Source organism: Falco peregrinus, chromosome 16 (assembly GCF_023634155.1).
Source record: "Falco peregrinus isolate bFalPer1 chromosome 16, bFalPer1.pri, whole genome shotgun sequence".
Taxonomy (NCBI): Eukaryota; Metazoa; Chordata; class Aves; order Falconiformes; family Falconidae; genus Falco; species Falco peregrinus.
In genome coordinates, this window is record NC_073736.1 from 959,162 (window position 1) to 1,020,109 (window position 60,948).

Below are 60,948 nucleotides of genomic sequence, written 5' to 3' on the forward strand. Positions count from 1 at the left end.
CTCAGGTTGGTTCATGCCCTGTGAAAAGAACCTGCTATTGTCCAAGAGTATTATTATAAAGGAATCCAGTAAATCTCTAAAAAACATAATTAAAAATTTTGCAAGGTAACTGCAGCATTAGATAGGCCAAAGGGCATGACCAAACAGTCAAAATGTCTGTCTTTGGTCCAAAAGATCATTTTCATTTTATCTTCTGAGGCTTCTCTTGCCAAACTTCAGACATCTCTGAGTTGCAGTTTTGTAAAGACATTCTCTGCAATCTAATTTTCAAGATCAAGAGCAATGGATGTCTTTTTCTCTCAGCTGTCTTACCTGATTTCCAAAACCTTGATGTATGATGGAAATAAGCCATCCTACCTGCACACAAAAAGAAGGTGAGGACACCTGTGCCAAAGCTGAGGGATGCACAAACCCTCTGGCTGGCTTTCAGAGGTGTTCTCCAAGGGCTTTCATGCTCGCTCTGACAAGGAGTAAAGGAACCCAAATCTGCTCCCAGGGCCGCTGTGGTCATCTGCCCAGAGGGAGGGGTGGTGGTGCAGCATTGTGTCTCCAAAGCCCAGTATTGTATTGGCGTAACAAGTACTTGTTTTCTAACTCACACAAGGCTGGTGTAATGCCAATGACCTTTCCTCCTGAGATCATGACTGAGATGACACTACTGATATCATATTGATGGAGACCAAAATCAGGACAGACTGTTATCCTCTCATTCCAAAGGGCTGAAGATGGTGCAAGGAGAGCCAGTCCTTCACCTCCCCTCACATAAATGGGAAAGGGGGTGAGACAGGCAACATTTAATAGCTAATTACTTTCACAGTATAACAGCAGCCACTAATAAAAATATGAATTATTTCCAACATACGACAAGCAGGAAATCTGGCAGGCGAAAAGGTGGCAGAGATGGGAAGAGCTGCTCAAACAGAGGCCATCAGCATAAAATTAAATAATTTGCTTTGTTGTTCCCTGAGAACAGGCTGTGGGTGCTTCCCTCAAAGCCATTTTTACTGTGGACAAATCTGAGAACAAATGGATAAGATGAATAACAAAAATTGTCAGAACCAGATGATACTCGCACGGTTTCTAAAGGCATCCAAATCTGAGATTACTGACCCACTAACCACCCTGCTTAGCCCATTGTTTAAACCAGTTCTGAAAAATGCAAGGGGACAAATGCAAAACCAACTTTTGAAAAGCCTTCAGGGCAATCCAGGAAATCACAGACCCTTAAGCCCATCAGATGAAGTGAAGCTAGAAGGAACAGAATTAGTAGATAAAAAGTTAAAGGGTAGGTAGGAGCTAAAAAGAGGAGGGTCTGAGAAGGGGAAACTTCATTGGAGTTGCCAACAGGCATCTGGTCCAACAGAAATTAGTTCTTGAAAGTCTCCAAGAAACTCAGTTGACATGGACTGATGACTGCTTAGGAAAAAGGAAAAGAAAGAAGGCTCAGTGGCATGTTCAGAGCAGAAGCAGGCAGGAACCAAGGACCGGGAGAGCATCACAGGGACCTGTGCCTCTGGCAGATGACAGAGCTTTGTTAGAAGAACAAAACAGGCAAAATTCAGTTTCGGGAGACCTGGGGACAAACTGCTACTTGCGTACACACACCAGTGGGCTGCGTGGGTGTTATCACCATATGAGAAAGAGTTCATGGGGGCAGTGCAGGCAGATTGATCAAGGTGTCAGCTTGGTCCTCAGGCCAACAAAAAAAAGGCGGTTTAATGCTAGGAAGTGTTGAGGAATAAGAGGGAAGCCGCAGAAGATCTAGCCCCTAAAATAATGTCATAGGTCCATTGAAGTCAAGAGGGGTGACCAGCAGTTGGGACTACCTTCTTTCCAAACTGCAGTGCAATACCTAGACTCAGAGACTCACCCAAAGCTCAGAAAAGAGACAGCAAAAGAAAGAGAAAGCAGGTCTGTATGAATCAGTTCTTTGCACCTGTCTTGAATCCCTGCTTCTCTTGGTTACTCCAGCAGGTCCTGCTTTACTACCCCAGCCAGTTTCACATGCCTTTGACTTGGGAGCTTAGGAAAATGTTTGTTTTGCCAGGTTTTCCTCCTCCCTCTGCTCAGAGCAGTTCCCACGCTGTGAAGCACTTTTGTGGAAAAATTTGACTTCAGAAGGGGTTTTCAAGCCCATTGTGGGTGCAATGTGCTCTCACTATGTGGGAACTGCTAGTGAAATTATTATAAAACCATTGTCACTGGCCCCATCATGAAAATGACACAGAGTAGATATGTCAACTTCTACTACCACTTCCCTAACTCTTCTTGCTAAAGTAACAATAACTTCACAGGAACCATGCCTTCTGCTTCCTTCTTCCCATTCCATCCTGGGCCAGAGAGATCCAGCTCCCTCTGCAGAATCTCCGTCTAGGTCACTTTTTAGGTGCTCAGTGTACTTGGTGCTGGGATGTGCAAAACCTGAACCATTACATTGACAGGTACTGCTGGTGCTGATTTCTTGTGAAATCCAGACTGTACTGAGGTGCCTACAAGGAAGCTAAGCTCCTCTGAAAATCTGGCTCCAAACAAAGTAGCTCCTGGCCTGGTTTTCCCAGGCGAGTGCCACATGCTGACTTCCACGCAAGAGCTGCTCAACGGGAGAGGGAAGTTTCTGGTTTAGTTTTTTTTTTAATGGAAAAATGCATTTTGTCCTCAAATTGAATATTTCCTTCAGAACATAGTGATATTTGCCAGAATGTCTCAAGTTTCCGCTGGGAAAGTTGAATCACGATGAACTGACTGGCATCCTCTAATGCTCAGTCAAAACACTTGGCTGGGTCGAACAAACCCATATTTGACTTCACAGTGACATTGAACTTATAATGGGAGGCACCTGCTTGGACCTGTAGCTTTGATAATCCTGCTAAGTTTCCCTAATTGGACCCCCAGGATGACTGTGATGTGATAAAGACATTAATGCTGGAAAATTGTTTTCTATGTGGAGAACAGATATTTAAGGAAAGCAAATATGGTATCTCAACTTTTTTTTTTTTTTTTCCTTGAAAAATATATTGGGAATATTTCAGGCAGCCTTAATCAGATTAGCTGGCCTTTCACCAGGTCCTTTCTGATTCCTGGCTGATGCTCTTTGTAGGTGGAGACAGACAAACTGTAGGAAACAAGAAAAAAATCCTAGAAGAAAATACTCCAACTGCTCTCACAAGTTGAAAAACAGGAGCATTTGTTCTCAGTTGAAGACAATTTTTTGTCTGAACTGATTTCAAGCAATTCAATCTCTTTAACTGTGTCAGTTTGGATGAAGAATAATGTATTACAAGGGACTCTGTGAAAACAGAGCATTTTAACATTTTCAGAGATTTTCAGCCTTTGCCTCCATAAATAATTGGAAAACCGGACACCGATTTGCCAAGTCTTGTATTGTCATTCCATGAATGCATTTGGCAAAGCAAATGTTAGTCAAAAAACTTTTTACCATCTCTGCAATATGTTCATTGCTTTGTTCCATTTTCTGCTGGCTGAGTAACCCAGCCCAGCAAAAAGTGAGCAGAGCAGGAGCCCGGTGCAGCCGGTGAGCTGAACTCTTCCCTCTGTGAATGCTGGTGTGCGTGTGTGCTCAGACAGGCACAGTCTGGGTAATTTGCCACTAATCTGCCGTGATTTAAGATACCTGTTCAGATCTTAACACAGAGTAGCCCCTCAGCAACAAACCAAAGGTGACATTTGCATTTTGCTCCTCAGACTTTTTTTTTTGGCCTACATAAAAAGCTGGCTGTGCAACCCAACATCAATAACAGTTGCCTCCGGTGACAAGTGGTGCTTACCAAGAGCTGAGACAATGGTGCTTGTGCAGGGACCTGCATGGATGGGCACGGATGGAGCTGGAAGCTTAACAGCAAACGTGGGAAAAGCTGCAGCATATTTGTCTAGTGAGTGTCAGTACTAAAACAAAACCCTGGTTTTGTATAGGGGAATGCAGTCTGTAAGCTGCCCAGCAGATGCTCCTCTCCAACTGTGGAGAGAAGGGCAGCCAGCTCTGCAGATGGGTGGAGCCTGGACATGGGGACAAGCCTGGAGAGGGACGTGAGGAGACATGGCACCCATCAGCTGGCATTAGAGCAGAAGTTGGGAAGAGGACAGTGTGGGCTGAGAGTGGACACAGCCATGGGCTGCGGTGCCAGCTCAGGCATGCGAGGTCATCCTGCGAGCACCAGCAGGACCGGGAGCCGCTTTGTGCCTCTGCCTGATGGAGCCTCTCTCCAGCGCGGCCACAGGGAGCATCACTCCACGTACAACAGATCTGGGCTTGGTGCTTTCTTCTCCCCTGCTGTCAAGAGGATTTACAGATTGTGGTAGGGAAGGCAACAATATTAATAGTGCAGAGTGGGAGCAGAGCCCTTTGAAGACACAAACTGAACGGAAGGATGGTCTGGCATGGCTGGGACCTGCATCCTGCAGCCAAGCCCTCACAGTCTTCCTCCAGCCCCAGCTGGGACACCAGCCTAAAACCCTGCAGCACCAAGGGATGCTGCTTTCAGAGAAAAGGCAGTTTCTGCTGAAACCACTGCACTGACTGCCCTGGCCAAGGGCCAAAAAACTTGTGCTCAGAGTCAAGAGCTTCCCAGCCAATGTACATGTGCTGGAGGAGGTTGAGCAGCATACAGTGACATGCTCTCACCATAGCATTTTACTACTTTGTTGGTTTTGTGGTTCAGCTCCCAGGTCTTTGCAAGCGGAAAAGCTCAGTTTTCCTTGTTTTGCAGGGGTCTCAAGGGCAGGGACCATTTGAGTGTCCCATGGAGAGACAGTGGCACAGCTGGAATCAGGATGGTCAGCCACTTCCAAACCTCCCTCCCCAGTGCCAGCTCTCCCCAGCCCACCTGCTTGTGCAGTGTATGTAAACAGATACATCACAATAGATGTAGACACACCACGTGGTGGGACATGGTCATTTGGACTCCACATGCAGCCTCTCTAAGAGCTGCCTGACCCTTGCCTGTGGTGGCAGGGAAGGCAGTGGTGCTTTTTTTAGGGCTTTTCCTTACAGGGAAAAAGCAAACAGAGTGCAAATTCTGAGCACCAAGCACAGGGGCTGCTTGCTCTTATGTTGGTCCCAAGGAGCTACCTGGCTTTCGGAAATAGGGCTCACAGCATGGCTGAAGGATGGCAGGCTGGTGAGGAGGGAAGGGGGAGACATGTCAGATATCAAAGACAGGCTGAGAGGCCTTGGTTTGGTCTGGGGATACCACAGCAGCAGCCCTAGGTGGTGACTTCCCACTTCCCATCCTCACCAGGCATTAGGAAGTGCCAGTGATTGTCTCCGTGAAAGCAAAAAACAGTGTCCCAGGTCACATTTTGGAAGATCAGCTGGCAAGGAACTGCACAGGTGTTGGTTATGGGAGCAGAGAATGCAGCATGTGCATAACCAGTGGCAATGTCAAACATTTACACTTCTTAGAGCTGGTAGCAAACACCAGCTCTTGCAATCACACAAAGTGAGGGTCTTTCCTTTGAAAAAGGCATTTCCCAGGGCTCTAAAGGTTCAAAATTCAGCTGGCAAATAAAAGAAACCGAATATTCTCCATTGTTAACCCTTTTGCCCAAGCAAGTTGACAATATCCAGAGTCACAAAGGGCTGGTTTTGTTAGGATGAAAAGTAAATTATAGGAGTTGGGTGTATTCTTGATATAATCTCATTTATTTACCAAGAACACACGCTGGGGCCTGTTCCCCTGTGCACGGCAGAACACCACCACCAACCTTGCACAGAAATCGCACACCTGCCCCTCCGTGCCCAGGAAGCCCTGACTCCCGCCACTGAGCAGCTTCCCCCAGACCAAGCTCCATTTATTTGCAGCCTGACTCCAGGACCCGATACTGCAAATCCTGTACCCACACAGCTTTTGGTCTGCGGTTCCTCTGTGGGAGTGGGTAGTAACTATCAGGATGATGGTTTTTACATCTGGTTGTTAAAATCGGGTTGACTTTGGGAACCTACACTGCAGCCATCGCTGGAAGGGAACTGGAGTGCACTGTGGTGGTTGCCTTGAAAGTCTGATGTCTCCTTAAGATAAATTAATATTTGCATCATCCTGCAAACATATGGGGTATTTGAAGGCTGGAGATGGACATCTCTGGTGTTGAAAGCAAGACTGGAACTGCTTGCACTATTGTGACAGGAATACATCGATGCAGATGGATATAACAAGGAGGTAGAAATGTACTATCTAATGGAGCAAGGACACCCAGAACACTGCCAAGCATCCAAGTGTTTTTGAGATGTTAAGTTAGTAGAGCAACTCCAAATTTTTTCAGAGGCTGAACAGGCAGATCTGCACCAGAAATCTCAGTACTGTAGTCTCAGGGTGATTCAGGGCTCATCGTGCCTAGTGCCTTGTGGCTTTCCCTTGCATTTACAAGCAGAAGTCCACCTAAAAATGGTGCCCAGGCACCAGGACCCCTGACAGCTGGGAGCAAAGGTAGTCACCCCCTGCAGCAGGCCCTGCTCCAGGGCAGTGCATAAAGACATTGATGGCTCACAGCCCCCAAGCTGTGACCACAGCAGGTCGCACTGCAGTTCCTCCCATGCACTGTCTGCGTGGTGGGCACCATTCCCTGTGCTCCTGTTGGAGTTAAGAGCTATATGTAGCCAGTGCTGAGTAACAGTGTTCAGGATGTTCTTTCCTTCTTCTGTGCTTTGCTGCTTCTGTTTGAGATACATAAACTTGCTGACAATGGGATTGACCTTATACAAGAGCATTGCAACAATACTCGTACATGGTTGGGGACCGCGCCTCCCACCAGCCTGTGCAGCGGTTTGTGCCCTTTCCCTGCCCTGCCACCACCTCAGCTCTCGGACAGGACAGTGGTGAGGCATGCCCTGTGATGGCAGAGCTCAGGGGCTGCAGGTGCAGGCAGGGACCAGAGCAGGCACAAGCCTGCAGCTCTCCAACAGGGACAAGGCTGCACTTTGCATTTCAAACATGGAGAAGTGCAGAGATGTTCCTGCTGCAGTGAGCAGTGCCAGCTGGGGATAGCCACCTCTGCACCCCATTTCTGCTGGGACACTGACAAACAGAGAGGTTGTGGGCACATTCCCAGCCCCACTTCACAAAAAACATCCATCAAAGGCAGCTTGACCCAGGCCTGCTAACTGCCAGCAGCAGTGTGGGGATCACTCAGAGGATCCTGCAGGACATCTGGCCTTTGGTTTGTGGCAATGAGGAACAGCTCAAGATAATAAATGGGCACAGCTGGCTCAGAAAAGAACATCTGCACAGCACCTGTGGAGTCTGCTAATGAGAGTGAGGTCTCCCTCTGTCAGCCGTCATCCATCATTCCCCACAATAGCTTGGGTTAGCACATCACTTTGTGGCTGTGATGGTGGTTTCAGATTCCCCCCACAATCTTCAACAGATCGGTGGGTTGTGGGAGTTGTGCCAGCTCTAAGGCATAGTGCAGAAGAAGGCTCTGTCTCTCCATGCCTTAGTCTGTTGAGGCAGTGAAAGATCCCAAAGCCGAGTCCAAAACGCAGGGGACAAATGACACAATCACTGATTTCCTCCAGAAATATTTTGCAGTTGAACTGCACAGGATAAAAGCAAGATCAAACCGGAGTTAGATGGGAGTGCTGGACCAGCACGGGCTATGATGGGATGCTACTTGTCTCACTGTCATCCAGAGATGCTTCCTTTCACCCCCCAGGAAGAGCAAGAACCACAGGGATCTGCAGCAAGGCAGGCCATGGCTCTGAAGATGGTTTGTGCAGGATCAGGCTGCCAGCAAACACTCCAACAATGATAAGGTGTCTGCCCATACCCCAAGGAGCATGGCCACATCCTGAGTGGGAAGGCAGTCAAAACCCAAAGTATTCCCTAGATTACCCACACAAAGGCCCTAGTCTCTGTGTCCAAGGTCAGCTCTACTCAAACAGGGTAGAGCTGTCATCCAAGGCTGAGTGTGCAGCCAGAGCTTTCCTGTGTCTCCACATAGCAGCATCCAGCTCCTCTCTGCTGCCCCTTCCTCTGCTGCCCTGCTGGGCTACAGGTGAAAACCCCTCTAGCCCAGGCTGCACAGAAAGTGTTTGCTAATATTTACTTGGTAAATTTACTTACCTATCCCAGAGGAAACAGAAAAAAAGGTGTCATGGTACTGCAGTGGGGCTGCCAAGGACACGAGGTGCCCACTGCAGCCAACAGGCTGTCAAAAGCACAGAGCGGAGAGGAGGTTGCAGTGAAGTTGGGAGACAAATCAGAGGAGCATACTGTGCTGTTATGGCATCGGTGGATTGCTTCGCAACTGCCTCATGGTCCTGCGTCCAGCCGCCACCCCCTTGCACACAGAGAGGCTCTTCAGGGCATGCTGCAGGGGATGTGCCCCGTCACATCCCCTGCCCAGAGCTCTGCAGCAGCTGCTCTCCTCCTCCCCTGTGCTCAGCTCTCAAAGCACTTGACACGCATCTGGTGGTCATCAGAGCAGACCTGGTGGGGAGGCAGTGGCAGGAAGAGGTGGTGGTCAGACATCAACCAGATGGGATGCTGCCCAGCACCAGGACTGCCCACAAGCATCTGCTTCTCACTCAGTTGTCCTCAGTCTTCTCACAATTTGCACAACTCTGGGCTCTCTCTGGGCTCATCAGAGCTTGCACTTTAATAAGTCCTTCTTTTTCATTAAGTCTTCTTTCTCCTACTTTCAGTAATTTTTTCTGGCAAGACTGGGATTGTGGGTCTGGCCATAACTTGTCTTGAGAGAGATTGGACTGCAGATGGAGGGACTAAAACTGTGAAGCAGTTCAGCTTCATCAGTTCACAGGTATAGCTCCTGAAAAAGCCTCAGAAAGCAGACATCACTGCAGCTGCTTCTTGTTTCTTGAACAGATATTGCGCAGGATACAGCAGGCAAACAGCATCCTGTCAATTAAACATGGACTGGATTCATATTTGCTTCCCCAGGACCTTGGTCTTTCCCAGGAAGTGCAGTACCCTGGGCTGTCTAAAGGGAGAGACTGCGCATACCTGGCTCCAGCAAGCCAGATGAAGGCACCAAGCAGCAAGGCTGGAGAGGGCCGGCCCTTTGACATCCATTGACCCCTAATCAGCCAGGGAATAGTTAGGCTCATGCCTTTCTCAGGACCATCAGGACTGATGGCAATAACACAGAGCCATTGCTCTTCAACAACCTGGATCTTGGTAGCACAGGATATTTTCTTTCTGATGAAGAGCAGTGCCTGGCAGTGCAGAAGGGCAGCAGAAGAAACCAGGAGGTGCTCAGCATGCTGACCTACCAGCACTCAAGGCAGCTTGACCTCATAGGGAAGAAAGCTTTAGGATGCATGGCAGGATTTGGACAATGCTGCTGGCAGCAATCCCCTTCCAGGCCAGCAGCACCCCCTGCTCTGAAAACCTTTGCACAGAGGGGTCCCCAGCCCTCCCCAGCATGACCCTGACCAGCATCCAGCCTGAATGACACCTGCACCAGGCAGGCAAGGCTGGATGCCTTTGCAAACCAGACACTCACACGTTGGAGCAGCCTCTTGGAGATTCCCTCCCCACCCAGCTCTCCTTGGCTCTTTCCCTGCTTTATTCTTCCATCTTCTAATGCATCAGATGTTACTCAAGCCCACTGATTGTTCTCCCTTTTGTGCTGGGGCAGACAGATGGCTCCCCAGACAATAGACAGGCTTCACCAATGACTGGGAAAGAGAGGTGGAAGATTTACTGCCATGAGGTAATGGGCTGGAGGAATTTGAACTTTCTTTGCTTCAGGAACTGCCTCCATTGTCCTGCCTTGTCAGCAAAGTGGAGATAGGGAGGGTCGGGAGTGCTGTGTGCTTGCGACAGGCAAGATTTGCCTCCTGAGCACCAGCTCCATTCACAGACCTGAGCCAGAACCTGAATCCTTGGGCTGTGACTGTTTCCTGCCTCTGGGTGCAGCTTACCCCACCTGCTCTGACACTTCTTTTGCCAGATTTCTCAACCATGTCTGGTTGGTGACCCTCTCCCCCTTATTCAGAACATAAAAATGTCCCAACCTTTTTTCATTTACCTCAACAGTAAGAATAAAAACATCTTGCTGATGACTTTGATAGTGCATTAGAACATGGACTGGCAGCACCATACGCCAGATCATACAAGCGTGTGGGTGCATGGCAAGACCAGTGGAAAGTTGGTGCAAAAGGTGAGGTCTTGTGAGGGGGATGAGAAGGTATCCATTTTCAGCTGGGAGAATCACTTGAGCAACTTGCAACTGCCCGCATGGCAACTTTGCAGTCCCTCCTTGATGTGGGTGTAGCAGGCACATACCAGGAAATGCTGCACCACCTACACACACGTCGTCGTCCTTTCTGCTGTGAAAGGCCATTTTGTTGGGATCCACAACAGCTTCAGGCTGCTGCATTGCTTAGTCTTGACTGCTCCAGGCAGGTGCTATGTGTTTAGTAAATGGTTGTTTTAACCCAAACGGGTCCACTGGTTGCAGCTGCACAACTTTGTCACATCCTCTCTTGGTGGCTCTGGGTTGCTGAGTTTTCCAGCTATCTGAGGCTACAACAACTCAGGTCGTTGCATAAGTGAGATGGTTAGAGAACCAGATTACCTGTTTTGGGGGGCCCTTTAGCACACCCCTTGCATAAGGCATTGCCAACAGGCTATCAGGTGCAGACAGCCAGGTAGACTGTCTGGGCAGCAACCCAGATAGTGCCCTGTGCTCCATGGACGTTGCTTCTCCCACTGCAGCCCAGAAACAGGGTGGGAACATCAGGATGGGGAACATGCTGGGGCCGTATGAAAACCCAACCTTAGTTATGCACCGCAAAAACCCTGGTGCCTGGGTGGTGGGGGGAGGCCAACAGACAGAGCCCATGTCCCAGGGTCGTGCCACAGCCTCCGACACCCCTTGCAGATAACAGCAGGAGTTGTCCCGTGATACCCTACCTCTGCACGTAACATCAGTCTTGTGGGTTTCTACCCTGGCACCAGCAGGAAGACCAGTGCTTCTCAGTTTTTGTAAAGCCCTAGATGTGGGACTTCAGTGATATTAAAAAAGCTCTTTTAAGTTTTATTTATGCTTCTGAATTATCTCAAATCCTGGGCTTTTTTTCACTTTTTCTGACTCTCTCCCCATACGCAAGGTCAACCATTGGTGCTCAGACAGGGCAATAGCTGGGGTGGCCTGTGAATCTCCCTCAGAACCTGTTCCGCTTCCTCAAGGATATTTTCCTTCTCATTGTATCCAAATCCACCCTCCTACAAAAAAAAAAAAAAAAAAAAAAAGGGAAGGCAGGAACATTTGCAGGAGCAATTTTTTTTTTGAGATTCCTTCTACTCAAAGCCTCATGAGGAAGGTAAAACATTTAACATTGTCCTGGGTATCAGCAGAGGCTTGTCTCTTCCTGTAGCTCTAGCATCAAACCTTGTCTAACCAGGCCCAAGGTAGGGGTTCAGTTTCCAGAGCCAAGTGGTCAAGTCAGCTGCCTCCACACTGTGAGGACAGGGCTGGGGGTGTGCCATCCCCCCCTGTGCCCTTCCCTGCCTTGCACGCTGGGGTGGCCAGCACCAGGCTTCAGGAGTGTTAGTGTTGGCCATCGCCTTGCATGAGCCAATGCTGCAGGCTTGATGCAACCCATCACGGCCAGCTTTGCAAAACTCATCACGGACACCCATGCCAGGACAGCCCCTCTGCAAGGACAGGTTGTCTGCCCTCCCACCACAGTGCTAGGAGCATGTGGTCTCAGCTGGTCTTTTGATTCTCAGTCCACATGCTGGCATTGCAACACAGGGAGCTGGAGAGCAGAAGAAGGGGCTGGGGCAGAAGAGGAGTAAGATCCTTTCTCAGGCCCCAGTGTTTCTGTCCGTCTACCCAGATACTGTTGAAAGCTGTTGAAGAGGCTGGCCATCTCTGACCAATGCCAGCATCATGTCTCCAGCAGCACCTAGCACTACCCAACTCCCAAGAAATAGAAGGCAGAAATTTTGTGAACTTCTTTCCCAGCTGAGATAGTTAATGGCCATGCCATGAAGCAGAATGGTTTAAACTATTTTTGGGAGTTTGAATACAATAGAAAACCAAACCTCTGTTCCATAAAAGCACCTGCCAAGCCCAACTCTATAATATAAATCATCTGCAGTGCCAGACCATCCCAAGCTAGTCCTGCTCTGGAGTGAATTATTGCCTTCCGTTCCTGCTTGAGCACATTAAATACATTCAGCCTTGTCATGATGTGATTGTTACTTCTCTGACATGTTTTGGCACACACCGCACCATCTCCAAGACAAGTGAGCTGAAAAGCAAAGCCTGGACACTGTCTCATTACTAAGCAGGTGTTAGGTTATGACATGATTTTCTCCTCTCGAGGCAGCCGCTCTGCAGATGTCATAATATTGCTGTTTGTAATTTTCAGAGCTTTAAGTTTTTTTGAAAATCCCAGCCTGCACAAGTAGTCCTCTATCTTGACAACAGCTTGTCACAGTCTAGACTAAAATAGGGCCATAACCCAGATTAAAAAAGCAAAGTGCAAACCTTAAGGGAGGTTCTGCTGCTCCATCTTTGCAATGGGCAGCTCCCTCCGGGCAGCGCAGGCAATTAGGAGCATCCTGTATCCTTGCGGTAAGCCTCCGCGCTGGTGAGCAAGCAAACCTTCACACCGTGACAGGGCACCTGAATCCGTGATAAAATGCACAGGCACAGGGTTGCTATTCTCCAAAAACTCTTCCCGCCCCCCACCCCCCAAACACCCCCGCCCCACCCCATCATGTCTCAGTCATTCTGCTTGGAGGAGGACCCTGCTGACCTGCCTGCTGGGGTCCAAGCATATGAAAGACGAGAGAGACAACTCAGAGGTCTCTCTGTCAGCTCTGGGTGGAACACAGCCATCACTTTTTGTTTGGCCAAAGATCTGGCAAAGCCTTTTGGGGCTGGACACAGTTCCCCACACAGGGGCTTGCAGTGCAATCTGAGATAACCCGTGGTACCTCAGACACCCACGGGGTGGGCAAACACAGCACAGGACTCACAGAGATCCCTTGGTGGTGGCCGGAGGCCCAGGTGAATGCAGGGGTGCCGCAGCGTCCCTCTTTAGATGGCTGTGGGTCGGTGCAGACAAGGTCCCGTTGGCTGGATGAAGCAGCTGCTGTTTGGGTCCTGCCCTGGTGGGGAGCTGAGCCCAGATGGATGGACAGACGGACCCCTCCCAATGCCTCACAGCTGTCAGCTGGACCCCAGCTTTAAAGGCACAGGTGAAAATCTGTGGATAACACAGCTAAAATGCTGTTTTTCTCTGGCAGACGTTGAGTGACTGAATTCAACACTTATGCCTGCTGCCAGCACCCCAGCAGCCACGAGGGAGCCAGCAGGGAGCTGAGCACCTGGGAAACACAGGAGACCAGCTCCAGCATCCCTCAGCTTTTTAGGGTTCCCTGCTCCAGAGCAGAGGGGACAGGCACAGGATCCCTAATGCTAGCATGACCCGACAGCAGCGAATGCTGGGCACCCACGGCCTCAGCTGGGGCAAAGCCTGGGGGTGCTCCCTCCCCAGCACGGCCACGCACTTGATGTGCTGGGCAAGGGTTGTGCTTGCTGCATCTGACTGGTGCTTGTGAAAAAAAAAACCTAGAGAGCCAGCCCAGTGCATCACATCCAGATCTGAGGCTGGATTAACAGATTTTTAACCCATTTTAAATCCATGCCAGGCAGTATGAGAGCTGTGTCTTTCTTGGGAGGGCTGATGTCCACATAACATGATTCACATGGGCCAAAAAGAAAAGCTGCAGCTTATTCTGCTTGAAATTTGGGATAGCCAGGAAGGGTAGGGTGCTGACACTAAATCAGCACTCTGGTATCAGAACTTGGTTTCCCAGCTGATCCTAGCTCCTCTGGTGTAGCTGCTCTGCAGGGACGAGCCCAAGGTCAGGTTCACAGGGTGACTCTGAAAGCAGCACTTGTCAGAGCAGGGCAGGGGTAGCTGGCGAAAAGCTTTGCCTCACCATGCACCACAAGCCAAATGAGAACGTTCACAGCAGCCCACCTTCTCGTGTCTGTCAGCCAGCATTGCAACACAGCTGGCACCAGAGCTGGCTAGAGCAGTGTCAGAGGCGCCAGAGCTGAGCCTTCCACCCATTTTGGGCATGGGAACACAGCCTTGGCTCCTTCGGTTGTTAATGACACTGAATTGTCTTTGCTGGTTGGTCATGGTGGCTGGGAGTGTTTAGAAAGTGCCATTTAAACACGGGCTTCTGCTGCACAGTCTTTCCAAACCAAATGTGGGACAGGCCAGCACTTGAGTGTTTCTGAGGACTGCTTCCCAAGACAGAGAGCACTGCCTCCCCTGGTCCCTGCTGCCAGCTCCCAGGCTGACACGGCTCCTAGCCTTCGAGCAGAAGCCGAGAGAGCAGGGGGCCGTGCTCGTCACGGCTTCGTCTGGCTGCAGGTTGAGGCTGGTGCTGCTCAGTGCAGATGTGCTGCACACACACAGCACAGCTTGCTGCAGGTTCATGCCTATGGCTCACACGCACTCCGTGCTTACATCCCGCTCCAGTTCTGCAGCAGTCCAGACCTTGCCGAGACCAGGCTTCTCCTCAGCAGCTGGCTAGGCTGTGCTAACAGGAGAGCCTCTGTCCCCAGCACAACCTTCTCGGGTTAAACCCCACCTGGAACCTTAACTCCCGAAGCTCTGCATGCTTCAGCTTCACAGCTTTCTAACAAGTATGAGAGAAGCACGCCCTCTCCATGAGGTCAAGGATTTGAGCGTAAAGCCATCAGCTTGCACCTGGCACATCAAGTGCCCATTTTGCTCTGACCTAAGATCTTTTTTCACCTTCTGAGTAAGAGAAACCAGTTATCATTGGAGCTAACAGTCTGCTCCAAGGAATCACAGGCAGGAAGACACAGGCTTCTCATTGAAGCTTTTCCTATTATTTCTTGCCAGCAAGCGTCTCGTGCTTCTCCAAGAGCTTTAGAGGATCTGTCCAGAAGTGCCAAATCAGGTACAAGCCTCCATACCCCAGTAACTGGAATCCTGTTCTTTGAGAGAATGACGTGCAGCTGCAGCACTGACATCAACATTTGGCATGTTCACGAGGTCACATGCAAGGGGAGGAAGCCCATGCAGAAGTCTCTGAATGCCAAGCCCCACTCCCTCTGCCAGCTCTTTGTTTGTGCATTGGTCTCTCCCTGACACTTGAGCCACCTCTCTGTCCTAGCATGTGGGTTTTCAGCTCTGGGCAAGCACAGCCCTGGAGATAACACAAACGGCTTCAAAGCAGTGTGCCAATAAAATACAGAGAGTCACCATCTTTCCATCAGGGGGAGACGGGGAACAGCTGCTCAGGCAATGGCTCCTGTGTCTAAACACAGCCCAGCACCAAGACTAGTGTTCCCATGGAGCCAAAGACCTTTCCCACAATTGCAGTGCCTGGCATCCTGCAGGGTCCCATGCTGGCAGCATGTTCATAAGCAGCAAAAGGATCTGCTTACAATGCACAGGGAAACCAGGATTTCCTCTGAGAAACAGTTTCCTAGAGCAAAAAGGGCTCTTCATCAAATGCAAAAGTTTCCAGGCAACACACAGATGTGGTTGAAATTTTTGAATGAAAACATGTTGGAGACATTTAGGTCTGAAGTGAAGGATTTTCTTTCAGCTGGGGTTTCATTTTACTTTTGATTTTTCCAAATTCAGCCTCAGGTTAATATGTGCAGGTGCTGCCTGCCATTAAATATTGCATTGTCATGGCTTAGCTTTTAGTGAATGAAATGTTTTGATGTCAGCATAAAGCATTATAATCAGCTAATCTGACATTTTCAACTAGAAAATGTATCAGAGTTTATCCCCTGTAAAATATTTCCAAATTTTGCCTGCTTCTTCCAGTTAGTAACAGACAGAAACTCCGCTACGCATCTGCTCCAAATCTCTACTTTGCGTGTAATTCTTTATTTGCTAATCTCAAGACTTTGGGATCCAATTCTGCCCTATACATGAGCTGGTGTAACCCCCCTGCCCCAAGATATGACTTGCAAAGGAAGAGGCATCCTGGCCCAGAGATCTTCCAGTAGTGCCTTGCCCCAGTTCTTCCCCATCTCAGCACCTTTTGCCCCCAGCTCAGGTAGAAGTCACACCCCATCTGTAACCGTACAGCCTGCCAGATCCTTTCTCTGATTTCTTGCCAGCCAGAGAACTAACAGGAATAACAGCATGCTGCCAGACCCCCTCAATGTGAAAGAAACCAGCCTGTTTACATGCACCTCTGGCCAATTACAGGCTATCAGCTTCCTGCCCACCAGCCTTGGGCTCCACCAGCTCCTTTCAGTCGGTCTGACAGTAAATGGGGATGGGCTGGGGGTGATGGGCATCAGCTGTCAGGGATTCCTGAACAGCCCTGGGGGGGTCACAAGTTGGCAGTGAAGAGAGGATGCAATGAAGAGAGACAAGACAGAGTTGGCTGCTCTGGGCCAGACGTGCAGGGTCTCGTGTGCACAGATTAACTGTGGGCACCTTAGAAAGAGTCCAGCAGGGCTTTCAACTCTCAAGCAGAGTTGTAATTCAGTATTCAGAGAGCTTTCTTCCCTAGTTCAAGCACTGCCTCTCCTTAGAATTCCTGCTGATGCTTTTTCAGGATGTGTGGGGCCAAATGCTCCTTGTGCAGAACTTGGGCAATTGAAGGAAGGATGTGGATGACAGTGATTGCATGTGGCCCTGATATGCTGTTGGAAGAATGTCTATGGCATGTGTGTGCAGACCACAGCAACTTCACCTCAAGCTGTTCCAAAAAAGAGAACCAGAACTCACAGCAAGTGCTCTGAATCAGGCATGGGTACCAGGCTGGTAGTCCAAAAGTCAAGGACATACTCAGGAAGCACTTGGGCCACAGGAGTTTCCACACATGGTGGCCCCGAAGGAAAGCTGGCATCCAGCACAGGCAGGCTGCCAGTCTCAGATGTTTGCTCATGCAAACTCACCAAGAGCCACTGGGAGCAACGAGGTGACAACTTTCAAGAACCTCTTTGTATTGTCCTCAGCTTGGCTGGACCTCCACGCCCCAGGTCCTAGGAATCAGTGGTTTAGGCACCCTTGAGCCAGGTGTAGTATTATTTACCCTGAATAGTCACAGGTAGATTTATCCTCTATTAATTTGTCTTCTATCTTTATCTTGTGTCTTTATAGGGAAACTCCACAAAATTCTTTACCATCAATTTGTAGCTAGAAAGTACATCCTCCCAGTACCTCAAACCAGCGTCTTCTTCTCTGTCACACCTCTCCTCACATGTCTCCTGGCCAAGGAGAAGAGTCCTCATATCTTCACCTCTACACTGACCCAGTTCCTTAGACCCTCTTCCCTCTCCTATCACGTCTGCTCCTTCAGCATAAGTTTTCTTGGTACGGTCCGACAAGCCTTGCTTTCTAGGTGGATCATTTACTCTCCTGGGAATATCTCTGTAGCAATTCACTTCTGTCCCCACCATGTGGGCTGCCACAGGGGTTCGACCATTGTGCTCCTTTGTCCACTGCTTTGTCCGATGCTAGTGACACAAGGGGGCTGCAAAGCCCTTTACTGCCCTGAAGAACAAAACCAGCCCTGTGCACACTGCATGTCAGCATGAACTGCCCATGGAGGTCTCCTTGGAGGTGCTGGGCAGGAGCCTGGAGCAGGCAGGGCAGACGGTAATGAATGAGCTAAGTTCTCAGGCATCGCAGGCTGCAGAACAGCTCCAATCTGCTGGCAGGTGCCTCTGCCATGGTGTTTCTGGCTCCAGCTTGTGGCTTACAAGTGTCCTTGGCTCACCTTGACCCACTTTCTACCCTTCTGCACTGCTGTTCGCGGGGCTCAGCACCATGCCCCTCAGCCAGCCCTCAGGCAAGTGTGGCTCATGCCCCAGAGAAGAGCTGGGTAAGAGTTTCTCAACACAACAATTGTCTTCATAAATATCCTACCTTAATCAAAGAAGAAGATGCCAACTTGAAAGCACAATATTTCCATGACTCAGTTGATTTCAAGGACATTTACGTGGGGAATGTGACAGATGCACCAGTTGCATTTGTTTGCTGTTTACTGCTCATTATCTCTTGCAAGAGACTTTGGCTGGGCAGCAGAGAGAAAGATGCTCCTGGGTTTACCTTTCCCTGGTAGCTGTTCTGAGTGTTAAGAGGATACCTACTTCAGCAGAGTGAGCAGTTTCACTTTCCATGAGAGTGACTAGGTCTGTTCCCAAAGAGGAGGGAAAGCCAGAGTGGGGAGTGAAAGCGAGTGGGGAGCTGGAGACCAACAGAGACCTGGAGAAGGGCAGGGAATAAATTCACACTCAGAACACAAGGGAACATGAGGATCTTTCCAGGGATCTAGTGGAGACCATTTAGTTGCTAGAAGTCAGGATATTGCTGGGCTGTGGCTGCTCCAAAGGACACAGTGGACAGAAAGGGGATTTGCTTACAATCTCATTTTCTTGCTTTAAAAAAAATGTTCCTCACTCTAATTTGTGCCCCAATATTTCTTTTTCATTTCAAGGTTCTTTTGGTTTTGATGTGCTCACACTAAGGAAAAAGTTCATGTTGACCTAGCTCTAACACTGGCCAATTGAATCTCATTATGTGAATCCCGTAATGTAAAAAAGAGTTTTAAAGAGGCTGAGAGATCCTGCTCGGACACTTCCAGGACAGAAAGTATTTTTCTTTTCAAATGACTTTTGGTTTAGAATGTCCTTTCTGGGATGACATTTTTTATATCATCCCAGAAAGTCAAAACTGGGGGGGGGGGAGGAAGCCAAACAACGCATATTTTTATTATTTTGATCAACCCAAAACAATTCTTTCTGAATTTCCCTGCCTGGAAGCAGAGGAACCCCCAAAGTGGAGGGGCTGGGAGGAGGCTCCACCAGCCTCCCCCTCACTCTGGTGTGTGAGACTCCCTGACTCCAGCCGAACCAGCTCTGTGTTAATGGCTACTGGAAGCACCAGGGCACTTGTACACCTGTAGGTCAGAAGACGTCAATGCCCATCGCGCTCATAACAGCTGTACCCAGCAAGACAAACCATCTTCTCCCTGTCTTGTCACAGCACAAGTGCTTTCCCTTTTTATTGCCATGCAGACTCTCCTCCGGCAACTAGAACAGTTGCAGCCAGGAGACAGAGCCCATGAGAAAAATCTCTAGGAGCAGACTTAGCAAAATTTGTATTTTGCCTTTTTGGAAAACACATCCTCATGTTTTGATCCAAGGTTCATCTCTGTCCCATGGCACGGTAACTTCTGGAGGCAGCTCCTTGCTGCTTCTCAGCCACGTCTCATCCATGTGGCTGCAGCCTATTCTGCCAAGGAATCTGCCCTTCTCCCTGCCTTGGCCGTGCACCCCACACCTTCCTTTCTCCTCTGCTGTCCAGGCAGAACCTTCCCCTGGCGTGCCCTGTGGGCCCTGGGTGAGTCCTGTTCACTGACGGCCCTGACCTGGCAGATGGTTTCCAGGAGTTAGCGCTTCTTGTTCTCACATCAGCCATTCCCAGCAGCAGAAGCGCGTTAGTCCTCTGCTCAGCCCCTTTCTGCTTTCATGTGTGGAGGGCATGTAACGTGGTGCAGAGCCAGGGCAGCTACGGGAGAAGCTCCAAGTGGAGTGGCATGAGAGTTGTTCTTGCCGTAGGTCACTGCTATTCACCCACAGACCAGACTTCAGAAGACCTGCTGGTGCAGGGATGGGCTTAATCTCACCTTGGCAAACTGGCCTTGGCTGAGTCTTTATTATTGAAACATTGTGGAGATCTCGGATAGGGCCTACACGTGGGGGATGATCTGAGATGACTGATCTATTTTCAAACATGGAGAGGTGGGAGTAGAAACACGTTCTGCTCTTGCCTATTGCAGTGATATGGGATTGAAGCAAGGCTGGTGCCTCCAGATATGGTGTAATGCAAATAAGCTCTTACTGCTTTGATCTCTTTATCTTCCCTTTCTCCTCTTCTTCATGAAGACTACCTTTAGTGTAGTTTTCAACCTGCAGGCTTTTAGGAAAAATTTCAGCTGGTTCTATGGCTCCAAGTACCATTCTATCGTCAGCCCCTGCTTTACCCCGAGCAATTCAGGCATTTTGTGGTGACCTCGGAGATTTCAAGATAAAGGCGAAAGGAGATAACAAGAACCTTTATGAATCACTGTAGTATAATCTAAAGAATTTTTAAAACCATCATTTCTTGCCTTTGGGCTTCTTTTCTAAAGGTGGTGTAATGGTGTGTTTTTCACTGGATGCTGACATGAGTGGCCAGAAGATAGGTAGAGCCATTGCTCATCTCCTAGTATTTCAGAGAGATGAGAGGGTTTCATGCCTTGCAAGAGCAGGTCTAGCATTGGACCTTTCCAGGAAAAGTATGGGAATTTTAGTCTGTTTTGTACAGTTCCTGCAGAAGTCAGGCTGCTGGACTGGCAGGTCTTAATGCTATAAATGTACAGTTAATGAATCAACAGGATACCAGGTCATTAGCTTCTCCCCACTATCATAAAAATTTCTGCTCAACTGCCTGAGTGTAAGGGAGGTCTTTTATACAGTCCAGGAACCCATGTGTTCAGCACCAACACTGAGAGGTTGGGTCCATGCTGAGAAGAAAGCACATTAATATCCTGAACATCTCAAAAAATGCAAAGATACTCATATAGTGGAGCAATTTAGGGCTTGAGAAGATAGTCACCATTTGGGATTCTTAGTAGCTTCCTGTAGGCTCAAAACCTGAGGCTAACGGTCAGATATGTTCTGTGGGGTGACCCTGCCTCCTTACAAAAGAGGAGCACAAGGTCCACTTGCTTAAATACAGAAAATCCTGACCAGTGGCTTGAGCAATGTCTGTCGTCACTTCCAGCTGTTGCCATATGCATGGGATTTCACCAAGGCATGGAGAGCCAGGAGCCCACAGAGTCCCACTGCTGACCCCCCGAAGGTCTGCCCCTGGAACCACACTCTGAGCTTGCAAATACCTTGTAGATCAAAGATCTGCTTGAAGGCAGCTGCTTCGCCTGGCTCTCACAGCAAGAGGACACGGGCTTCTCGTCATGCTGAGTGACAGAGGGACCCATGGGGAGCACCTCGGGGGGCTGAGGATGCTGACCTGACTTTCTGCCCCTTGGCAGTACAGAGGGAGGTGGCTGGAGAATGGCAGCACAGGAGCTGCTCTTTCTGTAGAAAAACTCCTGGTCCTGTGATGGCTCCCAGGAGATGTCTCTGCCAGCTATCTTGAGCCAGGGGCACACCTGGCTCTGAAGTCTACGTGCTTGGCCTCAGCCAAAACTGTATCACTGCAGATTTCACCTTCAAACCCTCCTGACGGAGCAGCCACAATCTCATTGTGTCACTGTCATGTGGCTTCAGCCTGTTCTGCTTTAGGGCTGTTGACTTCTGCTTGTGTTAATTCACGTTACAGTGCATCTCTAACAAAGCCCTTTGGGGAGGAGGTATGTCAGGAGTTTTGGGGGCCATGGGCAGGGTTCATCTCTCCCCAGTTTTGTGGGCAGCTTTTAGACACCTTGGGTTCTTGTGAGACACACCAGTCCTGCCGTCCCTAGAGGTACGTCCTGAGGATACTGCTTAAGCTTACCTTGGGCAAGTATTGCAAGGTGCCCCTCACGTGGACCCACATATTGTGGCACAAGAGACATCCCTTCTGCCTAAGAACTTGCACTTCCAGCAGGTCTCACAGGTGCCGTCACCAGAGCTGAGTCTGTTGGGACTGGGCTGCTTCCTGCAGGGACATCCCTGGCTCTGTGTTTCAGAGCACCAGCGCCACAGCCTGCATCCCACCTGCCCAAGCAATTATGCCAAAGACAAATTCCTTTGATCTTTAAAGTTTGTATCATCCCTGAACTAAAATGCTGTGGTAACCACCTCATAGCACTGGTAGCGAGCACAGCAGCCAGTCGTACTGGGGTACCCAAAGTGTGGTGTGTGTCACATCATTTTTTGGTAAGGAAGATCAGCTAATCAGTGAATAATCAAAGGTTGTTCATGAAAGAAGGCGACATCAAAGCAAATAATTTAAGGAACCCCTCGAGGGCCAGAGGAGTTGTAAGGTCTGAGGCTGAATCACATGAGCTCAGTTTCCATGAACTGTGTCTCAGTTTTCCTGCAGGTACAAGTTAGAAATGCTTACGATAAATGTTTAGAATTAGTTGGGGAAGGGGGGGATTTTAAATCACACTAATTATAGCCATGATGGCTTTGGTGCAGTGCCATTTGAAAGCATAGGTAATTTCAACACCTAATGCAAGAGGCCTTAAAAGACATCATTTCATGGTAAACGGGAGTGATACCAGAACGGAGTTTTGGTTCCAGGAGTAGGAGTTGACTGTCGGTGTTTCAGACCACAGCCATGCAAAATGATCTGATGGTGAAAGGTTTCCTGCTTTTATTTGATAGCTTACAGAGAGGACAGGCAGGCCAGTCATGAGAAAGAGGAACACGGGAGCCCCAGGGCAGCAGAGGGATGGCTCGTCCCAGTGCACCAGTGCAGTGTGGTTGCTTGAGCCCAGAGGCAAGAATCTGGACAGTTCCTCTGCTGGTCCTACATTGCAAACCTGTTGGAAGCTGCAGCACCCCTTTTCCTCTCCTACTTTTAGAGTTTAAGGGACTTTGGGGTCTGAATTATGTTCTTTGCGCATTTCTGTAATGCCTGCTATGGTACGGTCCCCATCTTTGTAGTGGTTTCTCCAGTGCAGATGACAATAACTGTGCTTACCTGTGAGTGAGCCAGCACCTCGACTCCACTGGATGTTGGTCACCCAGAAGAGAGAGCTATTTGGGAAAGCCAGTGCCATTGACAGAGCTGAGAAAGGTCAGAGGAGTCCCTAACCCATTTATCCCATGAATCCTTCATCCTTCTGCCAGATATTTGTTGCTGAAAAAAAGAAAAATCCAACAAGGTTCAAATACCATGAGTTCCTTTTAAAATTAACTGTGTGGCCCATTGAAGTAACCACCCTCAAACACCTGAAGAGATGAATAGCTTCTCTGATTACTCTGACAGGAAGCATTTCCACTCTTGCATGCAAAGGGGATGTACATAACACAAGGAACCTTACTAAGAGGAAAAGCATGAGCTTGGGAAAACACAGCAACAAGTCAACAACATCTTTACATGAGTAATAAGTCAAATATTTACTCCCACAACACTTCAGGCAAGAATCCTGTGCCTCAGGTTTTACACAAGCATGGACAGCCTGTGGAGAAACATCTCATATTCCTGTGGCCAGCAAAATCACTGGGTCCAGGACTGTGCTCAGGAAGTTCATTTCCAGCCCTTGGAGGAGCCTGTTCTTCCTTCACACTCTTTCTCTGCACCATCCCTGTCGTGCCTCATGCCATGGCCAGTCCAGGAACTTCACCGTGCCAAGCCAGGTGTGATGCCCACTGCTCCAAAGAAGCTGGTGTGGGGCCCCTGCAGGATGTCATACTGGAGAGTGAGTGGCAAAGCTAGGGCGCTGGCACCACGTCTGCCCTGCTGCTCCTCAGCCAGCACAGCGCTGCCAGGGTTTGCACCGTGGGCACCCCCTTTTCAGTACTACGAGTGCAGGTGTGCTGCGCTCGAGTCCTACAGGACTGCAAACCACCAGAACATCCAAACACCCAAAACATTAGTGAATTTTAAATAAAATGACCCAAAACATTCCCCAGGCAATAGCCTTGGAGATCAGGGCTGGATTTTTTCTTCACTGCCCCAAGAGATGGTGGGAGAGAGCCCCTTCCCTCAGACCTGTCCACAGCCAGGATGCTTTGGAAGGTGTCTCCTGCAGCAAGCAAGGAGTATTCCCTACACTGCCAGCAGAAGGCAACTTAAGGACTATGCCCCAGAATTTCAAGCAGATATTGGATAGTTTAGATGTGTGTTTTGTTTCATAGCCTTCCATTTTATGTTATTTTTCGTTATTTTTACATTGTTTCACAACATGTCAAAACATCAGGCCGATTCTTTACAACATAAACAGGAGACACTTTGATGTAGAAAAAAAAGATGTTTTAATGGGTGCTAAGTAGCAACTGCCCTTAGGGTTTTAAACATAAAAATAGAACCAGCACAAATTAATATTTTAACCCTTCTATTGTATCCCAGGATCATCTAAATATAGAATGCAGTGTTGCACGCAGAACAATGCAGACAATAACTTTATTTCTCCATTCATTCTGAAAACAGAATTTTGAATTCTCATAGGTCTTTTGGAGATTTTTCTACCACTTCTTTGGAGAGCAAAAAGTTATAAAAAACCCCCAACAACAACAACTTTACCAGAATATCTCTAAATAGGGCTCACAAAACCACACAGTTTTGTCACAGGGCACATCTCCAGGGAAGTTGTAAAGGCAGGCTTTAGACTCTCCTTCCGTGTAACCTGCCTCCACCAATGCCAAATAGGTCTGGTCAGAAAGTGATGGGTTATTTTGTGGAAAATGGTGCAAATTGAAGAAGCTCACAACCCCAAAATTTTTAAGCCTCTTCACTAGCAGAACTTGGGATTTTTTTTCACTGAAGAATACAAAGGAATCACAGTATTTTTTTCAATAAACTTATTTTCCACTGAAGCAATTTTGTACCCAGAGCCCAAAGCCACCCTGTGATGCTCCAGGGCATTTGACACATGACGTGCAGTGTCAGCCTCATCTTTCCTCATAGTCGTAGAAATCAGTTCTCACTTGCACTCATCTGGATGCAGCTTGCTCCAGACTTGGGTAACAGGTGGTTTTCTGCATGTGCAGCTGCTCCTGAGGGCACAGTTGCAGCTATCAAGTATCAGACCTCCTGAAGAGCCTCAGAGCCCAGAAGCATCCTTGTTTTTTTCAGCGTCCAGCTTGTCTAATGCATCATTTACTGCAAACTTTGCTGCTCATCTCCTATGAAGATGCCAGCTCTGCAGCAGGTGGCTCACAGTGACTTTGTAACGTGCTACGGGTTTAAGACTCGGTGCAGCCCCTGGACCCCTTGTGTGACAGCACAGGCTCCTCTGTGAGGGGCTGTCAGACCCTAGGCAGGTAGGAGATGACCCTTTAGCTGGAGATGGCAAAGACTGAGACTAGCACAGTCAGGCAGATTCCTTCCACCACCTGAGCTCAGAGTTTGTCAGCCACAGAGCCAACGTCCATCCCTTGTTCCTGGTGTTGCTCTCTAGTTTTTCCAGTTTAGACAGGTCTGTCCAACAGGATGTGCCCCCTCATCCATGGCTCGCCTTCTCCCCCAAAGCAGTGTCTGCGTGTGCTGGAAAAGCTCCCTGTGGTGACTGGTGTGACTGGTGCTCACGGAAAGATGCTTCTGTGCCCAGGTCCTACTCCAGCATCACTGGGCTTCCTGCTCACTCTCCAAAAACCGAGACACTGATAATGCTTGTGCTGCTAGGAAACATCCTGACTTGCTCCTTAACTTGCAGGAACTCAGGCAGAGCATCCTGAAGGAGCAAGCGTCTCTCTCCGGTTGCTCCTCTCCACCCCTTTGCAGGCAGAGCCTTGGTGCGATAACGTGCTAACATTGAAATGCCCATTGCAGGGGCTTCTCATATTCCCTCTTAGCAGGCTCTGTAAGCCTGGAGTTGGGGTTTATTCCATGCAAGCCACAGCATGACTGATCAGAGACTTCTGGCTTTCTTTCCTGCTAGAGACCTGAGCATGAACAATATCAGCTGGCTGCAGCCCCACGCCCTCCGCCACCTGCGCTTCCTGGAGGAGCTGTGAGTATGGAGCGGCTGCACCGGGCATGGCAGGGTCGGGGCGGTGGGGAGGGCACTGGAGAGGGTACATGGGGCTCTGGCGGCAACCCCCAGTGCTGTCACCACGGCTACAGGCTGAGATGCAAGGAGATGGCTGCATGGGAGAGGGTTTGTTTGCTACTCTAGCCTAGGGTTTTGTCAGAAGTCATTACCTTTAGGCTGAGATGGTGCATGGGCCAAAAGCAGAAATAAAAGAGGACCCAAGGCATTATGCAGAAATCAGCTCTGTACCCCGGAGCAGAGCCAGCAAGCACGGAGCTTCATTTACCCTTCTGCATAGAGGGTCAGGGTCCCCCTCCACAGCCTCCTGCAGTCCATAGACACATGATGTCCTGGGCACCTGGCAGTTCAGATGGCCATGAGCTGGGACAATCAAAGTCCAAAAAATTTACCTGGGAGGCTGAGGTGCCCCATTGTGCACCAATGCATACTGCGGTCTGAGCAGGCACACTCAGGCACAGCAGCAATCGCAATCACCAGCGTCAGCATGTGGCTGTGTGTCAGTGAAGGAGTGGCCCCACTTCTGAAAGTGTGAAAATTAACCACCAGCATTAGAAATCACTGGAATCCCTTGGGAGCCCCAAAAATGGGAGCCTGGGAGGGCAGAATATTGAGGTGGGCCATTTCTGCACGGGTAAATTGCACCTGTATGGTCTTACTCCACTTGACCATGAGAAATACCTCCAGGTGTTATTCTCATGCTGATGCTCCTTTCAACACAATAGCTTCTGCTGGAAAATGCAGTTTCTTCAAAACAATGTTACTACATCACATGAAATATTAATATTAATGTTGCATTTGAAGTATGCGTTGTAAACTTACTGTATATATAACACTTGCTACAGCCTCATCTGACTAAATGAAACACTTCGACTTTACTGAATAAGTTCTCGCACCCACTACCGTACATGACATTGACACTTCAAATATGGTATTTTTTTTCCAAAATGTCACAATTTCCTACAGAACAGGTGTTTGCACTACCCTGAATGGAGGCATTTTTGTCTCCCAGGTGTGCCAGCCCACATGTTCTTTAGTGGAGCGACCCTGAATCACCAGCATTCAGTACCACAGTATAACACCAGTGATGTGCACAGGTTGTGGTGCTGACCTGCCTAACACCTTACTGACATGAGCCTCTGCACTGTGTGACCGTGTACCATGCTCAGGCATCACTGTCATGAGCAGAAAGTCCTGTCTGTGCATTTGAAAAAGAGCTTGCAGATGAATGTGCACACTTATGTGGCCACTTAGACGCAAAGACAAACTTAGTTCTCTGACTATTTCATCTTGACTACAGAGAGCAGACCAGATAGTGATGCTCATTATTCCCATAACAGGTCAAATCTCATAACTACCAAATCATATGACAGGTTTTTAACTTCAAATGGTCTTGTAACTTCTCTGCATCTGCCCATAGTTTCTATTCATTAGACTTGTAAGGACTCCAGCTACCCGAACTTCCCTCCCCATTAGGTATTTACAGGCGGAGCAGGAGTTATTTTTTATCCTCCTTTGGCTTCTGAGTTTGGGCTGCCCACAGAAGGTGGGTTTTTCAAGACTTCACATCCATCTTGCAGCCTTTCTCTTTTCATTTTGCCAACATCTGTGTTGAAGTGTGACACCCAAAGCATTCACTGGGGATAGTACAGCTTTAGACACACAAAGACCATACTCTGCTGTATACAATTAACAGTTGTCTTGCTGCAAGCAATTGTGTCCTGATTACATGTCATGTACAAAGAGAACAGTCTCAACCAGCAATGAATAAATATTCAGAGGCTCCAAAAGACGCAGCTTCCCACAGCCAAAAATAATTAAAAATGAAACAGGCGAAAAGGAAAAATTTAAACAGGAAAATCTGAAAAATAATTGAAGTTGTTAGAGAACATTTTACTAGAGGTTCAAAACGCCACAAGTCTTCATTCGGAAAGCAAAGGTATTTTGACTAGGAAAAAAACATTACAGTTAGGAGAAGAAATGCAAACTGCAGCATTATATATCTATATATATCTATGCATACCCAAGTTTGTGCTTGAATTTGATAGCAGTAAGACAGTAATCCTATTTATGGAAATCAAATGATTTATATGAAAAAAGCAAGGAAGGTTTCTTATCTATTATGAAGAACTAAAAGTGATGGTTTCAACAACATCATCTAGGCTGGGGCAGAGTGTACATTAATCATAGGGCTGTCATCAACCAGTAATGCAACTTGCCCGGCATTTCCCCTTGCTCTTTTCACTTATATCTTTACCAAAATTTCATCCCAAAACATTACATCAGGACCATGACATTCAGGATGGGATCACCCTCAGTGCCAGAATGTGCACAAGAATCAAACAAACAAATCTCGCCTGTTTATACATACTCAACAGAAGTTTCTTCAGGTTTCACAGCTCAAATCTCTGCAGATTTCATCTACCCAGAACATATTCCCTTGGGTCCTGGTGGGAGACAGGCAGCACGTGAGACCCAGCCTTCTTCCCCGCGGGAGAGCTGCCCATGCTAGGGCACGAGTGAGTGAAGACCAGGGAACCCCGCTGAGCAATGAGGGACAACCCCAGTACCTCAGTGTCAGTGCCACCGGGGAGGAGGGAGACCCCCCTGCCCACCCACCTGCCCCACTGCCCACCCACCAGGCTGCCCACCCCACTGCCCTCCAGGAAGAGCAGGGCTGACAATGAGGAGGACTCTGCTGCAGCCTCTCCTTGCTGCAAGTGCCCATCTTCAGTCTGATGAACCCTTCTGGCAGGTCCCTCACCCCCGGGGGTTTGGGGTGACCGTACAGCCCAGCCTGCCCCCCGGGCTGTTGTGTTGTTACACCCTTGGTCAACTGGGTGAGCCCGCAGCAACTGAAAACAAAACTTGCAAAATTTAATTCAAGGTGAACCAAAACTGATGTTCTAGAGTGTTGGTCAGCCCAAAACAGTTCTTTTAACCTGAAAAAGAAAAGTTTGGTTTATTTTCAGGTTACTTAACTTTTACTCTTTCACTTTGGGTCAAACTTGAAAAGAAAATAGTATTTCAAATGGTATATGCCTTATTGCAAAGGTGCCTTAAAAAAGATACTTGAACATTCTGAAAAAAATCAGAGGGTCCTCAGCCAAAAATATTTGCCTAATTCAACACAGATTTTCAAATCTCCTTTCCAGGTCCCCTGGAAACTCTTATTTTTAAGGGACATTTTTACCTTGGTCTAATGCTCAGAAACATCCCAGAAACTCCTGACACCCCTGGCCCTTGAGCACATGGGAATGTGATCTGTAACCCTCATTTTCTCTGACAGTCAGAGAAAGCCCGTGTGCCTCCACCTCCTTCACGAGCTCCTCGTAGTTCCCCTCTCTGGCTCTGCTGCTGCCAATCTTCTCTCGCATTAGATCTAGTCCCAGTAGCCCAGGGTCACAGCGGCTTGGAGGAGAGATGGTGTTTCACACCTTTTACTATTCCTCCTCTTTCTGTGCCTCTGGCTCTATGACTCTCTACCTTAGCACCATCTCAGGCTCTTCATGGTGATGTTTCATGGAAGTCAGAGACCAGCTGGACTCAAGGCTCAGCTTGTGCATGAAGCTGGGGTTCAACCACAGAACAGGAATAATGGGAAGAGGAAAGCAAGCTGCAAAATGGGTAGATGAAGCACGTGTGTCTCATGGACGCTGAGGATAAACGTGCCTTGTTGCACATTATCCAGGCTACTGTGGAGCACTGTGAATCCCAGCTGCTGGATCCACCGGAGTATGTTAGTCCTCTGCATGCACCCATGCCGGTGGGGGAATGCAAAGAACAAGTGAGAGCAGGGTGGCACATGAGGGTCTTGAGGGCAGAGAAGCAACAACCCAAGCCACACCATGATGTCCAGCTGGGCTGTGGCCCACAGAACATTTCTGCATTAGCTCAGGTCTCCTCTGGAGACTGAACAGCCGTGCCCCAGAGGGGACCGGAGGCAACGCTGTGGTTAGGGCACAGCTGAGGGCACCAGGACTGCTCCAGCTCAAACTGCTCACTCACTGTGTGGTCTTGGTAAAGTGATTTTCCCTGCCAGTGCCTCTATTTACCCATCCATTCAGCGACAAGAATGGGCCTCTCAGGTGTGCCAGGACCTGTTAGTCATTAGTTATTACTGCGAGCTGCTGAGGAAGGTGTTGCGGATGCAATTAGCACTCATGATCGGAGGCTGCCAAGAGACCAGATTCTCCAGTTTCAGCTGGCTTTGAAGAGGCAATGCCACTGAGGACTCCTCTCCATCAGGCTGCGCTCCCCTCTGTCACCACCAGCCTCCCGCTCCAGCAGGGACGCAGAGCAGAGGCAGGGTCCCAGCCCAGGTCCTTCCCTCCACAGAAAACTGCCGGTGACAGAGGTGTTCAGACCTGGGCCTCACACAGGCAGGGAGCAGCCCAGAGTTAAGTGTGTCTCCTCTTTGTTTCTTTCTTTTTTTTCTTCCTTTTTCTCTTTTTGGCAGCAGGAGGATTGTTTAAAGTTGCTAATAAATTCCAGTTAATGAAGCCTGAAAAGCCAGAGCTGGGAGCCAAGAGAAACAAGAGCAGTCAGTACAGAAGGAATAGAAAGAGGATCTTGAAAGCCGGCCTGGGAATAATAACATGTTGAAATGTGTTCACCGGCAAGGGCTTTGTTACCGCGCTTTGAATCCAAACATAAGCGCTTCATGCCAAGAAGAGAAACTGCAGCCAAAGGCAGGTGTTCATTGCCATTCACCTCCTGCTTCAGGGCACAGCGGCAAGATCAGACCCCTTCCCAGCCACTGGCTCTTTCACCTGCCTCTTCTCAGGCCCTGAGGGCAGAGGGACTCACCATCATGGGGAGTGCTGTGCCTCTGCATCCTTGCAGGCACAGCAGGACCAGGACCCACACTGCAGCACAGGCTGTTTCCTTTGCCAGGCAGCTCAAGGGACTGGAGGCCGAGAAACTGCATAAAAGCAAAACGAAAGAACATGCAAGTGTGTATGCTAGGAATGTGAACACAGCAGCCCCCTTCTCTCCCCTTGCCCCCTCCTCACTCCTCTTCCCAAGCGGGCACAAGGCCCATCATAGGCTGCGGAGCACCAGCAGCGCTGCAGTGTGCCCCTGCCCCATGTTGGAGCACCCGGCACCACCCACATCAGCTCCCAGACATCTGAAACATCTACCTTTGGGGGTGCTGGCCAGCGCAGGGTCTCTCCTTCCAAGGCATTGTCATTCTTGTAAGAGGCAGCACTGCAGTAATGCCTGACCCTTTGGGGCATGACTCCCTGTGGAGCGATAGCTGTGTAAAGGCTGCTGACGGTTCTGGGCAACGCACAAGTGTGCTGGCATCATGGTGAAAAGCCTTTCCTGGAGCAGTGCAGTAACATGCCTGGAGCTGGGTACTCCTCGGAAATCAGCTTTGGGGGGTTTCCATGACACAGCAGGCTGCAGAGGTACCTGGTAGAGAGACAAACGCTTGTAGGGCCATGAGCTTTCTTTGGCACTGCTCCTTTGGTAGCCACCTTGCCCGACACAGCTCTCCATTTGCACATGGCTCTAGGTGAGGAGCTGCATGCAGCTCCTCCGAATGCTTGGATACCGCAGGTCCCCCAGGATGCTGCCTAGCTCCTGTGTCTGAGAAGGCACCAGGGTGCAGCTTGAGGGGGCTAGCCCTGGTTCATCAGGACCTTCTGTCCTTCTGGTTGACGTTGGTCCTTGGCAGAGGATAGCACTGGTTGCCAATTGAGTGTGTGGGCAGAAGCACAGAGGGTTAAAGGATAGTTAATCTCATGAAGCCTTCCAAAAGTTTTCTTTGTGTAATCTAGGATGGTGTGGAGGCAGATGATGGCTAAGGTGCAGGCGGGGACAGGAGAGAAGGGCTTCTAAGGGGTTCTCCATCATGTGGATTGAAAAAAATGAAGCCAAGTTATTGCAGGGGCCCAAGTCAAATTCAGAATGTTGTGAATATTTAGAGATTTCCATTCTTTTTCTACTCCACTTAGGCTAGGTATAGCGTTCAGCAACTGAAAAAATCCTTGCAAGTGAGTATACCTGGCCCCAGTTTTCCTGAAAACTGCCTTCCAAATGACTAGCTGTTTTGGGGTACCCCAAGTGGGGCACCCAGAAAAGTCAAAACTGCTCTGAAGGTTTGGAGGGGACAAATATCCCCTGAAAACCTTCGACAGTTTGTAATGTAAGGGGATGGAGTGAAGGCATTCAGTGTCCTGTATCGGGTTGTTCATTAAGGAGTTGTGTCTTATTAAATCTTACCTGGCAAATGAGTCCAAACTAGCTTGCATATAACATTCATGTGGGTTGAAAACTGGCTTGAGGACCATAAACAAAAGAAATTAATGCCATCAATCTATCGAGTTGGAACAGGCACTCAGTGGGGGTACGGAGAGCAGATTGAGAAACAGGCCTGCATAGTCTCCTCCTCAGGGATGGAGGAAGGCAGTAAAGACCACGTTAGAGACACCTCCAGGTGATACCAGACTAGGACCAGCTGCAGATTCCTGTGTGGGAAGGGAGAGTCCAAGCCTGGCCCTTTTCTCAAATGTACCATGTTTTCACTTGCATGACTCAACTGGCCTGATGCCTGTTTAGCACCAGCATGAGAACAAACTCAAGCATGACACGCAGCCCGTGGTCCCCTGTGCACCCAGGGGATGGCACAGTCTTGGCACGATGACACTGTTTAGACAGGAGCATGGGGAGTTTATCTGGGCACATATTCTGCCTTGACAGTGTTAGTGCTTGAGAAATGAACCAGAGCCGGAGATCAAAGGAGGAGGCTGACATGCTCAATAAAGATCTGGCAAGGGGAAAATTCCACTGGGATATGGACACACATGTTTGTCCTGTCCTGCCAATGGGCAATGTTCCTGCCTCCTAATGTGAGTGATAAGAGCATCATCGTGTTGCCTGAGCCCCTGGCATGAGCGATCATGCCCAACAAACAGCCTTTGGGTGTGCCATGGAAGTTGTAGCATGACCAAGAAGCCCAGGATACAGGAGGGGGTGGGAGCCTGTGGTAACTGAACTGCAGCAACCGTAAGGTGGTAAACCATGAGTTTGTTCCAACTTGGAGTGTATTGAGAATGCAGATCAAAGCCCGGAGGAATGTTCCCAGAAATCACAGGACTGGGGAAGGCGGGGGATGGGGAGTGGGGGGGAGCAGAATCTAAAATCCACCAAACACACAAGCTTTCCAAAGCAAGCCAGGCAAATACAGCTCCCACCTTCCCCTTCCACCTGTACCTTCCTTCCCTCTTCCACCGGTCACTTTAAACCCAGAGCTTTCCCTTTCTCCCAGCCCTGTCTCAAGGCGTAAGCTCCAGGATGGCAGGGCTTGCGGCTGAACCACGTGCCTATCCTAAAGAGACCTGAGCCGGCCCTGGAGCAGACCTCGTGTTCTGGGGACAGACATTCACTCCGGCAAGAGCAGCTTCTCTCCCCACCGCGTGCGTGGGGCACAAGGGAATGCCACCTCTCAGTCCCTCTTGGTGGGGTATTTGCTTTGGTCTTCTGCACAGAAGGAGCAAATTAAGAGCTGTCTCAGGGGAAGTCACACTGGTAGCATCACTTCAAATGTTATTGTTCCTTTCTAAATAGAAGGGAAAGGACCATTTCTGTGGATTTCCTGTGGGATCTGGCTTCTGGAGATACATTCAATGGGTGCCTGTCTGCCAGGCTGGGAGATTTCTGGACAGTTTGAGTGAGGGGGATGGAGGGAACCAAGCACTGGGGAGACTGCCAAGCGGCCATGGGCAGAGGAAGGTCACACGCAGGGAGCCTTCTATGGCTTGGGTCTCTTATGTGAACTGGCACAACAACTAACATGGAAACCAGCATCTCTTCCCAGTGGCCACGCGTGCTGCTGGACAGGACACCCCAGAAGACTTACCCATTCCTGACCTACTCTCAGGGAGACGGGACAGCCATGCTCTTCTGCCTGGGACACCCGGCTACCACTCACAGCATCATGCAGCTCCTGTCCTGAGAGGTGTAGCAAATCTCCAAAGCCCACCCCTCCAGACCCTGTGTGCGTGTCCTGGTCGTGTGCTTCTCTAGGAAAGCACAACCTCAGCCTGTGCTCAGGCACAGACATGTCCCACCTCCCAGTCTCTGCATGCATACAAGTAAGCAGAGCCCACCTTGGACCCCTGCAGCAATGGTCATTGCCTTGGGAGGTGGATTGAGTGAAGTGGTTGTGGCGGGTGCCTCGCTTCATGCCGGCTCCTTGACTCAGCACGGAGCTGTACACCTTGGGAAGGGGAGCTGGGCTGCCCTGGCAGTGGGGAGGAGGTAAGGATAGAGAAGAGCCAGAGGCCAAGGTGAGCCAGGGACACAGCATAGTCTTAGCATGGCAGTGCCAAGGACAGAACCAGCCGCAACAGGGAGACGTGGATACCTTTCCTGAGGTGGGGGGAAGGAGCTGGGGGGGGGGGGGGGGGGGGGATGATGCTTTGTGCCTCTGAGTCCACCCACAGATGGTGCCCAGTGAAACCAGGGCATGTCTCAGGGAGTTGTTATTCCCCTCATGTTGTTTTGCCCATAGTGCTGAGATGTCACGAGCTGTCTCAGCACGTGTCCCACCAGTAAATGGGGCTCCCTGCCACCCTGTTCTGAGGCCAGGAGCCCCAGCCTGGGTTCTATCCAAACTCCACACTCCTCTCCTGCAAATCCTGGAGGTCCCACATCCATTTCGGGACCTGGCAAACACTCAAACACACCCAGGAAAGTGAACATAAAAGTGCAGAGCTGCCAGGAAACAAGTCGAGAGGCACATTAAACTGTGAACACACATAGACTGCTGCCAGCAAAGGCATGGGGGCAGACAGGAGCTCCAGGGAGGTGAGGACAGACAGCCCCCCGCAGAGCCAGCACAGCCCGGTAGGATGGATGCTTGGAGCAGGCTCAGGATGCCGTGCAGGAACACCTCCCCTCCAGGCGAGCACTCCAGTCTCCTGGACAACACTCCCTCCCATGTGGAAATCAACAATCAAAAGGAGCAATTACCCCAAATCACAGCCCCTAAGTGACAAATAGCTGAGCCTGCCAGGCGGCTTGCGTACTGCAGAGAGGCAGGTTACAACCTGTGCACACACATTAAAGAGAGGACCCTGCGCTGTTTGTGCTGTCGGAGGCCTAATTATGGGAGCAATTTTCTCTGGATTCCCGAGGGGAGAGACAGGGAGGGAGAGAGCTCGGGCACCCACACATGCCTGCTCTGCCACCAGTGCGTGTGGCTCCCCAGAACGCCCCAATCCTCCCGGTGACCTCTGCAGCTCCCACTGCGATGCGCTCTGCCTCCTGCATCGCACCGCTTACCTGGCACCTGTCTGCAGACCAAACATCTAACAGGAAAGGAGCTTTGCCGATGCAAAATGAATACAACAGGCTTCCAGCATCTGAGCCAGCCTCTTGGGCCTGGTTTGGACTTCCTGGGAGCATGAAGATGAGCCTGGTCATCTCCAGTGATTATTTCAGTGAACAAAATATGTTCACTGTCTCCCTTTGGGAGATGCAAAATTGCACTCCAAGTTAAGCCAACAACGAGTTTCTTACCCTGTGACTATGGAGAAGTCCAACTCTGACCTCTGTTTGACCACTTGGGGATCAGAATTAACGCACAAATGCAGTATCAGTTTGGGGTCTCATGCTGTTGAACGTCTTCATCATTTCTGGCCGATGAGCACTGGGACTTGGTCTATGTTTGTCCCCATGGGAGAAACAGGGGGAGAAGGAGAAGATTCTCCTTAGGTTAAGCCTAGACTCAAGAGTCCTGGACTTTACTCCTGGCTCCCCCACAGGCGCCCCCACCATGGCCTCCCAGGACCACTGTCTTCATCAGTGGGTGATAGTGACAGTGGTGCATTTCCCAATGTCAGCAAAAAATCCAAATGCCTGTTTGTGCCCCAGCCTGCTCTGAGCCTTGCTAAACTCTGAGCGTTCTGATCAGATGATGCTGTACGTGCCGAGTCCCACGTTTCTTTATATAAATTCTTTCAGCCAGTTCTGAATGCTGTCCCCTGCTTTTTTCTCTGTTTCCACAATGATCCCACTTTCCTTTATGGGGCTGCTCTTCATTTTGTATTCCTCTCCCACCCCTTCATGTCCATCTTCATTCATCAGCCTGCCCAGGTTGCATTGTCCCTATCCTTGTCTTCCCTCCTACAGTTTTGTCTAGTCACAATTCATCCAAGAACCACTTTTGACTTTTCTAGGCTGGTTTTGGAAACAATACTCAGGTGACCTGGCTGTACTGCGGCACCTACATGGTACTGCCCATCTCCAGTCCCTTTCCCAGACTCCCCTTAGAGCAGCGACACCAAACTCACGCGTGTTGAAGGAGCTGGGCCTTAGCTGTGATCACACAGGTCAAAGCAGTGATGGGAATGATAGAGTGGAAGCAAATCAAGTAGCATCGAGCTTTGATGGAGAGAACAAAAAAGAACCTGCAGGGTGCAGAACCAGGACATGTGCAGACAAAAGGGACAGATGATGGTCCATGACTTATGGATAGTTCTCCCAGGACCATGCATGAGCAGAAAGTAGCTCTCCCCCTGCTCCACCCTCTGCCAGGCACCTGGCGCAGCGCAGGGTCTGCAGGTTGGTCAGTGCCCTCAAGCAGAGGTCCCTCTCACAGGAGCGGGTTCCTCTGTGGGTATCCAGGGAAGTACTTCAGCCATAAGCTGTGACTGGATGCTGAAAACACTGGATTCAGGTGTGGCAGCAGCAATGTATTATTTTATCCCCAAGCTGTGAGACGGGATGATATGCAAAGGTTGCCCAAGCGCACACCGCATCTCAGCTTGCAGGTGTGGCAGCCTCCCCAGGGGGCCTGTGGCAAGCTGCATGAATTGTGAAGCCTCTGCAGACAAGGCACTGTCATTACAAGGATGTTGACACATTACTGGCTTTTCTTCTTACTGCAGACGCCTCTCTGGAAACCAGATCTCCAGGATCCCAGGGGAAGCTTTCTTTGGTCTCTACAGCCTGAAGATTCTGTGAGTAAACCACTCCCCAGCCCCCGTCCCCCCACCCCCTTGGCACTGGCCGTGCACAACATTTTGCAGCTGTCCGGGGGGGTGCAAAGTTACAAGACAGTGTGGTGTCCATTGTTAAACCTCCGCGCTGACTAATGTGTCCCTTGGTGACTGGAGAGCTGTGTCCCACCCCAAGGACCACCTGTCTCCCTGCCCTGCTTCCTTGCTTCTGCTACAGCAAACCATGAGCAGGTCACCTCCAGGGTGCAGCCCTCCATGCTGTGTGAAAACACACCACAGGAGAATCTGCAGAGGTCCACGTTTTGCATAAATCTCACCAAATGCCCTGATGTGGTGCACCCCAGATGTGGCATACCCCAGATGTGGTGTCCAGACAGAAAACTGCCCCCCACCTGCTCTGCTGCAGAGTCTTGGGGCTGGGCTGGTGCAACCCGAGGGTCCAGGTATCTACACTTGGGCAGGCGCCGTGGAGAGCTCCTGTGCTCTGCCCAGCTCGGCTGCCTCTTTGCAACCAGCCTGCCCTTCCTGCAAGCTCATGCATGGCCCAGGAGGCTTCTGCAGGGCTCTGGAGTGAGCTGCCCCTGCCAAGGGTAGGATCCTTGGGCCGTCTGACTTCAGCCTGAGCCCAGCCTGTCCATAGGGGCGATGGGGACATGCAGCTGGACCCAGGAGCATTGCAGCCATCAGGCCATGCCTGGGAACTGCCAACCTCCTCGCCACTGTGGGCAGGCCACCCACCTCTGCCTGTCCAGTGGGGAAGATCTAAGTGACACAGGTTACCAGCAAGTTCCTCTCCAGAGTATTTTCCTACAGGCTGCACTGTCTCACTGCTCGTGCAGTCACGCTGCTTTTTGTATCCATGTGGCAGTCTCACAGGTTCTGTACAGGTTACTGAGGTGGAAGTCCCTTTCTCCCTTTCAGGAACCATCTTCAAAATCTCCTGCAATAAATATTTCATCCCCAAGGGGATGTTTTGAACTCAGCCACAATGTGAAATTGTTGTAGCTGGTCCAGTTTATACAGAGCGAGCAGGTACAAACCTGCTCCCAGGATTAGAGAGTATAGGGCTGTTTACTACGTCTTCTGAAGATGTAAAGTATGAATCCTGCCCTAAATCTCAGGGCTTAGAGATTTATCCATCCCCTGCATTAGGCAACAAATCAAAGGAACTGAGGAAAAACCGCAGCTCTCCCACCCAATTTCAACAAGAGGAACTTTCTACTCCGGGAATGCGGGAGCTTTTAAAGCTGCTTTTGATCAATTTCTATTTGTGTCAGGCCCAGGTAACTACTGGTGCAGAGTACAGGAGCGATGCCTCCCTCCCGGTGCTGGCGCAGCCCCCCGCGGGTTGCAGGAAGGAGAGAAGCGTGCGCTTTCTGCCCCACCACCCACGTGCAGGCAGGCTCACGGACACCCGGCATCTCTACCATGGCGTGGCACTGGGGGCAACACGTCCACGAGTGATCCCATTGTAAGGAGTTGCTCAAAGGATGGGAGCATTTCCAGCTGGGAAGTGATTGCATGGAGAAGCTTGCTGTCCTGTGAGAGCTGAAGTCAGTGTCCTCATGCTTCAGGACAACCTGCCTTGCTCTCAGCCAGGCTGTGCCCAGTGACACAGAGTGGCACCTGGGCTGTCATACCAACCTCTCTGGCTGCAGCTCTGCCTTAGGTTTTCCCTAATCCCTCAACTTTTCCCATGGAGGTACGCAGAGGACTAGCCCAGCTCCAAGACCAGGGAAGGAAGAGCTGACACCCACAGAGTTGACGCCCATCCAGGTCCTGCCATGGGCCTCTTATTTGAAGGAATTCCTGCTTCTTAAGAGCGGGGCCACTGCCAGCCCTCATTTCACCGGGAGCTTTTCACTTGCCAGTCTCTGACGCTCTCCTGGCTCTTTGCAGGTGTATGTTAGGCTGTCATGTGCTCTTGCTGCAGGAGATGCTGGGATTGCTTTATGCAACAACACCATGGGCTCCACAGGAGTGAGGTCATTGGCGGATGCAGTTGTGGGTCCCTGTGCCCTCCAGGAACAGCATCATTCACCCTCATCTATTTCTTGGTCAGCAGTGAGGGACGTGGAAAAGATAGGCTGGTCCCTGGGAATTTGCTGGAGCAGGACTAGAAATTTTGCCAGGACAGGCCTTAGGAGCATCAAGCTTAATCACACTGGAAGGATGGGGACTTTCACAGATTCCTCTACTGAGAAAAGACTGAGGAAAGGCACAAGCTACTGAAGAAGGCAGGTGAAGGCCACGATGTGTTTCCCTTCAGGCTGTGATTTAGGTTCTCCAGGTCACTGCAGCAGTGGTCTGGTTGGGGCTCATGACTGCAGCAGCTCAGCAGGATCTGCCCTGTCTCCCCAGGGACTCAGGGAACAAGTGTCCTTCCTGGCACTGGCTCGCTGAAGACCCACGGGCCACTCTGCCTCCCTTCTGACCTCCTCAGAACAGGAGTGTGAGTACAGGGTGCCTTCCACAGCAGCACCACAGCCTCAGCAGCAGCGCAATAAAATCACCAAAACCTCCTGTAGGGAAAAGTTATATTTATTGCTATTTTACTGGCTGGAAAAAACAAGGCAGGAACTGAGCCTAGAAGCAAAATGTCCCTTCCCAGCCCATTCAGAACACCCTGCACCTTCCCTCAGAGTCTGGTTGTGGTCAGGGGTAGAGAGCAGAGTCTGGAGACAGACTGTGGGACTGGCTCACCCTGCTCCTTGCACCCCAGCAGTGACCAAAAAACCTTGCCCTCTTCCCAAGCCATGTCTCATTTAGCATACAGAAGTGTGCCATGTAACTGGGGAGCATCAGTTTGGCCCCAGCTACATCCTTGTCCTGTAAGGCTGCTGTGAAACTGCACTGTGCAAAGCACCACATTTCATGGTGACTTGAGACATGCACCTCACCGCTCCCTGCCCAGATCAGCTCCTTGCTCCCTTAGGACCAGTATAACCACTCCCACAGTCATGTGCTTTTCTCTGCATTTCATCACCAAAAAACCAACAGATCTCATGAAGGAAGTATCTGGAGAGGTAATCTGAAGAGCTCACGAGGCAGGAAAGATTGGAGAAATGCTGGGATGTGAGATATGAAAAGACAGGAACAGGAAGGAAAGTCCTGTCCCCTTGCTTTAGGTAGAGGCAAAGCATCAAGTTCATACCTAACCATTCTGGCTCTGCTGAAAACCAAGACAGAAGAGGACTCAGGGAGGGCAAGTAACCCGTCAGGCTGTACACTGAGCTTCCCGGGGGTGCTGGGCTCTGGCAGCCAGCGAAGGCTATGACAGGCTGCTGGGCTGGATTCTGACCCGCAGTCAGGCATCAGCTCCTGCACCTCTTGATGCTGGGCAGCCTCTGGCCAGGCCATGCTTTCCCAACTGGGACCTGTGCTGCACGACATGGAGAAGCGGGAGAGCAGCCAGAGGACAACAGGCAGAAAGATGAGGAAATGCCAGATCCTCACCTGTGGGGAGATGCAAATAGAAATTACAGGGGCGGTAAAGGAAAGCAATCAGGATAATTCAGTCTAGAAAAGAAAAGACTCAGGAGGCAGCGCAGAAGCATCAGGCGTGATGACATGCAAGGTGCTCACTGCTCCTCACTGGTGGGGCAGGGCTAGGCATCTTTGAAGTGGCTCCCCCTGCTCCTGCATCTCCCATGCAAAGCTGGTCCGTGGGCAGCACAAATGGGCCCAGGTGTCCTGGTGTAGTCCAGGGGCAGTCTGAGCCTTAGACACTCTGGAAGTCTCAGATCCCTACTCCACCAACTCCTGATGTTCCTCCAGTTGCTCTGTTGTATCCCACTCCCACCACCCTGCCATTCTCAAAATACTTCCCCTCTTCACCTTCCCGGGTGATCTCACTGCCTGCTCTGAGTGGAGAGGAAATGTAAGAAAAAATTGTTTTATTGAAAACCAGTGAGAAGGATCAGGGGTTTGGTGATGAATTAAAGGAAGAAGGAGCCAGCTGAGGTTACTTAACCTGAAGGAGAGGTGAATGAGGAGGGACATAAACCTTTAAGGACCAGCAGCTGCTGCAATAAGGAAGGCAATACATATTCTCCATATCTGAAAACAGGACTAGGAGGTTTTAGAGCAGATGGCTGAGAGTTGATAGGTGACAGGCATGGCTGGAGTTGGGACAGGCTGCCCCAAACATGGCCAGCTGAAGCCTTTAGGTATTCAGGAGTTGCCTCACAGCAGGATCAGAGATCTTCCTTCTGGTGGCAGGGGTGTTCCCCAAGGAGGCAGCCTGGTAGCTGGGGATGGCAACAATTTTCATAATTTCATTTTAATGTGCTAGGGCCTTAGAGATAATTGCAGTCATGTGCATGTCCACAAGTAAACCCTCACATGCATCTTGGGCTGTCAAGGGGCCTGGTGCTTTCCCGGTCGTTCCAGAGAATTAGTTTATGTTTAAAAAAGGATGGGAAACACCCTGGGAATTCCTCCACAAACCTGCCTGTGCAGATGGTCCTCTCCCTGCCCTCAGAGTGAAACCCAGAGCTACTGGAAGCAGGGCCAGATTCTTGGCTCTGCCTCCTCCGGCTGCTTCACTGCACAAAAACCACCTGGAAAGTGGCCATGAAGATAGGCCTGTGCAGAAACCATGCAGGGGTACACCCGGGAAAGCAGGTGTGTGGAGACTTGGAAAAGAGCAAGTGAAGAACCAGGCTGCCCCACTACCAACAAAACATCATGACACAGACGCATACACTGAGATCTTCATGCACCGAGCCTTGAACCAGCCCCCAGCCACCGGCAAGGTGACACATGGCCTCCTTGGCTCCCCTCAGATACATGGAGGCTGACGGTGATGGATGCTCAGCAGTGGCAGCTGGTGCTCTGAGGTCTTCTTAACTGATGGGTACATCCCTTTGCAAAGAGACTTTGCAAGTGCACCTTTCCCAAGGGCCCTGCTCTGCAGCATGGCCAACCCACAGCACCACAGGTTGCTTTGTCTCCTCTGCCAAGGTCGTTCCATTGCAAAATTGACAATGCTCTCCCAGCCCTGGAGCTTTCCAGCGTGGTAGAATATGCTGCTTAATCAGAGTCTCTGGAAAACTGGAAACTTCCCTGTCCTTCCAGACCCGCCCCTCCATGAGCTGCCTGGATGCCCCTCACCTCCCTGTGCCCTGGCTGGAGCTCCATCAGCCAAGAAGCATCCATCCCAGCTATCCACGTGGCTGAGCTTGTGCTGCCACAGCTTCACCCCACATCCCACCCTCACACGTGTATCCCCCATCAAGTGCTCTGCCACACAAGCAGCGTTGCCAGGCCTCTTCCTTCCCTGGCTGAACATGCTGCAGCAGCAGCAGCACTTACTAGCCAAGAAGGAATCCCACACCAAACTCCACAGGGAAAGATTCCAAGCACAACCACAACCTGAGCCTGCCTCACCCCGAAATGCGGAGGGCAAAATGCCTGGGTGCATCCTCTTGGCTGCAGACCCTGCACCCGCAGCAGCCAGCTGGGGTGGCCCCCGCGCTGCTCCGCGCTGCAGCAAGCCTCAACCAGCCTGTGCGAGCGCGCGGAGCTGGCGTTGCCCGCAGCCTGCCTGCACGGACGGTGGCCCGAGCGCTGCCCAGCACCTGCCCGCACAAGCGTGTCGAGCCGGTGCTGCTCGCAGCTGCTCCCACCCACACACTGCCCCGGTGCTACCCACAGCGGGGCTCCGTCAAGGCAGGCTGGAGTCAGCCTGACAAGAGTGGCCTTGCTCTGCACATGCCACATCTCCTGGCCGGGTGGACCTACCCAATGGCCACCCCCTGGGTGCCTCCTGCTCTTCCCCCCCTTGAGCTGCAATCGCAGCATCTCATGTGGTCCAGGACAGGCACTGACTAGCCTGGCTTGGGAACAGACACCAAAAAGCCATGTTGCCCCAGGATGGCAGGTTTGCAGGTGGTTTGGGACACTTGAGGAATCCCCAGACAGACTATAGCTCTTTGACAACCCCAAGCCTGTGCAGAACCGAAATGGCTTTAAGGCAAAGGGAATGGTGTGGCACATCCAAGAGACGCTCCCATGGGGAGGGAAGAGGAACGTGCAGAGGTTGGAATGTCTTTAATCCCCATGCATGGCTCCAGGCACAGTTGCCTCAAGCACTAACAGCCTTTGACTGTGCTGGCTGAGTCACTTCAGCCTCCCAAGATGGGGACATTTTATCATGCACAGGCCTGTACCTCTGAGGGCTGTAAGTCTGCTAAGACTGTCTTGTGCAAGGATCCTGGTGTTATGGGACCCAATCCCGGCATTTTTCTGGTCGTTCAGGCGTGGTCCATGCCAACAAACAATCCTCCTACTTCTGAAAATAAAACATGACCTCGAAGAGCTGTGATTGATGATAGTTCCAGTCAGGCTGATGTGGGCAGCAGGTTGTGTGTCCATGTCTGCCACTGTCCACAAGCTCCAGTATGGTCACCTGAACAGAGTCAATCCAAGGTGGCAGTGCACTATCCAGACCTGGTTTTGAGCACTTGCTGGCCCGAGTGGTCTTTGCTCGTCATGTTCATCAACATCCTCAACTTGTCCAGAAGGTCCTGTGCTGCATTTGATAGCGGCTCATCAACCAGTGCGGTCCTGTAGGATTTTACTCATTGATACAGCTGCTTGAAGACAGAAATTGCACTCAGCAACCGAGAAAATGTGCCAACCAGAGTGGGCATAAGCCTGGGTAGGTGGTGAGATTACTCCACTGGTGCAAGAGGTCAAGCTCTGACAAAGGTTGTCTCCAGGCTGCTGTAAAGCTTGCAGTAGGAAAACTAATGAAGTCCAGGAATTTTGTTTGGAGCCAGGAGCTGATGGAAAGGCAGGAGCAGACAGGTGCTGACGGGGAAAGGCTGAGGCCAGTGTGATCTGAGATCTCAGGGTTGCTGTGATCTTGTGGACTGAAGTCCAAGTTCACAGACCATGTCTGTGCCTCGGTTGATCACCCAGCCAAAGCCTGCCCAGCATCAAGAGGTGCAGAAGCATCACAGCTGGTGTCCTTCTCTTTTCACCCCCATGTAGCCACCCCCACATGGTCTCTGCAGTCTCACATATGCTCATGTCTGTCTTGCCTCAGGTCTCCTGGGATCCCCACCAGATCCAGGCATTTTCAGCAGGGCTGCAACCCCATGCCCAGCTGTATTTGTGCAGCTGGTTATCTCTTGTCCATCCATGGAGCCTTACTCTTGGTCTCCCTGCAGCATCCTGCCTTTTCCAGCTGCTCTCCCAGCTAGATCTGCACCCCTCCTCATCTGTGCAACATGCCTTGTGCAGCCCCATGTTGCCAGCAGAGGTAACAACCTTCCTCTCCCAGCTATCATCTGGGTCCTTAGCAATAACGCTGAGTGTGATCTTCAGGAGAGATTCTGTAGACCCTTAAACATGTTCATCATTTTAGAGGGAACCATTGATTAATTTGAATATGGCCTCTCTGCTGCCTCTTTGTACCTCATCAAATGTGTCTGCTCTCCTGCATTGCATGCCAGCATTTAACATCTTACTAAAGTGAAGTAAAATCATGGTAGCTGGTGTCTATTCTTTCCTCTCCAGTCTCATGGCCTTTTACTCTGTACAGAAAAAAAAACCTAGATGCTTCAGCACAACTCATTTTTCACTAGCCACTACTGACAGTTGCTTGTTTCCCTGCTTTCTTTTTTCTGTGCACATACAAATAATTTAATGGTAAGTCCTCATTTTCTTCCACCAGTTGAAGAGCTGTGTGGCCTATAGGCCTTTTTTAAAGATTGTCACTTTGTCACTATGGTTGTCTTTTTCCAACTTCCCTTTCATGACAGACCTGTGCATCCTCTGCAGTAAAGCTAGCACTCACAGCAACGGGAAGCTTTCTTGCTTGCGGCACTGCTCTTTGGGCTGCCCCTCACTACTAAGGCCACGCTCTATCCCTTTGACACTGGCAGTAATTATGACAGCTCCCCAAGCACCATTTCCCTTTTCATGTCATCTCCAACCACTTCTTGAAGGTTTTGGAAATAGAAACCTCAGATAGATAAAACATTCCTTTCTTTAGGCACTTCCTGCAGCCCAGCTACCACGCTGGGATGTCTCTCTTATCCAGAGGAGCATGTGCCTGTGATGCCCTAGTTCTGGAAGGAACAAGTAGGTTCAGAACAAAGGCTGGTCCAGAGTCAAAAACCTAGCCTTTCCAGAGATGCAGAGATAATAAAAACAGTAAATTCACATGTGTGGTGCTCCAGGAGGTCAGTGAGAGAACACAGTGGTTGACCAGGTCAGAAATACCCCTGGGGTCTGGTTCTGACCCTGCCTGAACCGCTAGAGCCGGCAGACACCCGCCCCTGGGGCTGGAGCACGGCCACCCAGTGTCTCCTTGCCAATCACTTGTGTAGTCACCACAGTGTCCATGGCCATTCTCCATGCCCTACACTGACTTCCATTTCTAAGAAGTCCTTCTGGTCCTGACCGTTCAGCCCAACAGCTCCAGTCACCTGCTCCCTCTGGAGCCCCTGGGCTGGTTTGGCTTTTTCCACAACAGCTCCAGTTACCGCTACAAGTTGTGCCAGTGCTGTGAAGCCCCTTAGCAAATAGCTATGGAGTGGCTCCTTGTCCATTGTGTTTGCAGCTGTCCCACAAGCTGAATAAGAAAGCTGCCCACAGGCTAATTTCCATAGACCCTGCAGAGGTCATCACCACTGACACGCTAGGAGAAGGATGTCTGGCACGAGTATAAACACAGGACAACTCAGCTGAAAGCACTGGTATTGCTCTGGACCAACAGAGGCACACGTGCCGTGGGGAGGCCCCTTTACAGTCACATTCCCCCAGCGGATCCCCCGTTGCAGCACCAAACTCACCCTGGGACCCTCTGCTGCAGGGTTCTGGGCCAGCCTGGACTGCAGCTCACCTGCTGGCAGCCTGAAGGCTTGCTTAAGAGCCCTGGGTGACCAGTGTGGTGCTTTCCAACCCCTCCAGCTTTCCAACAAGAGTCCAGGACAGCTTCAGAAACTAGCAGCAACATCTTCCATTTTGTGTTAGGCTTTTTTTTTTTTTTATTAAAGTTTTCTTTTTTCTAATTATAGGATGTTGCAGAACAATCAGCTGAGTCGCATCCCTGCAGAGGCACTGAGAGATCTTCCAAACCTCCAATCTCTGTAAGTCATTAAAAATCAATGCTGCGAGCTGCACAGTCCCTTGGGGGCCCCAGGCTTCCCAGCATTTGAATCATTAGTTCCTTTGTCAAGGATGTTCTGTCCCTTCTTCCTTTTCTTTTCCAATTAAACCAAAGATTACTGTCACTTAGCATAGAAGGGAGGGGAGAGCAGTTTTCAAGGAAGGAACACTGTGTTGGTAAAGGATGTTGAAATTACAGCTCCCCATGTGTGCATTGTGATGAAAAGGCCACCAGCACCAGTGCATATTTCAAGGAACACTGGAAAATGCCTACCCAGAAGGGGCTCTGTCCTCTCCACTGTGGACCACAGTGGGAAGGGACCTGCCAGGGAGCACAGAGGACACTCTGGTCTGCCAACATGCAAGTAGGGATGTTTTACCCAGATAGAGGGCAGTTATGTCAGTAGAAATGCTTTAAAGCACTTTCAGTGATTCAGTCATGAGAAGAAGCTGAGGCTGTGACCATGCTTTGCCTTTAAAGTAACTATATCCACAGCAGGTTTGTGCTATTGTGTTCACTAAAAATCACACATCATTGAAATATTTATAGTTTTTCTGAGTATGGACACACTTGCAAACTGATCCTGGTAGGGCCACTGAATTTAGGGAAGGTTGGTTTGGTAATCACCCAGCTGGCATAAGCAGCACTGCTAAAGCTTGTAAGATCATTCTGAATTGGGCTGAACCACTAGAAAAACTAACCTTAACCCTAATCCTTGACTTCAGTCCTAGTCTTACTGTCTTTTTGTCACAGAAATGCTGGCTGGAAGTGGTTTCTGGGGGTCTTCAGGCCAGCCTCCTGCTTGGGGCAGGACTATCAGCAATACTATGCGGGGCAGGTGCAGCTTTGTCTACCCAAGCCTTGAAACCCTCCAAGCATGGACATTTCCCCCCCACTGGTGACCTGGCCTGGGGCCGTTCCTCCTCCTTTTTTTTTTTTTTTAATTTGTGGTCATTATTCTTTGTTTGATCAATTGGAACCACCCAGAAGAGCCTGGCTCCATTGTCTTTAGTTGTGGGTCACTAGCAGATCTCTCTTAGCCTCTTTTCTGCTAGGTGAAACCAGCCCAGCACCTTCCACCTCCACTCATGAGGCAAGTACTCTGGGACCCTGACCCTGTTACCAGCCCTCCCCTGGACCCATCTGGTTCCTCTTCATCGTTCTTATACTGGGCAGCCCAAAACTGGGCACAGTTCTCCATGTGTGTCCCTCCCAGCACCAAGTAGGAGTTTCTGTAAATATTAATTTAAATATTAATTTGTGATGGGGGTGTGGCTGTGCAGGATATGAATGTACTTTTTGCCAGGAGAGTTTTGAAACATTCGTTGCTGAAATATCATTGGCACACAGTTGTGGCTGTTATTAAAATGTGTTATCACCACCAGTGCAAGAGTTGAGACCCCCCACGCTGTGGATTTGGAGACCAGATTGTTTTCCAAGTGACTTCCCTTTCAAGGGGAACATGATATGGAAGGTCATTGACTGCAGCGAATGCCCCTTTCCCCCCTTGGCCTGTCTCTCTTATGCCCATGAAAATGCGTGACTGCCAGTGCCACCACGGCTGGACAGACCCAACCTTTGCTGATGAAGGTTCAAGTGCCTGCAGGTACCACTGCTGCTCGGGTCACTGGGTGCTGGGCACACACTGGTGATGTGTGCACATCAACTAGTGCTGAGATGTCCATATGCTCCATCCCTTTAGCCAGCAGCCCCCACCAAAATACTACATGGCACACAAGAAATGAAAAATGCTCCAAGAAACCACTCACCACACTTCTGGGCTTCATTTAGGGCTCAGGGTTGAAGGATGGCTTATCTTGAATCAACACAGAGGCATCTGCTCTTAGTGTACTCCAAGGCCACCTCATCCAGTGTGGGCCCCACAAGTGTCTCCAAAGTTGGGTGAGAACGGAGAGCTCGGGCCAGATGAGATCTCATGTTCCCACTGCAGAAACTGAACAGTAAGAGCACATTTTAGGATGAAATAAGCTGCTTCAGACAACCTGAGGGGGACTAGTCTTGGAATAAAACCAGAGGGCTGAGTATCAAAAGCGTGTCTGGTTGGGACTGGACCTTCTCCATCACTTCTCACCTGATCAGAGAAACTGGAAAGGGATTAGCTAAGCCACAGGCAGCAAATTGGTGGGAACTGTAGACTGTGCAAACTGTGGGGCAAGATGCTTTGGATCTTTCTCCCATTAGGATAATAACAACTGCACATAGGTCATCTCTAGCTGCACATGCAGAAGTGCATTCCAGAGAGTTTGCTCACTGCCAGTGCTTGCACTGCACTGGCAGAATGACACCAAGCACGGGAAGGCAAACTGATTTTCCCTAGGGCAATGGCAAAGTCAGGAGTTGGACCTAGGGGTCCTGGCTGCACTTGCCACAATAAAGTCTTTCCACGCCTCATTTGAGACTCTGCAATGGCATAATCGGTATGTGTGGCCACCAGTCACTAGGAGAGGAAGTATCTGGGACAGACTGTGTGAAAGATCAAAAGCTCCAGGAGAGAGAGAGAATAAAAAGCAAGCAGCAAAACAGTAATATCTTCTGTAGGTCTCACATCAGTGAAGCCACCTCACCCATCCTGCTCTTTCTGTGCTTATGAGAATTCAGGGTAAAGCAATAAGGGATCAGTCAGGTCCCCTACAGTTGCTTTTCTGTGCTGTGACCCTAAGGCTGGGTCCAGCTCTCTAAACCGGGGGGCAGTCTCTGAAAGCAGAAGCTTCAGAAGGGTCCCACATGATGGAGACCTCTCCCCTGTCCAAGCTGCCTGGTGAAAGGATGCACAGAAGGTGCCTCTCAGGTCACCGATCACCAACAGGCTGCAGTAAAACCTGCCCTCAGTACGGAGGGTACAGGAGGTAGTTGGTTATTCTCCACAGGTAGCTGCTGTCCGAGAGGACAGGCACAAGCCAGCTCTGCCTCACGTTAGATCTGCACCAAACCCTGCCTGTGTCTCCAGCTCGGCCGCTTGGAAGTGTGGAGGGCACATGCAGAAAAAGATGATTTGCACTTTCTCTTCTTTATACAGAAAGTGTACAACAGAGAACCCTCGGGCACAGGGAGGGCCGAGGAACCATGTCTGGTGACAAAGCCCAGCATGGCTGTGAGGCACAGCCCTGCTCTGCGTGGATGGGGACATTTCTGAACACACACTGTGTGTGTTATGAGGTTGTACCACTGCTGTGTCTCACACTGGTGAAAGCATGACCCGCTTTCATATGGAGCCTCTGTCCTGTGCTGCTCCCACAACGGAGAAGCTAGTGCTTGCAGGGTCTTGCAATTCATCTTCCAGCTCATGTTTAGAGATGCTTTTCTTTAGCCACCAGACCAACAGGAGTGGCACAGTGTGGACAGTCGCTATGTCTTAAGGCAGATACAGAGCTAAGATGCTCTGCTTGGTTTTCCTAGTGCTGCCATGATTTCTCCAAATGTGGTTACTAACCTCAGACCAAGAGGCTCCAGTACAGGTCTGCATTAGGTATTTTTTTTCCCCTCTTTTTCAAGTCTCTGAGTCATTTTCTACAAGTTTATGAGACTCTTGTGTATTAGTTGCCAAAAAATTAGCCAGCCTGGAACATCTATAGGTCACCCACAGCATGATTTCCAAGCATCACTGGTCAGACTATCTGAGACCCAGTGTACTCGTGTTGCCCAGAGTCTATTTTTTTCCATTCAGAAGGGGAAGTGGCTTGATGGCACATCATGACAGTTCATGAGTTACCAGACTTGTATGGCACTTTGTGGAATATTAACTATCTGCTTTGCAAGTTGGCAACCCATGCTAAGCAGGCAGGACAGCTGAAAAGGGGGGCGAAAATGGGAGCCAACAGGAGTGGGGTGGAACACACAGCTGTATTAGACAGAAAGGGATTGTGTGCTGGTTATTTTCTTGCTCTTTCAGATATTTGCATTTGATGTCCACATCCATCACTCTGGGATTCAGGCAGGATTTGAAAGGAAAGTATGTATCCCTTATGGACAGAGGCGAGGAAAAACAGACTTCTCAATAAACAAGTCTTTTGTCAGGTTTACACAGAAGCAGCTAAACTAAGTGGAAGCTGAGAATGATTGTCTTGAGTGTAGCTCTACCAGTAGGATTTACCAAGCAATTCAAGGGATGAGGTGGCCAAACAAGTGGGGCAGAAGGGCATGCTTTAACCACTGTGGGACAGAGGGAGGTTGCTATTTACTGCCTGCACATCACCAAGTTAGAGCTGAAATGTAGCAAAAACCTAACGTGTCAGTTGAGTCTCTGAAATACGAAAGAAAAAAAATAATGATTAATAAACTCCACTATGTCTCCAAAGGTGGCAGCTGTCTTGACTCTCAAGCATTCAGAGAGGACATGAGATACTTGAGACAGGACACATGCATCCAACCCTTGGTAGCACCTGGAATTGAACTGCTGGGTCCCTTTGCTGCACTGCTGGGGTCCAAGCTGGAGTCCCAGGCACGAGGCATGTTCAGACCTGTACTGACGTCCCTCTGCTTGCTGGCTGAGAGTGCCAGACAGTGCAGGCAGTGAGACGCTCCTCAGGCTCTGCAAGATGCATGCTGTGAGGTTGGGGTACCAACTAGGAAGTTTGCAGCAAGTTTGGGAGTCTCTGACAGCAGATCAACTTGTACATACATGCTCAAGGACAGGAAAGTCCAGGCAGAAAGAAACTCCAATAAACGTTGCTACTCAGAGAGCAGAAGGAAAGTTATTCTTCCCTTTTGCTGGGGGGTGATGCACAGGGAAGTAGGAGTCTCCTGTCCAGAATGATCTGAGTCTCTGTGGCACAGTCAGGGCATGAACTCTACTCTCCAGAGTACCTTGACCCCAGGAAACTTTGTTCCACGCTGGAACCCTCTTGCACCCTGCATGACTTACCACACAGCTTTTCTTGTGGCAGCCTGAACAAAGGACTCCACCTCCAGGGAGAGGAAGCAGCATCTCTCTCTTAACATGGCCCAGGTCCTGCTTTCACGTCTGTCTCTAGAAGACCAGAAAGAAGGAAAGAGAAACACTGACAAGATGCCACAAAGACCATGCTTACACTGCTGTCTTTCTGTGGACCTCCCCCTGCTCTTCACTTCTGATCTGGCTGAGGATCTGTTTTCAGGCAAGGAGCCTTCTGGAAGCTGCCAACCCACAAGCTTCAGGTGGGCAGGATTTTTCCATGGCAGGTGTGCTGTCACCCACAAAATATGTGTTGTGGTGTAGGAACCAGCAATGGGAAGACAGTAGTTTTAACTAACCTAGATGAGGCATACTGGGTCTCAGGAAACCTCAGTTACTGAAGTTCCAGTCCTTCACAGGACAGACAGCACGCCAAAAAAACTGACTTTAGATTCAGGGAGGTTTAGATGACAAGGGAGGGTCAGGGTGTTCCCCTGTGGATGCTATCCAAGAGGATGTTCCCATCGCCCTGTGTGATCCCCCGTACCTTTTCTAACCAAGGAAGTGCAGTTCTGACTTTTGGCAAATAACACTTCAAACACACTAACAGGGTTTCCTCCTGCAAACTCTAACACAGGTGCTGGGAAGACTGGCAAACCAGGTGGAGGTTTGCAGTCATTCAGCATAGTCCTGTGCCAAGGGCATTTGTAGGTCTAGGACACACATTGCCACCACTTTGAGTGCTGACCCTGACCTTGGCTGCTCCAGGTTGGCTTACTGCGTATCACCAAGGATCCCTCATCAGGGACTTCATGTGGTCTGGGCTGCTCCTTCTGCGGAGGGAGGCATCTGCTGCGGGGTCCAGCACTTCCCAGCCAGAGGCATTCACAATTCACTCTGCCCCATGACTGCCAGCCAGCCCAAGGAGGCAAGTGTCAAACCCACCCAAATACCCCCATCCACATCAGACACACCTGTCCTTACACACACCCTCATCACAGGTTCTCTGAAGCTGCAGCCAGTCCCGTGGGGCCAGAATCAGACCTGCCCCGCTCCCTGCCAGCTGCAGGATGATGAGGCATCACTGCCTGGAGCCTGAGCTGTCAGGAAGGAGACCTTGGCGGGGATCACTAGTTTAATACAGAGAGGAATTTGGATTTCAAAAGAAGAGAATACAAACCTCAGGAGACTGAGCCTCCTACCAAGTGTAAGGGAGCTGCTTCCCAGCAGGCTTGCTTTATTGGGGAAGCATGTTGGGAAGCCCGGTGAGGAGGATTAGAGAGAACACGCACACCTGATGGCAATGCTCTGAGCCCTGCAAGGGGTGCCAGGGCTTTACGTAATGCTCTGATCCGGTTGCGATCCCCTGGCAGAGTATCTGGTTACCAGTGGTTTATAGGTGCAGTAACAACATACCATGTGTATTCTGGAAGAGTCGTGTGTCAGTCTAATTAATGACTTTGTGGTTTGTGAGAATTTACCTAAAGCAGATGGGCACTGTGTCTGTTCCTCTGCCAGGCAGAAGGAGTCCAAGGTATTTCAAAGTGAGCAGGTGCTATAAATTATAATTACCAGGCTTGCAGAGGTAGGGAAAGCAAAGAGAAAAGAAATCTGATGGATTAAGAGATCAAGATACACTCTTGGGTTTTCTTTTTCAAATACTTATTGAAAACAATAAGAATAGTGAGCTTTTTCTGGAGTTTCTCGCAGATCAGCACTTTGGGGAGGTGCTTGGCGGGTGGTTGGCTCCTCTGGGGGGACGTTGCCTACAGCAGTTTGGTGGGGGAATGGAGGTTTAGTGCCAGGCAGAAGGGTGTCAGAGCTTTTCCAGTATGGGCAGCTATATGGTGGCCTCAGGACTGTCATCATCACTTCTCTCGCCTGGCTTTGAGGCCAGGGGCTCCAGGAGGATAAGATTTCTGAGTGGCCCAGTGCAGCTGTCCTAGGGTTACCGCTGTAGCCCAGCTCCACAGTGCCAGCCTGTGCTCTCAGCGTGGGGATCTGCCTGCGGCCACGAATCCCAGAGCTTTGCATTTCCTCAGGGTTCCCTATCCAGGCTGGGCAGGAACTGCACTAATATCTAATCTCTGGGATTTTGAGCGACCTTGGACATCCCTGAGACAGTAGCAGGTTTTCTGACCCAGTAAAACACAGCGGCATAGGCACAATGCTTCCAGGGTCACATTTCTCCCTGCCAGATAATGGCATCCACTTGTTTGTCTCCTGCCCCATGGCAGCTCATTTCTCCTTGCACAGAGACTTGTGGCTGCATGTAACCTCACACAGACCACAGACTCTGAGAATATGGACATAGCTGGCATGGAGACGCTGACACACATGGTGTCCCCCAGTGGGACACCAGCAGTGGGGAAGGCTCCAGCTGGGCTCATTGCCATGTGTCTGAGCAGCATCCTTTAGTCAAGAGAGACAAGTAGATGCAGGGGGGGACAAACGTCTCCTGGAAAGCAGGCACCTGCCTTCTGAGACAGATCACTCACAGCAGTGCCTGGTCCCCTCCATTCACAGCTGGAAAGAGACACAGTTCAAAAGGAGACATATGAGTACAGCTGAGATGACTTCAAGCTGTGATACCCACCTGGGTATCAAAATGATGTCCTCATTAAGTCTTTAGTACCAGGGAGTTAACCACAGCTCTAGCCCATCCTCTGGCCTTGCACATACAGAGGTTTGTCTAGAAATATCTAAAAATCTGGTAACTCTCTGCTCCAGACAAGAGAGAGCAAGTAAATCATAGTCCATCGATACTACAGTTTGAGATAAGAGGGAACTAGAAGTCTGGTGTCTTGGCTAAAGGTCTGCAAAGCCCATTCAGTCCCATAAAGTAATTTTCAGATGTTTCTGCCTTGTCCAAGTGACCAGCAACAGTCAGGTCCTTGGACCAGCCTTGACCGTGGGATTTCCCCACAGCTGTTGCTGCCCCACAAGCCTCCAGCACACCGAGCCCATACCCCATTTCACCCTTGCATTTGCAAGCACAGAAACCAATTGTGGCACCTGAGACTTGGAGAATGGTTCCCAGCTACTTTTTGACAAATCTCCCCACTGCACTCACCTCCTCCTCTGTGACGTTCCCTTTCCCCAACAGCAGCAGCAGCAGCACTTCCCTTCATGAGGAGTGAAGCCTCAAGATCCTGCACCACGAGGTGCACTGCTTATATGACAGCAGTGTCTGTTCTCTTTATATCTGTCCTGCAGAAGGAGTTGATGTCTTCATAAGCTGATGGGATGCAACCTGGAGGACAAACTGTGTCATATACACTGTTCTTAAAAATACTGCAAGCATTTTCATGTTTTCTACAAATATAATTTCCCGTTATATTCTGATTTCACTCCAGCTTTACTTGACGCATAATCTCTGAGCAGTAAACCAGCCTGACATGTACACTCACCTGCATACAGGTTCATTTTATCTCTAACTAAAATAATCCAGTTACTCCAACCCATTGGTTTGCCACTTCTCTGATATCTTTAGCAGGAACCTTTTGGATTCTTATGGAAAGGCAATAAAGACTACTTCATCCCCTGTCCCTCAAGGCAGGTAGTTATTTTTATACATATGGCCAGAGATTAAAATGCAAAGAATGACTTATAGCAAGTTGAGAACATGTGGACTTTGATGTAGACAAAGGAGGAAAGCTCTTCCCACCTGATTAGATTCTCACAAGTATATAAATTCTTATGACAGAAGGAAGAAAAAATTTACTTTGGAATCATGGCTGGAAGCATGCTTTGGAAGCATGGCCTGAAGAGCTCAGTCAATTCATCCCTTGTTTAACTTCTTTGATCTATTTGAGATTTGACAGTTTGCTGTTAACAGCAATATTCTTCTCTATAAATCACACGTGATGGAGTAAGGTTTAAGAAAGGTGTTTTTTCCATTGGGTGTTTAGAGGATGAAAGCTACGGAAAAAACAGAACTCTATAAAAGTCGACATAACATAGCAGTGACTTACAATCTGTTGGCACAGAAGTTGTCTGTGGCAAGACCACCTCAGTCCTGTAACATGATTTATTGGCTATGGGGTCTTTCTGGAGCACAATGAAAAGGAGTTCAGTGAGGTAGTTCTTAATGATGAATCTGAAGATAGACTGAAACAAAGCAACAGCAAGTACTTTCTTGGTGATTGCTGCTGCTGAGAGCACAGGACCTTGAATGTCACCTTTCACAGACCACTTTGCAGCAGAAAGCATGCCTGTGGCAGGAAAGAGACCCCAGTGCAGGCAGCATGCTAAAGAAGTTGCTTCCACACTAGAGGATGCTTGCTGCACAAAATCTTCCTGCCCTGTCTCTGAAATCACCCTCTTTTTACAGGGGAAAAAACTATGGCTTGGTCACTGTATTCTTGGTGGGACCTAACAAGCAGTTTCACTGCCTCCCCCTTGCAGCCTTCAAATAACAGCAGCGGGGTCAGCCATGTGGGCATTTGGCATTACACAGAGCAGCCTGGGCCAGGTTTGTAGTTGGGAAGTCGAGTGGCTGGAACCAGGAGGCTGGTGTTTTCATGCCTCTGCTGTGACTGTAGTGCTAGATCCTTCCCTCGTGGTGGGAGAGCTTAAGATACCACCAGGCAGGAAATCAAATTCTGAGTCATCCTCCATGGCCTCGCTACACAATCTTCCTTCCCTTCAGGTAAGCTTCTCTTGTGCCCACATCTCCCTCAGGCCGGCCAGGTGGATTTTTCTCCTCTGACCATAGCTGTCTAGATATTACTCACCTCAGCTAGTCAGCAGTGGAAAATGATGAGCATCTCCAGAGGGTGAATCACCTCTGTTATCTCAGAGCCCTGTCTCAGAGGATGAATCACTCTCTGAAGGACTCTAGTTTTCTCTTCTGGCTATGGAAAGACCCTATAATTACTTTCAAGTTCTGTGTGAATAAGGCTGGGTAAGATGTGTTTTTCCTACCCCTGGAGAGCAAAAAAATACCCATCTGCCCACCCCCCACTTTTATCTGGCAAAACCAGCTCACCAAGCTAACACACATCATCATAGCATGGGTACCAAAGCAGAGCTGAGCATCTCTCCTCCCCCATGACCCAGCACACACTTGTGTAGCCCTCAGAGAAACCTATCAGGTGAGATCGTCTTGCCCAAAAATAAAAGTGCAAGGAGTGTAGGCTCTTCAGCTGCCAGTGATCTTGACTTGGGCCTTAATGTTCATGACGATCCCCTGAGTCAACTCCTCTCTTCATACTTCACTTTCTAATTTTCACATTTATTGATCTTGTGGTTGGCCACACTTGGAAGGGGGTGATGATGAGGGATACCCTTGCCGTGCCCCAACACCTCCAGGATTCACCAGCTGTGCTCTCAAGTGAAGAGGTCACAGTACAGGTTGAGTGGCTTGAGCTGTATTTTTCTAGCAGTCTGGCAGAAGCTATACCTACATGGCTATGCCCATTACGTACTGTAGCCACCTCCAAACTTTCCTATATTGACTGCTAGAGATCCAGTGTGGCAACCAGGAGTCCCATTTGGCTCAACGTTCAAGAGATCATTCACACCAGGCTGAAACCGGTGGTCGCTTGTCTATCTGTATTGTTCCTACCCTCCTCTGCCCACAGTGCAATGGCTGCAACACCCAGCTTTCCATACGTAAATGTCCCTCAGAAGTGACTCTAACAAACACAGAAACTTAAACTCACCTTCACAGCCCTCTCATACGCACTGTCAGTTCCCACTTCAGGCTGTAATAGCTTTCAGGAAGAGGCACACACTGTCTTGACTGCCCTCCCAGTGCCTAGAACATTGTAGACACTAAAGAAATAATATAGTTCACATCCACAATCCACACACATACACGCTCTTGCATATGAGTCATATAGTAAGTTCCAACGTGTTTTCCATTGACCTTTATTATGGGGATTCATGAACCTTAACTCACTCACTTACACATGTAAGTATCCAGGGCATGCTGCATTTCCCCAGTGAAGGCTCAACGGAGAAGATGGGCAATGGGTCCCAGATGTTACCTACAGTAGATACAGCCACAGAGCTGGGAAGATGGGTCCCAGATGTTACATACAGTAGATGTGTCAGTGCAAAAGGAAGATGGGTCCCAGATGTTACATGCATTGAATGTGCAAGCAGTCCTGATGAACCACAGAGAAGCTTCAGGTAAACTGGACGTAGGAAGGCAAACAAGAAATGAACAACATATTAAGATGGCACCCACCTATGCAACATTTAGTCCTCTATTCAAGACACATTTCTCTCATCTTTAACTCTCTGCCCCTTTCATAACCCTGTGGACTTCAAGAAGTTCCTCCCACAGCAAGGTAGATGGGAGCACAGTCAATCTAGTGAGACTCAGGGGTGAAAAGTACAGAACTGTCCCACCTTATTAGGTAAGGCATAGGAATACTAGCTGTGTTGGTAGGATAAACACCAAGTTAATTTTTAGCCAAGTGATATAAGGCACATATACAAAATTCTAGGAGCAGCAGAAGCCAGCCCTGTGCACGACAGGCTCCATTAGACACGGTATCTTTGGCAGTCAGAGCTCACTGTCATGATCTGGGAGGTCCCTGCTAGCCCAGGCTGCAGGTGGTCCAAGCGATCTGTCCCCTCACAGCCGCCTGCAGTGCTGACTGCTCTCGAAGGGACACAGCAACCTGCACAGCCCCTTGCAGTGCAGGGCAAAGCTACAGTTCCCTTCGTACAGAGCAAAGAGGAGGCGAAGAAAAGCCAAGCAGCTTGTCCAGGGTCACGCTGAGCCCGCGGCAGAGCAGGGGCACTGGACAGCTAGCTCCAAATCCCAGCCAAGCAGACTATGCCCTGTTCTCACGACTCAGTGTTCCACCTTGAAAGCAGCCTCAGCTGCCAGAAAGAGCAGCAGAGCGTTCCAGTGCCCTGCAGCTGTGGTGTGGCTCAAAAGCTGCTGTGTATGGCCCATGGAGGATCCCCTCAGCCGGAGAGGGGCCAGGAGACAGTCCCCCAGACCCCTGCGCTGGCTCTGGAGGGCTCACGGCTGCCATGCTGTTTAAACCTGTGGAGGGGCCAAGACCAGAGGCCCTCAGTCCCTGGTGAGATAGAGAGCTGTTGTGCACTCCTCTCCAGGTCAACATCTGGCCAGCTGTGGGTCACATGTTCAGTGAGAAGTGGTGCGCCGCATGCATGACCATCAAAGTTCTCAGCAAAGGCCAGTGCTTCTCCCCAGTATAGTCTATGAGGTGTGAGGTGTCACTGTAAGGGTAAGGGTGATTTAATTTCTAAAACAAAGCCAGCTGCATTGGAAGGTCACAGGGGATCCTATGGATGCTCACCCAGCACAAGGAGGCACTCGAACATGCCAGGGTACAGTCCAGCACCCCAACAGGAGGAAGTCTCCACCCAGGTGTCCATCAAAACAAGATAACTGCCAGTCTCGCAATGATTGCCTGAGTCAAACACCACAGACTGGTCATCTGGACCCCTATCTCAACACCGACTCGCAAGTGGAGAGCGGATGGAGCAGGTCAGGCATGGACCCCATTGTGACACCCTGCAGGTGCCCACTGCCAGGCAGGGTCCTTGTGATGCATCTGGTCCCTTGTGCATTCAAGGTGTGAGCTGGCTCTTACATCCCAGTACATGCTTGGCTCTGGAGAGCTCTCAGGGCACCATCACCTGTTCAGAGCCCCTCTCTGCAGAAATCAGTGTGTCCTGTTGCTTCGGTCCCAAAAGCTGCTCTCCCTTCTCTTTTCCAGCAAGCTTTGTGCTGGACGAACACCAGGTTTTCCAGCAAATATGCAGGACCCACAGTGCTTGGTGGACCTTTGAGCCACTCTGCTCAGCCTCTGGCTGCCTCCTGCACCTTCTCCATTTCCCTGTGCCTGCCACCATGGGCAAAGGGGCAATGCCAGGTGCCCAGGGAAAGGGCTGGTTGGGGAATTGGTGCACCGGTGGAGTGCAGCTGCCCAACCGTTGGCAGTTTCTATAGCTGCACAGAGGTTTTGGCAATCCTTCTTGCACGGTTCTGACCTGAGGGGTTTTGGAGGTGTCTGCAGCTGGGGATAACAAAGCCTTCTTGTCTGTACCAAAGGCACTTTGTGTGGAGTCTTGGTATTGCTCTGATTTCATTTCCTGAGCATCCCTTGTGGAGGGCTTCCCAGAGGTACATGTCCCATTAAGTCAGGAGTGAAGGAAGACTCACTGCAGTCCAAACAGAGCCCTGCAAACTTTTCCACCAGGTCCTGTTCCACACCCAACTGGGAACATTTGCATCTTGAACCTTCATTTGCTGCCTGAGATGATTTTCACAAGTGTTTTCAGCCTGGAAATGGAGCTAGTGAACACTTGCAAGTCTTGCTTGAGGGCTGTGAGCTCTTCTGTGACAGAGGCAGAGAGCCTACAAGGCAACAATTTACCTATTCAGTAATGTATCATTCATAGAGTCAGAATCATAGAACAGTTTGGGTTGGCAGGGACCTTTAAAGGTCATCTGGTCCAATCCCCCTACTGTGAGCAGGGACATCTACTAGATCAGGTTGCTCAGAGCCCTGTCCAGCCTGACCTTGAGTGTTTCCAGGGATGGGGCATCTACTGCCTCTATGGGCAACCGTGGCTGTGTTTTGCCACCTGCATCATAAAGTTTCTTCCTTATATGTAGTCTGAATCTATCCTCTTTTAGTTTAAAGCCATTATTCTCTGTGCTGTTCCTACAGGCCCTACTAAAAGACTGTCCCCATCTTTCTTATAAGCCCCTTTTAAGTATTGAAAGGCCACTATAAATGTCTCCCTAGAGCCTTCTCCAGGCTGAAGCAACCCCAGCTCCCTCAGCCTGTCCTCACAGGAGAGGTGTTCCAGCCCTCTGATCATTTTTGTGACCTCCTCTGGACCCGCTCCAATAGGTCCATTCTCCCAGTGTATCTGCAGTGCATTATGACCTCGAGGGCATGACAGAGCAGAAATTAAAACCAGATTCCAGCCTTCCAGGTTAGCACTGTAGTCCGTCCCTGGCTGCCTTTCTCCTATCCCGTTTGGTATCAGTTGATGGAAGGAGCCCTTGCTGCCCACCTGGGCAGTCTGGGCAGGCTCAGGGACCCAGAACCTCTGTGTATCTGGGCCCCATGGGGTGCTGTGCATCGCAGAAAGCGCAGCCCATACGGAGCTGGCTTGCAGGGGAGCCTGGCAGAGGGGGACAGAGTGCCTTCGAGCAGGGCGCTTTGCAGGGCTCTGGAGCCATCCTCCCTCGCTGTGCCCTCAGCTCCTCGCGGCACATTCCCCCAGGAGCTCACAAGCCAGGTACTGACTCAGTGTGTCTGGGAGTTTTGCCTGAGAAAGGAACTGAGGTGTTGGCCCCAGTCATTAGTAAGTTATCGGAGAATAGCTGCAGTGACATCATCTCCTTCTTATGTTACTACAAGGAACTTAGATCCTATTATGGGATAGGAGGTAACTCAATCAAGCCTTTCAAGATAAACTCAGACAGGAAGAGAGACATGATTGCCTGAAGGCACCAATTAGACATTTCTGGTGAGATCAGCTCTGTTCAGCCGACACACATGCACACTGGGGCCAAGGAAGACAGCGAGCACCTCACTCCCCGAGGAAGGGGTGGACTCAGGGAGGGGTGGGCAACCATCTCTGCCTCCCAGTGCTGCTGGGTCAGGCCTCAACACCTTCACGGGGTCACAGCTCTCTCCAGACCATCCTTTTTATGTCCTATATTCTGCTGTTGACAGAGAGTCGAGATGCAGTGGAGCTCCTCAGTTTGGAGAGAGAACAGCCCAGCCCAGTATACCCAACGCTGCGTATAGTCTTTGGTGGAAAGTTTTCTCCAACTTTATCAAGGGAAATAATAGCTCTATATATTGCAAAAAATACTGGGAGGATGGGCTGGAGTTTGAGGTCCCACTGTCCTGTTGTGACTGGGCTGCAGGCAGTGGAGGAACATCAGAGTTTATATTGCAGACCAGTTACTGCACATAGTTTGTCTAAGGCATACAGAGAGCCAGCTATTATTGTCTGTACTGTGTGCAAGGAAGGAAGCACAGCAGCAGAAGTCAGGATATTTCCTGACAGCATGGCACTTTCTGGTTTTATTGGTTTCTAGGCTGCAGCTCCCCCTGTAAATGCTCCACAGGCAGAAGGAACTGGAAAGATACGGGCAAAGTTGCTTCTGCCAGTCATAGCCTGAGATTTGCACCACATCTGTTAGGGAACAGAGGGGCTGTTTCTGGTTATCCACTGCTGCACACTTCTGCCAGTCATGTTACAGACAACAGGATGCATGTGCTTACAGATGTCTAGGAAATGCACTTGTACATCCTCTGAAATACTCTGGAAACAGTT

At 49.9% G+C, this 60,948-nt stretch overlaps 1 long non-coding RNA gene across 1 annotated transcript; it reads right to left on the reverse strand.

The window, feature by feature from the left end:
• Nucleotides 1-28,325: 28,325 nt before the first annotated feature.
• On the reverse strand, nt 28,326-53,911 carry LOC129785764 (uncharacterized). The gene is made up of 5 exons (XR_008749969.1): nt 53,726-53,911; nt 50,644-50,748; nt 47,531-47,715; nt 30,809-31,082; nt 28,326-30,588 (listed from the first exon to the last, which is right to left on the reverse strand). It is a non-coding gene; the product is annotated as an uncharacterized LOC129785764 (long non-coding RNA).
• Nucleotides 53,912-60,948: the final 7,037 nt, after the last annotated feature.